The sequence below is a fragment of the Salvelinus namaycush genome, chromosome 16, assembly GCF_016432855.1.
Source record: "Salvelinus namaycush isolate Seneca chromosome 16, SaNama_1.0, whole genome shotgun sequence".
NCBI lineage: Eukaryota > Metazoa > Chordata > Actinopteri > Salmoniformes > Salmonidae > Salvelinus > Salvelinus namaycush.
The window spans coordinates 3,934,397-4,006,485 of NC_052322.1; the positions used below are offsets into that span (position 1 = coordinate 3,934,397).

General features: G+C 43.6%; 2 protein-coding genes across 3 annotated transcripts; one reads left to right on the top strand and one right to left on the bottom strand.

The window, feature by feature from the left end:
- The first annotated feature begins 285 nt into the window (after nt 1-285).
- Nucleotides 286-30,173, top strand: prodh2 (proline dehydrogenase 2). 2 transcript variants are annotated; one of them, XM_039010340.1, is made up of 11 exons: nt 286-387; nt 8,462-8,960; nt 9,508-9,698; nt 13,551-13,677; nt 14,405-14,476; nt 17,341-17,421; nt 20,372-20,515; nt 24,368-24,534; nt 29,027-29,137; nt 29,302-29,390; nt 29,834-30,015. In XM_039010340.1, exons 2-11 carry the CDS (start codon nt 8,697-8,699, stop codon nt 30,013-30,015), a joined length of 1,428 nt encoding a protein of 475 aa, XP_038866268.1. In that variant the 5' UTR covers nt 286-387; nt 8,462-8,696. The 2 variants fall into 2 exon arrangements, with proteins under 2 accessions (XP_038866268.1, XP_038866269.1); XM_039010341.1 differs by having other exon boundaries at nt 303-387; nt 8,459-8,960; nt 29,834-30,173.
- Nucleotides 30,174-48,846: 18,673 nt separating this feature from the next.
- Nucleotides 48,847-53,774, bottom strand: tbx6 (T-box transcription factor 6). The gene is made up of 8 exons (XM_039010243.1): nt 53,705-53,774; nt 52,835-53,048; nt 52,078-52,345; nt 51,740-51,883; nt 51,451-51,521; nt 51,310-51,359; nt 50,761-51,070; nt 48,847-50,185 (listed from the first exon to the last, which is right to left on the bottom strand). The coding sequence occupies exons 1-8, from the start codon at nt 53,772-53,774 to the stop codon at nt 48,847-48,849; spliced, it is 2,466 nt and encodes an 821-aa protein (XP_038866171.1).
- Between the last annotated feature and the right edge of the window lie 18,315 nt (nt 53,775-72,089).

Genomic DNA, 72,089 nt, shown 5'->3' on the forward strand with positions numbered 1-72,089 from the left:
AAGCTCTGAAATCTTTCACTCGTCTGTCAGATGGAACTACTACAACCATTGATCTGTAAGGTATTGCCGATGATACTTTGGATCCAACGCGGGCTTGACATTACTACAACCATTGATTTGTAAGGTTTTGCCAATGACTTTGGGATCCAACATGGGCTTGACACTGATTTGAAAGGGCTTGACAATTACATTTTGGATCCAACTTGGACTTGACACCAATTATTTGTGCTCTCCGAGGTGAACCTGATGTTTACTCAAGTTAGCCACTCATTAACTAGCTAGTTACCCAATAAATGGTACAACACGTCTGTGTCCACCCCCATAGAACCTCCCTCTAGATGACATTTGTCAATCGACTGGTGACAGACCGTGTACTCTGGACATACGGTAAGGTTTCCTTTGCTTTTTCTGTCTTGGTCTTTATTAGCGATGGGCACCTATATATATCTTTTATATTGATTTGCATTTTATATAACAAAAAAACAAATTTTATAGTATATAGACATTCACATATCAAATTTCACTTCTTTAAATCAACTGTGGCAGTGCAACTAAGATAATACCTCAGACAAATGTCATTCTTACATTTTGTTTGAGTACTACTGTTATACAAAATATGCATATTTCCACTGAGTGACATGCCTAAAAGATCAAATGTTTTTTGTCAATTTAGTGTATTTTCATCCAAATATAAGTTTCAAATCATAACATTGCTGAATGACCACTTTTGTTACGTTAAAGTGTTACAACTGTCCCATATAACTTTACTATTAACCCTGCTATTGCGGTTAGTTGTAACATCAGGACTTTTTCGGATTAAGACAGAATTGTAAAAATTCCACATTTAGCACAGGTGTCTAAACTATACTAATAGTTAGCAGGCAAATAAATGTAAGTTATCTTTGTGAAATGTAGAACTCTCTACATCAAACGGTTTTAGAATAAATACAATTTTAATAAACAACTCCAAAATGTGTTACAACTGTCCCCGGTCTCCCCTACAGAAACAGTGCAGGAATGTAGGTTACACTGTTAACAATTTTAAAAAACAGTTTCTCCTTCATCTGGACATGGTGTCGTGTTGTTTACTCCACAACGATAAAATTGTATTTTTGCAGTTCAACACTCACTACTATGTACAGTATATGGACATCAGGTTTTATCTTAGCTAGACATTACTCGCCTGATGTTCAAGTGCAATCTTACTGCTCTGAATCAGCAAAATAATGCAACAAAAACCACAAACATGTCATACATTGAGTAGTACTTCTTTGTAAGTCAGCATCACTTAAATAGAGTTCATGGGAATTTGCAGCAGAGGGCTGGAGGGGAGGACGGTATAAGCAGGGAGAGAATGGAGGCACACAGAGTAGGGGAAAGTGGGGTAAGTTGATCCAAAGGGTTAGTTGAGCCACCCCTTGTTTCTAGGAAACCATACACAAAATGAATCATGAAACCAAATATTTAGGAAGAGGTCATCATTTCATGGAGTCTGCGAAGGAAGAAACCACATGGAAAAAGTGGTAAGCAACCTAGGTCCAAAAAACAGATTTCACAAAGTCCAATTCATTTGTTATAGGTTTCATGATGTTTGTATCTAAACGAAAGTAGAAGATTATTTTATACATCATTTGGGGTCTCTATAAGCTACAATATGACGCCCTAAAACAGGGGTGTCAAACTCATTCCATGGAGGGCCTAGTGTCTGAGGGGAGTTCCTGCTCCTGGAGGAGCACTGCCAGAGCCCTGCAAAATGACCTCCAGCAGGCCACAAATGTGCATGTGTCAGCATATGGTCTCACAAGGGCTCTGAGGATCTCATCTCGGTACCTAATGGTAGTCAGGCTACCTCTGGCGAGCACATGGAGGGCTGTGCGGCCCCACAAAGAAATGCCACCCCACACCATGACTGACCCACCGCCAAACCGGTCATGCTGGAGGATGTTGCAGGCAGCAGAACGTTCTCCACGGCGTCTCCAGACTCCAGACTCATGTCACGTCTGTCACATGTGCTCAGTGTGAACCTGCTTTCATCTGTGAAGAGCACAGGGCGCCAATGGCGAATTTGCCAATCTTGGTGTTCTCTGGCAAATGCCAAACGTCCTGCACGGTGTTGGGCTGTAAGCACAACCCCCACCTGTGGACGTCGGGCCCTCATACCACCCTCATGGAGTCTGTTTCTGACCGTTTGAGCAGACACATGCACATTTGTGGCCTGCTGGAGGTCATTTTGCAGGGCTCTGGCAGTGCTCCTCCTGCTCAAAGGCGGAGGTAGCGGTCCTGCTGCTGGGTTGTTGCCCTCCTACGGCCTCCTCCACGTCTCCTGATGTACTGGCCTGTCTCCTGGTAGCGCCTCCATGCTCTGGACACTACGCTGACAGACACAGCAAACCTTCTTGCCACAGCTCGCATTGATGTGCCATCCTGGATGAGCTGCACTACCTGAGCCACTTGTGTGCGTTGTAGACTCCGTCTCATGCTACCACTAGAGTGAGAGCACCGCCAGCATTCAAAAGTGACCAAAACATCAGCCAGGAAGCATAGGAACTGAGAAGTGGTCTGTGGTCACCACCTGCAGAATCACTCCTTTATTGGGGGTGTCTTGCTAATTGCCTATAATTTCCACCTTTTGTCTATTCCATTTGCACAACAGCATGTGAAATTTATTGTCAATCAGTGTTGCTTCCTAAGTGGACAGTTTGATTTCACAGAAGTGTGATTGACTTGGAGTTACATTGTGTTATTTAAGTGTTCCCTTTATTTTTTTGAGCAGTGTACAATCATTGGATAATAAAATAGAAGAGCTACCAGCACGTATATCCTACCAACGGGACATTACAAACTGTAATATCTTATGTTTCACCGAGTCGTGGCTGAACGACGACATGAATAACATACAGATGGCGGGTTTTAAGCCCTTTCGGCAGGATAGAACAAGCGGCCTCTGGTAAGATAAGGGTCTGTGGTCTATGTATTTTGTAAACAACAGCTGGTGCACAATATCTAAGGAAGTCTCAAGGTTTTGCTCACCTAAGGTCATGAAAAGCTGTAGACCACAATATCTACCTAGAGAGTTTTCATCTGTATTTTTCGTAGCTGTCTGCATACCACCACATACCGATGCTGGCACTAAGACTGCACTCAATGAGCGGTATTCCGCCATAAGCAAACAGAAAAACGCTCATCCAGAGGCAGTCTCGGGGACTTTAATGCAGGGAAACGTTTTACCTCATTTCTACCAGCATGTTAAATGTGCAACCAGAGTGGAAAAAAACTCTAGACCACCTTTACTCCACACACAGAGACTTGTACAAAGCTCTCCCTCGCCCCCCATTTGGCAAATCTGACCATAATTCTATCCTCCTGATTCCTGCTGTGAGCGGACCAAGTATTTTTTGTCTGTTGCTGTAAAGCGGAAAGGTGGAATAAACGAGTCGGGAGCAGAACATAGAACAAAGTTCTCTATGGAGGTATCTTTTCTTCTCCCACAACCAAGGATGATCTCAAAAGGATAACACACATCTTCTTTAAAGGAATAAGGAAAACAAGGTAACTTTTAACTATAACATACATCAAGAGTGTGTCACCATCTTAACCATACGTTTGTGGAGTTCATTTCTGGTGGTGGAGAGAATCAGTGTTTGCCATTCCCAAGAGGTAGTCCGTTCCTTTCGTCTCTCGTCTATCAAGTAAGTCCTCAGTTTGGAGAATCAACACATCATTTCCCCACGAGCTCCCCCTACTACTGGTTCTCCCGTATCTTATGTAGGAGGAAGAGAATAGGTGATTAGTGCCGCCAGGTGTGATTAACTGCATCTGATCCCCTGTACTCACATGCTGTCCTGGGCTACAATCAGTGGGCACAGCCTGCTCCCTGGTGGTCCTTCCACACTGTTTACAAATAAAAACTGAAGCAGGATGCACCAGTGACTCGGTAAATAAGAAAGTGGTCAGACGAAGCAAATGCTAAGTTACAGGACTGTTTTGCTAGCACAGACTGGATTATGTTCGGGATTCTTCCTATGGCATTGAGGAGTACACCACATCAGTCACTGGCTTCATCAGTAAGTGCATCGATGACGTCATCCCCACAGTGACCGTACGTACATACCCCAGCCAGAAGCCATGGATTACAGACAACATCCGCACTGAGCTAAAGGGTAGAGCTGCCGCTTTCAAGGAGCGGGACTTTAACCCAGAAGCTTATAAGAAATCCTGCTAGGCCCACCGACAAGCCATCAAACAGACAAAGCATCAATACAGGACTAAGATTGAAGCGTACTACACCAGCTCCGATGCTCGTCGGATATGGCAGGACTTGCAAACTATTACAGACTACAAAGGGAAGCAACAGCTGCGAGCTGCCCAGTGACACAAGCCTACCAGACGAGCTAAATTACTTCTATGCTCGCTTCGAGGCAAGTAACACTGAAAAATGCATGAGCGCATCAGCTGTTCCGGACGACTGTGTGATCACGCTCTCCGTAGCCGATGTGAGTAAGACCTTTAAACAGGTCAACATTCACAAGGCCGCAAGGCCAGACGGATTTCCAGGACGTGTACTCCGAGCATGCGCTGACGAGCTGGCAAGTGTCTTCACTGACATTTTCAACTTGTCCCTGACGGAGTCTGTAATACCAACATGTTTCAAGCAGACCACCATAGTCCCTGTGCCCAAGAACACTAAGGAACCTGCCTAAATGATTACCAACCCTTGCCCTCACGTCTGTAGCCATGAAGTGCTTGGAAAGACAGGTCATGGCTCACATCAACCACATTATCCCAGAAACCCTAGGCCCACTCCAATTTGAAAACTGCTCTAACAGATCCACAGATGATGCAATCTCTATTGCACTCAACACTTCCCTTTCCCACCTGGACAAAAGGAGCACCTTTGTGAGAATGCTATTCATTGACTACAGCTCAGCGTTCAACACCGTAGTGCCCTCAATGCTCATCACTAAGCTAAGGACACTGGGACTAAACACCTCCTTCTGCAACTGGATCCTGGACTTCCAGACGGGACGCCCCCAGGTGGTAAGGGTAGGTAACAACACATCCGCCTCGCTGATCCTCAACACGGGGCCCCTCAGGGGTGCGTGCTCAGTCCCCTCCTGTACTCCCTGTTCAGTCCCCTCCTGTACTCCCTGCTCAGTTCCCTCCTGTACTCCCTGTTCAGTCCCCTCCTGTACTCCCTGTTCAGTCCCCTCCTGTACTCCCTGCTCAGTCCCCTCCTGTACTCCCTGTTCAGTCCCCTCCTGTACTCCCTGCTCAGTCCCCTCCTGTACTCCCTGTTCAGTCCCCTCCTGTACTCCCTGTTCAGTCCCCTCCTGTACTCCCTGTTCAGTCCCCTCCTGTACTCCCTGTTCACCCATGACTGCATGGCCAGGTACGACTCCAACACCATCATTAAGTTTGCTGATGACACAACAGTAGTAGGCCTGATCACCAACAACGATGTGACAGCCTACAGGGAGGAGGTCAGAGACCTGGCCGTGTGGTGCGAGGACAACAACCTCTCCCTCAACGTGATCAAGACAAAGGAGATGATTGTGGACTACAGGATAAGGAGAACCGAGCACGACCCCATTCTCATCGACAAGGCTGTAGTGGAGCAGGTTGAGAGCATCAAGTTCCTTGGTGACCACATCACCAACAAACTAACATGGTCCAAACACAATAAGACAGTCGTGAAGAGGGCACGACAAAGACTATTCCCCCAGGAGACTGAAAAGATCTTCAAAAGGTTCTACAGCTGCACCATCGAGAGCATCCTGACTGGTTGCATCTCTGCCTGGTATGGCAACTGCTCGGCCTCCGACAGCAAGGTGCTACAGAGGGTAGTGCGATGGCCCAGTACATCACTGGGGCCAAGCTTCCTGCCTTTCAGGACCTCTATACAAGGCGGTGTCAGAGGAAGGCCCTCAAAATTGTCAAAGACTCCAGCCAGGAGGGCCTCCCGGGTGGCGCAGTGGTCTAGGGCCACCAGAGTCTCTGGGTTCGCGCCCAGGCTCTGTCGCAGCCGGCCGCGACCGGGAGGTCCGTGGGGCGACGCACAATTGGCATAGCGTCGTCCGGGTTAGGGAGGGTTTGGCCGGTAGGGATATCCTTGTCTCATCGCGCTCCAGCGACTCCTGTGGCGGGCCGGGCGCAGTGCGCGCTAACCAAGGGGGCCAGGTACACGGTGTTTCCTCCGACACATTGGTGCGGCTGGCTTCCGGGTTGGAGGCGCGCTGTGTTAAGAAGCAGTGCGGCTTGGTTGGGTTGTGCTTCGGAGGACGCATGGCTTTCGACCTTCGTCTCTCCCGAGCCCGTACGGGAGTTGTAGCGATGAGACAAGATAGTAATTACTAGCGATTGGATACCACGAAAATTGGGGAGAAAATAGGATAAAAAAATTAAAAAATTACATAATGAAAAAAAAAAAAAAAAAAAAAAGACTCCAGCCAGCCTAGTCATAGACTGTTCTCTCTGCTTCCGCAAGGCAAGTGGTACTGGAGCGCCAAGTCTAGGTCCAAGAGGCTTCTGCTTTTACTCCCAAGCCATAAGACTCCTGAACAGCTATTCAAAAGGCTACCCAGAACCCTCTTTTACGCTGCTGCTACTCTCTGTTTATTATCTACGCATAGTCACTTTAACTCTACCTACATGTACATATTACCTCAATTACCTCGACTAATCGGTGCCCCCGCACATTGACTCTGTACCGGTACCCCCTGTATATAGCCTCGCTATTGTTATTTTACCGCTGCTGTTTAATTAATTGTTACTTTTATTTTCAATTTTTTTCTTAACATGTATTTTTTTCTTAACCAACAATGCTTTAAGAAGTTTTAAGGGCCTGTAAGTAAGCATTTCACAGTACGGTTGTATTCTGTGCATGTGACAAATACAATTTGATTTGATTTGACAGTGTTTTCCACCACAATCAACAAAACACCAAATGATGGAATTTCTCTCTGATAGTGTTCCAGACATTTGTAGAATCTATGCCAAGGCGCATTGAAGCTGCTCTGGTGGCTCGTGGTGGTCCAAAGACACTTTATGTTGGTGTTTCCATTATTTTGGTTACCTGTATATCTCAATGTAGACATACATTTAAGATATACAATATACCACACCCCATTCCATTAATTAAACTTTTACCTACTAGCACCAACACCCACTTACCCCAAGGCAGCTCAACTTACCCTGTCCTCATACTCAACTTACCCTATATCCGGGGTAAGTTGTGCCAAGAGATCACTTTTTTTAGACAAGCTATGTTTTCAAAACTTTTATGTTTACATTCATTCTGATTATTTCCAGGGAAACACAACATCCTGAAATATATGTAGATATATATTTTTTAGAAAGAATACAATATTTCCCTTGACCTAGTATTGCTGAATGTAAAAAATGCCTCAACTTCACATTTGGAGAGAAACAGAGAGACATCCTTTGATGATCTATCAGCAGGCAATTAAGTATAATAAGTTGAGAGCCTGTGAGAAGGTCTGTGAGAGGGTTTTGTGCATGAAGGTGTCATGATACTGATGATTTGTTGCCACAGATGGTTTGTTTACGTTTCTACCGTTGTGGCTAGATGGAGTAGGGCTACCGCTCTATCTAGTGGTCGCGTCGAGGACAACAGCTGTTGACAAATGTAGCATTGTAGCTAATCCTAAAGGCGTCCTCATGCTTCCTAGCCGAAACAGTTCAGTAGAGTTTGTGCATATATTATGACGACAATTTGTGACGTTTTTGTTAGTTTTGGACTTCAGTGAGGGTTTTTTCGACTGTTCAGGTACTCATCATTTTTTTTCTGGAGGCAAGCCGAAATTCGGAGCCAAAGTCTACGCCCCTTCGTCGGTGATTGGTCAACAGTAGCGATTCTTCAATAAAGGCTTTGTTGTCATTCAACGAGAGACGACTCATTTTCATGCACATTTTTCATTGAAAAATAATGCACCAAACCCGTTTCCTTACCTTAACCTCATTCTCCTAACCTGCCATGTTTATTCACCTAACCTGCCACGTTAATTATCCTAACCTGCTATGTAAACAAACCATCTGTGGTGACAAATATTTTCTGTATCACCAGACTGGACTTCATTACTGCTTTTTACATAAAACTATTCATTATGCCTTGCTCATATCCATATCAAACATTATCGATATTGGTGCCCACCACTAATCTCTATCAGAGCAATTCATATTTGTGGCTTAGTTTACTCTCATTTGGGGAAAGTAACAGTTCACTTAATAGGCATGGATTTATAATAATGTACAATTGTCAAAGTTTTAATTTAAGTGGAAAGTAAATGTAATGCGTGTATGGAGGGATATCATTATCAGCCTCTATTGGATAAAAATTGTGAATTGCTGAACTGTATTGATGGTCAATGTTTACTTGTACTGTATTTCTCTTTCTCTCTATGTGTTTACATTTTCTCTACCCCTCATTCCTCTCTTTCAGCAGGTTCTCAGCTGAGGGTATCTTCCCTTGTTTATGTATGTGTGACCCTGTCAGACTGCTGAACAAGCGGTCAAGGCAAAGTGAGTCTACACAACTAAGCAAGCAAGGAAAGTAAACACACCACAGACACGCGCACACACACACACACACATATTAACAGGCACATTATTCACATACACACATACAAATACACACATCTACACAGACGTCGGGTCCATCCAGACGCCCTCCATCAGCGATGATGACATCTCCACTGCTTCGCCCATCATTGCATCACTTCCTGTCGCTGAGGCTGTTGGGTACTGCGGGTACCGCGGCCCCAAGGACAGGGGAGCGGTTGGCAGTGGCACCGTCACAGGGGTTTGCAGCGGACGCCCTCCACGCTGCGTTGACCTTTGAGGACCCCAGCGCCTTCAGGGTAAAGAGCTTTGGAGAGCTTCTCCGAGCATTAGGGGTGTTCCAACTCTGCTCTGTCCCAGTGCTGGTCAACAACTGTGGGAAGGTGAGATACTGGGAGGGAGGGAGGGAGAAGGGAAGAGATATACACTACATGAGCAGTATGAACCAGGGAAGGGGTGAGAGAGCGAGGAATTGAGGGAAATGAGTGAGTGGTGAATGAGTGAGTGTCACTACTTTTGACATGCGCTCACAGGGCTGTCACTACTTTTGACACCGGCTCATAGGGCTCTGGTCAAATGTTGTGCATTATATATTGAATAGAGTGCCATTTGGAACTCAATCAGTGAGTGAGTGAGTGCAGACAGTCAAATGCTTACACTGTTGCACTCGCTGTCTGTCAATGTATAAAAGTCAAGTATGTTTGCCCGTCTCGGTTTCCCCTCCCTGTCAATCAGAGCCCACTCTTTCTCTGCCTCTCATACTCCTTATTTATTTTTATATCCCCCTCTCTTTACCTCTAGCCAAAACGATCTCTTTATTTGTACCTGACTCACTCACTCGCTCTCCCTTTTCCTATAATTTTGACTCACTCATTCTCCCCTTCTTTCTTTCTTTCTTTTTTTCTTTCTGTCTCTTCCTCCCACTCTCAGCTCATGTCTGTAGCGCGGACTCTGCTCGGGAAAAGGGGGTTTGCCCTGCTCATGCGGCCCTCTGTATATGCTCAGTTTGTGGCCGGGGAGAGTGAGGGCGAGATCACCCATTCCATGGAGAAGATGAGCACCCTGGGACTCCGCCCCATGCTGGCTGTGCCCATTGAAGAGGACCTGGGAGAGAGCACTGGGTTAGACAACATATTTCTATGTTAAACCCCTTTCCACACTAGCGTGCTAAACTGTACTGCACTTCTGGGCTTGGATAGTTTAACTATAGTGGATCAAATCAAATTGTATTAGTCACAAGCGCAGAATACAACAGGTGAAATGCTTACTTACAATCCCCTAACCAACAATGCAGTTAAAAAAATATGAATAAGAAATAAAGTTTACAAGTAGATAAAGAGCAGCAGTAAAATAACAATAGCGAGACTATATGCAGGGGGTATCGGTACAGAGTCAATGTGCGCGGTCACCGGTTAGTCGAGGTAATTGTAGGTAGAGTTAGTAAAGTGACTATGCATAGATAATAACATTTGATTAGATGTTCAGGAGTCTTATGGCTTGGGGGTAGAAGCTGTATAGAAGCCTGTATAGAAGCCTCTTGGACCTAGACTTGGCGCTCCGGTACCGCTTGCCGTGCGGAAGCAGAGAGAACAGTCTATGACTAGGGTGGCTGGAGTCTTTGATAATTTTTAGGGCCTTCCTCTGACACAGCCTGGTATAGAGGTCCTGGATGGCAGGAAGCTTGGCCCCAGTGATGTACTGGGCCGTAAGCACTACCCCCTGTAGTGCCTTGCGGTCAGAGGTTGAGCAGTTGCCGTACCAGGCAGTGATGCAACCAGTCAGGATGCTCTCGATGGTGCAGCTGTAGAATCGTTTGAGGATCTGAGGACCCATGCCAAATCTTTTCAGTCTCCTGAGGGGGAATAGATTTTGTCGTGCCCTCTTCACGATTATCTTGGTGTGCTAGGACCATGTTAGTTTGTTGGTGATGTGGACACCAAGGAACTTGAAGCTCTCAACCTGCTCCACTACAGCCTAGTCGATGAGAATGGAGGCGTGCTCGGTCCTTCATTTTCTGTAGTCCACAATCATCTCCTTTGTCTTGATCACGTTGAGGGAGAGGTTGTTGTCCTGGCACCACACGGCCAAGTCTCTGACCTCCTCCCTGTAGGCTGTCTCATCATTGTCGGTGATCAGGCCTACCACAGTTGTGTCATCAAACTTAATGATGGTGTTGGAGTCGTGCCTGGCCATGCAGTCATGAGTGAACAGGGAGTACAGCAGGGGACTGAGCACGCACCCCTTAGGGGTGTTGAGGATCAGTGTGTTTTGGATGTGTTGTTACCTACCCTTACCACCTTGGGGCGGCCCGTCAGGAAGTCCAAGATCCAGTTACAGAGGGAGGGGTTTAGTCCCAGGGTCCTTAGCTTATTGATGAGCTTTGAGGGCACTATGGTGTTGAACGCTGAGCTGTAGTCAATGAATAGCATTCTCACATAGGTGTTCCTTTTGTCCAGGTGAGAAAGGGCAGTGTTAAGTGTAATAGAGATGGCATCATCTGTGGATCTGTTTGGGCGGTATGCAAATTGGAGTGGGTCTATGGTTTCTAGGATAATGGTGTTGATGTGAGCCATGACCTGCCTTTCAAAGCACTTCATGGTTACAGACGTGAGTGCTATGGGTCGGTAGTCATTTAGGCAGGTTACCTTAGTGTTCTTGGGCACAGGGACTATGGTGGTCTGCTTAAAACATGTTGGTATTACAGACTCGGACAGGGAGAGGTTGAAAATGTGAGTGAAGACAGTTGCCAGTTCGTCAGCGCATGCTCACAGTATACGTCCTGGTAATCCGTCTGGCCCTGCGGCCTTGTGAATGTTGACCTGTCTAAAGGTCTTACTCACTTCAGCTGCGGAAGAGCGTGATCACACAGTCGTCCGGAACAGCTGGTGCTTTCATACATGTTTCAGTGTTATTTGCCTCGAAGTGAGCATAGAAGTTATTTAGCTCATCTGGTAGACTCGTGTCACTGGGCAGCTCGCGGCTGTGCTTCCCTTTGTAGTCTGTAATAGTTTGCAAGCCCTGCCACATCTGACGAGTGTCGGAGCCGGTGTAGTACGAATCCATCTTAGTCATGTATTGATGCTTTGCCTGTTTGATGGTACGGCGGAGGGCATAGCGGGATTACTTATAAACTTCCGGGGTAGGGTCCCGCTCCTTGAAAGCGGCAGCTCTTGCCTTTAGCTCAGTGCAGATGTTGTCTGTAATCCATGGCTTCTGGGTGGGGTATGTAAGTACAGTCACTGTGGGGACGACGTCATCGATGCACTTATTGATGAAGCCAATGACTGATGTGGTGTACTCCTCAATGCCATAGGAAGAATCCCGGAACATATTCCAGTCTGTGCTAGCAAAACAGTCCTGTAGCTTAGCATCTTCTTCATCTGACCACTTTTTTATTGACTGAGTCACTGATGCTTCCTGCTTGAATTTTTTCTTATAAGCAGGAATCAGGAGGATAGAATTATGATCAGATTTGCCAAATGGAGGGTGGAGGAGAGCTTTGAACACGTCTCTGTGTGTGGAGTAAAGTTGGCGGAATAACAGCTCATTGAGTGCGGTCTTAGTGCCAGCATCGGTCTGTGGTGGTATGTAGACAGCTACGAAAAATACAGATGAAAACTCTATAGGTATACAGTGTGGTCTACAGCTTATCATGAGATTTATTTAAAAAATATATATTTAACCTTTATTTAACTAGGCAAGTCAGTTAAGAACACATTTTTATTTACAATGACGGCCTAGGAACAGATGCTCTACCTCAGGTGAGCAAAACCTCGAGATTTCCTTAGATATTGTGCATCAGCTGTTGTTTACATTGTCTTACCAGAGGCCGTTGTTCTATCTTGCCGATACAGCGTATAACCAGCCAGCTGTATGTTGATAATGTCGTCGTTCAGCCACGACTCCGTGAAGCATAAGATATTAAAGTTGTTAATGTCCCGTTGGTAGTTTAATCTTCCTTGTCGGTCGTCGATTTTATTTTCCAATGATTGCACGTTAGCTAGAAGAATGGAAGGTTTATTCGATCGCCTACGAATTCTCAGAAGGCAGCCTGACCTTCGTCCTCTTTTTCTCCGTTGTCTCTTCACGCAAATGACGGGGATTTGGGCCTGTTCCCGGGAAAGTAGTATGTCGTTCACGTTGGGCTCGTCGGAAAAAAGCTTCTGCCAGTTCGTGGTAAGTTATCTCTGGTCTGGACATCAGAAGTTATTTTTGGTCATAAGAGATGGTAGCAGCAACATTATGTACAAAATAAGTTAAAGATATGTAACCAGGCTCAGTTCAGTTTTGCTCAGTGGTGTGAAAAAGGTTTTACGCTGACAATGCTCGGCTACCATACGTAGTGCAATTACATGGGTTTCATGCAGCACTTTACATAAATTGATGATAAAGATCTATTTCACTTTTTTCAATGTTTGTTTTCATTCAGAAATATTGAAGGGCCTCCCGAGTAGCGCAGCGGTCTAAGGCACTGCATCGCAGTGTTTGAGGCATCACTACAGACCTGGGTTTGATCCCGGGCTGTGTCGCAGCCGGCCACGACCGGGAGACCCATGAGGTGGCGCACAATTGGCATCGTCCGTATTAGGGGAGGGTTTGGCTGGCCAGGATGTCCTTGTCCCATCGCGCTCTAGCGACTCCTTGTGGCAGGCTGGACGCATGCACGCTGACACGGTCGCCAGTTGTACAGTGTTTCCACCGACACATTCGTGCGGTTGGCTTCCGGATTAAGCGAGCAGTGTGTCAAGAAGCAGTGCGGCTTGGGAGGGTCGTGTTTCGGAGGACGCATGGCTCTCGACCTTCACCTCTCCCGAGTCCGTACGGGAGTTGCAGCGTTGAGACAAGACTGTAACTACCAATTGGATATAACGAAATTGGGGAGAAAAGGGGCAAAACAAAATTATATTAATAATAAAACCATATGGAATAACTTTCAGTCTGAATGGATGTGGTCAAATATCAATTGTCAACAGGGAGCGACGGTACAACGACAACCTGGCGTCCATGTTGGAATGTGTCGACATGTCCCATAGCAATGCATGGAGCAAAGATCCCATGATGCAGCTGAAGATCACTGCCTTGCTCAGTCCAGAGCTGTGTGTAAGTGTATGACCTACTTGACTAAAACCCTTTTACTCTGCGAGGAGCATAGTTCATGTAAGTGATTGCCTTTCTATTGAAACAAACTTTCTCCATTGTGTGTAATCATGGTATTAATTAGACCTTTGAAGACTAAATTATTTTAATTGTACTGTCCTGCAGGGTTGCGGCCAATTCCATTTCAATAGAGTGAATTCAGGAGGTAACGTAAAATTCCAATTCCACATTTTAATCATCGAAAATCCTTGAGGAGAATTGGAATTTCAGTTTGCATCCTGAATTTACTGAATTTTTAATGGAATATACCCCATATACCCCAACCCTGCTGTCTTCCTGTCCTTATGAAATATATATTATAAGCAATAAACACTACATTCCTGTGTATCCTGAGTGCCAGTCTGTTTGTGCTGTCATACCAACTTCTTGTGACTCATTGTCATGACACACAATGTTTACCTTGACAAGGACTGAAATTGTAAGCGCACAAACAGGTCTGTGACCACTCTAGCTCTTGTGTATAACTATCTCTCTATTATTTATTAACAATATCTTCCAATAAAGGGCCGGTTACGTGGACACTGATCTAGGATCAGGTCCTCCCTGTCCATAATAATGTAATTCAATATGATCTAAGAGGCAAAACCGATCCTGAATCAGCAATCCGACTCTGAGGCACTTGATAAATGCGGGCCCAGATCTCTGTTGACACACTTCCCTTTGTACTTAGGTGAAGCTAACAACCCTGCTCTCAGAACAACAGTATGACCTAGACCTCCTAGTCAGAGCCATGGACGGAGAGGTGGGTGAGCCATTTTGTGAGATGTTCAGATGCCTCTCTATTTATAAGTCTAGAGCAGTGGTTCCCAAACTTTTCATAGTCCTGTACCCCTTCAAACACCAGGGTCAGCGCACTCTCAAATGTTGTTTTTTGCCATCATTGTAAGCCTGCCACACACACACTATGCAATACATTTATTAAACATAAGAATAAGTGTGAGTTTTTGTCACAACCCGGCTCGCGGGAAGTGACAAAGAGCTCTTTTAGGACCAGGGCACAAATAATAATATAATAATAATCAACAATTTTGCTCTTTATTTAACCATCTTACATACAAAACCTAATTTGGTGAATAACTCACCACAGGTTAATGAGAAGGGTGTGTTTGAAAGGATGCACATAACTATGCAATGTTGGGTTGTATTGGAGAGAGTCTCAGTCTTCAATCATTTTCCTCACACAGTCTTGTGCCTGTATTTAGTTTTCATGCTAGTGAGGGCCGAGAATCCACTCTCACATAAGTACAGTGGCTTGCGAAAGTATTCACCCCCCTTGGCATTTTTCCTATTTTGTTGCCTTACAACCTGGAATTAAAATGTATTTTGGGGGGGGTTGTATCATTTGATTTACACAACATGCCAACCACTTTGAAGAAGCAAAATATTTTTTCTTGTGAAACAAACAAGAAATAAGACAAAAAAACAGAAAACTTTAGCTTTTATAACTATTCACCCCCTTAAGGTCAATACTTTGTAGAGCCACTTTTGCAGCAATTACAGCTGGAAGTCTCTTGGGGTATGTCTCTATCAGCTTGGCACTCCTAGCCACTGGGATTTTTGCCCATTCTTCAAGGCAAAACTGCTCCAGCTCCTTCAAGTTGGATGGGTTCCGCTGGTGTACAGCAATCTTTAAGTAATACCACAGATTCTCAAGGTAGGATACTCTGAGTGCAGCCCGATCCAGAAATCTGGTAGTGGCTTCTGATTAGATTTTCACAGAACCGCTTGTTGCAATTTCGATAAGGCTCTCTTGTTCAGTGGACTGGAGGCAGGGCATGAAAGGGATAACGAATCCAGTTGTTTGTGTCATCCATTTCGGGAAAGTACCTGCGTAATTGCGCACCCAACTCACTCAGGTGCTTCGCTATATCACATTTGACATTGTCCGTAAGCTTGAGTTCATTTGCACACAAAAAATCATACAAAGATGGAAAGACCTGTGTGTTGTCCTTGTTAATGCAGACAGAGAAGAGCTCCAACTTCTTAATCATAGCCTCAATTTTGTCCCGCACATTGAATATAGTTGCGGAGAGTCCCTGTAATCCTAGAATCAGATCATTCAGGCGAGAAAAAACATCACCCAGATAGGCTAGTCGTGTTAGAAGCTCGTCATCATGCAAGCGGTCAGACAAGTGAAAATTTTGGTCAGTAAAGAAAACTTTAAGCTTGTCTCTCAATTTAAAAAATGTGTCAATGCTTTGCCCCTTGATAACCAGCGCACTTCTGTATGTTGTAAAAGCGTTACATGGTCACTGCCCATATAATTGCATAGTGCAGAAAATGCATGAGAGTTAAGGGGCCTTGTTTTAAAAAAGTTAACCATTTTCACTGTAGTGTCCAAAACGTCTTTCAAGCTGTCAGGCATTCCCTTGGCAGTAAGAGCCTCTCTGTGGATGCTGCAGTGTACCCAAGTGGCATCGGGAGCAACTGCTTGCACGCGTTACCACTCCACTATGTCTCCCTGTCATGGCTTTTGCGCCATCAGTACAGATACCAACACATCTTGATCACCAAAGTCCATTTGATGTCACAAAACTGTCCAGTACTTTAAAAATATCCTCTCCTGTTGTCCTGGTTTCCAGTGGTTTGCAGAAGAGGATGTCTTCCTTAATTGACCCCCCATAAACGTAACGGATATATATACCAGGAGCTGTGCCAGGCCTGCCACGTCTGTTGACTCATCCAGCTGTAACGCATATAATTCACTGGCTTGTATGCGAAGCAGTAATTGTTTCAATACATCTCCAGCCATGTCACTGATGCGTCGTGAAACTGTGTTGTTTGATGAAGGCATTGTCTGTATAGTTTTTTGGGCCTTTTCCCCAGCATCAAAAGTCGTCTTAATTATCACTCCAAACACTCCTGTGGCTTATTGACCTAGCCACTCAGGTAGCTCACCAAATAAGACACTTCTAGCCCCTTCTTATTAATGGTATCTGTTGCTTTTATACATGTGCTACTACTCAAAAGTCATCTTAATTCTCACTCCTAACACTCCTGTGGCTTATTTTTCAAATTGGCATGTTTTGTTTCTAAATGTCTGCGCAAGAGTGAAGGTTTCATTGAGTTGTGAGATAGTACTTTTGCAAATTTAACACACTGTGGCTGAGGAAAGGTACTACTCCCAGTACAAGTGAACCCCAAATGAATGTAGTTCTCATCATATTTGTGCCTCTTCGATGGTCCAACGTCCCTGTCTGTTATTCGGTGCTTTCCCGGGTACAGGGGCAGTAGCTCTTCGGCTACAACAGATTCATAACTGTCAGTGTTCATGCTAGTTGGGCTAACAACAAATGTAGAATTACTGATGCTAGCATTGGATGTGCTTATGGAAGCAGAACAACTTGTGTCGTCGACAGGTGCAGGTGTAGTACTGCTGGTAGTAGCAGTACTACCAGTGGAGCTGGTATGTGTCTCTATGGACGTGGGCCTTACTAAATGGACTGTTTGAAAATATGAAAAAAAGTAGATTTATAAATGTATTTTTATGATGTGTATCACATTTTTATTTGGCGTACCCCCGACTGCATTGTGTGTATCCCCCTAGTTTGGGAATACCTAGTCTAGAGTGATGACTGATCCACTGTCTGGTCCTGTTTCTCACAGCCAATCAGCTTCCCCGGTTTACAGGAGAGCGAGAACACACATTTCCTGTGCGGCCTTCAGAGGCTCAACAAAGTGGGCGAGGTATGGAGAGAAAACATTTTATTTTCATAAATTCTGAAATATTGGCACCTGTTATTTGCTTATGCAAATATAGCAGCCTCCACTGGTATTGTCCACATACATTTATTTATACAATTTATACTTAGATGGCCCATGTGTCCTGTCGTGTATCTTCTTTTCCACATTAAATTATATTTCTTGCTTCAATGCTCCATGTGCCCCGTAATATATCTTGTTTTCCACATGCAATGATATTCCTGTCATGAAGTTAGATGTAAAAGAGTCGGTAAAACTTTACCTGAAATAGCCCTTGTACCTACAGATACAGTTGAAGTCGGAAGCTTAACATACACTTAGGTTGGAGTCATTAAAACTCGTTTTTCAACCACTCCACAAATTACTTGTTGACAAACTATAGTTTTGGAAAGTCATTTAGGACATCTACTTTGTGCATGACAAAAGTCATTTTTCCAACAATCGTTTGCAGACAGATTATTTCACTTAGAATTCACTGTATCACAATTCCAGTGGGTCAGAAGTGTACATACACTAAGTTGACTGTGCCTTTAAACAGCTTGGGAAATTCCATAAAATGATGTCATGGCTTTATAAGCTTCTGATAGGCTTATTGACATAATTTGAGTCAATTGGAAGTGTACCTGTGTATGTATGTAACGGCTTTCTTCCTGGGATGAAGGAGAGGACCAAAATGCAGCGCAGTTAGTGTTCAACATGTTTAATTTAACGAACTGTGAACACTTACAACAATACAAAACAACAAACGTGAAAACCGAGACAGTCCTATCTGGTGCAGAACACAAACACAGAGACAGGAAACAACCACCCACAATCCCCAACACAAAACAAGCCACCTATATATGATTCTCAATCAGGGACAACGATTGACAGCTGCCTCTGATTGAGAACCATATTAGGCTGGACACAGAAACAGACAAACTAGACACACAACATAGAATTCCCACCCAGCTCACGTCCTGACCAACACTAAACAAGCAAAACACATAAGAACACTGGTCAGGACGTTACAATGTATTTCAACGCCTACCTTCAAACTCAGTGCCTCTTTGCTTGACATCATGGAAAAATCAAAAGAAATCAGCCAAGACCTCAGAAAAAAAATTGTAGACCTCCACAAGTCTGGTTCATCCTTGGGAGCAATTTCCAAACGCCTGAAGGTACCACGTTCATCTGTACAAACAATAGTACGCAAGTATAAACACCATTGGACCACAAAGCCGTCATACTGCTCAGGAAGGAGACGCGTTCTGTCTCCTAGAGATGAATGTACTTTGATGTGAAAAGTGCAAATCAATCCCAGAACAACAGCAAAGGACCTTGTGAAGATGCTGGAGGAAACAGGTACAAAAGTCTCTATATCCACAGTAAAACGAGTCCTATATCGACATAACCTGAAAGACTGCTCAGCAAGGAAGAAGCCACTGCTCCAAAACCGCCATAAAAAAAGTCAGTCTACGGTTTGCAACTGCACACAGGGACAAAGATCGTACTTTTTGGAGAAATGTCTTCTGGTCTGATGAAACAGAAATATAACTGTTTGGCCATAGTGACCATTGCCATGTTTGCAGGAAAAAAGGGGATGCTTGCAAGCCGAAGAACACCATCCCAAAGTGAAGCAAAGGGGTGGCAGCATTGTGTTGTGGGGGTGCTTTGCTGCAGGAGGGACTGGTGCACTTCACATCATGAGAAGGAAAATTATTTGGATATATTGAAGCAACATTTCAAGACATCAGTCAGGAAGTTAAAGCTTGGTCGCAAATGGGTCTTCCAAATGGACAATGACCCCAAGCATACTTCCAAAGTTGTGGCAAAATGGCCTAAGGACAACAAAGTCAAGGTATTGGAGTGGCCATCACAAAGCCCTGACCTCAATTCCATAGAAAATGTGTGGGCAGAACTGAAAAAGCGTGTGCGAGCAAGGAGGCCTACAAACACCCAACTTGTTGTGGGAAGCTTATGGAAGGCTACCCAAAACGTTTGACCCAAGGTAAACAATTTAAAGGCAATGCTACCAAATACTAATTGAGTGTATGTAAACTTCTGACCCACTGGGAATGTGATGAAAGAAATCAAAGCTGAAATAAATCCTTCTCTCCACTATTATTCTGACATTTCACATTCTTAAAATAGAGTGGTGATCCTAACTGACCTAAGACAGGGAATTTTTACTAGGATTAAATGACAGGAATTGTGAAAAACTGAGATTAAATGTATTTGGCTAAGGTCTATGTAAACTTCCGACTTCAACTGTAACTGCCAAAAAAAAAAACACTTGAGTAGATGGGGCCACTGAATGTTTGATAAGCATGAAAATAATGTAAACCATATGCCATGGCCCTCTCAGTTATCAGATCTCAACCCAATTTGAACACTTATTCTGGAGCGGAGCCTTAGACAGTGTTTTCCACCACCATCAACAAAACACCAAATTATAGAATTTCTCATGGAAGAATGGTGTCGCATCCAATAGAGTTCCAGACACTTGTAGAATCTAATACACGTTGCATTGAAGCTTCTCTGGCTCATGGTGGCACAACACCCTATTAAGACACTTTATGTTGGTGTTTCCTTTATTTGGGCAGTTACATGTATGTAACTACTCATTAATAGCTGTAGTTACAACATTGTATTCACATGTACTAACATACTATCTGCTTTGTAATTACATGGTCATGGTCTCCAACCCTGTTCCTGGAGAGCTACCGTCCTGTAGGTTTTCACTCCAACCCTAATCTAGCATACCTGATTATAATAATTAGCTGGTTGAACAACTGAATCAGGTTAATTACAACTGAGGTTGGATTGAAAACCTACAGGACGGTAGCTCTCCAGGAACAGGGTTGGAAAGCCCTGGCCTACACACTATAGACATAAGAATGACTTTAGGTAAAGTGTAACCAAAGTGCCATTACTGTATGTGTTTCATTCTCAGACCAGTGCCAACAAAGTACGAGTTCTGGTCGACGCAGAGTATACATACATGAACCCCGCCCTCTCGCTCGTCACCATGGCCATGATGAAGAAGTTCAACCAAGATGGCGCCTGGATCTGGAACACCTACCAGTGTTACCTTAAGGTAGTCTAGTTTTCAGCTCCATTTTGATTCCTATTCGTCTGTCTGTCTGTCTGTCTGTCTGTCTGTCTGTCTGTCTGTCTGTCTGTCTGTCTGTCTGTCTGTCTGTCTGTCTGTCTGTCTGTCTGTCTGTCTGTCTGTCTGTCTGTCTGTCTGTCTGTCTGTCTGTCTGTCTGTCTGTCTGTCTCTCCCCCCCCCCTCCCCCACAATGAATGGTTGTGTAAAAAAAATAGCGCAGACAAATTCATCAGAAATATCTATTCATTGTCTCAACCGTTGTCAAATGTGTTTTACATCAGTTCTAGAACTTACAGTGCATTCGGAAAGTATTCAGACCCCTTCACTTTTTCCACATTTTGTTCGAATACAGCCTTATTCTAAAATGAAGGAAGTAGAATTTGAATCTACACACAATACCCCGTAATGACAAAGCAAACAGGTTTTTTGACATTTTTGCAAAAGTATTAAAAATAAAATACATAAATACCTTATTTACATACGTTTTCAGACCCTTTGCTATGAGACTCAAAATTGAGCACAGCTGCATCCTGTTTCCATTGATCATCCTTGAGATGTTTCTACAACTTAATTGGAGTCCACCTGTGGTAAATTCAATTGATTGGACATGATTTGGAAAGGCACACACCTGTCTATATAAGGTCCAACAGTTGGCAGTGCATGTCAGAGCAAAAACCAAGCCATGAGATCAAAGGAATTGTCCGTAGAGCTCCAAGACAGGATTGTGTCGAGGCACCGGTCTAGGGAAGGGTACCAAAACATTTCTGCAGCATTGAAGGTCCCCAAGAACACAGTGGCCTCCATCATTCTTAAATGGAAGAAGCTTTGTAACCACCAAGACTCTTCCTAGAGCTGGCCGTACGGCCAAACTGAGCAATCGGGGAGAAAGGCCTTGGTCGGGGAGGTGACCAAGAACCCGATGGTCACTCTGACAAAGCTCCAGAGTTCCTCTGTTGAAGAACCTTACAGAAGGACAACCATCTTTGCAGCACTCCACCAATCAGGCTTTTATGGTAGAGTGGATAGAAGGAAGCCACTCCTCAGTAAAAGGCACATGACAGCCCACTTGGAGTTTGCCAAAATGCATCTAAAGGATTCTCAGACCATGAGAAACAAGATTCTCTGGTCTGATGAAACCAAGATTTAACTCTTTGACCTGAATGTCAAGCATCAACTCTGGAGGAAACCAGGCACCGCTCATCACCTGGCCAATACCATCCCTACGGTGAAGCATGGTGGTGGCAGCATCACGCTGTGGGGATTTTTTTCAGCGGCAGGGACTGGGAGACTAGTCAGGATGGAGGGAAAGATGAATGGAGCAAAGTACAGAGAGATCCTTGATGAAAACCTGCTCCAGAGTGCCCAGGAGGTCGGACTGGGCTGAAGGTTCACATTCCAACAGGACAATGACCCTATGGACACAGCCAAGACAACGCAGGAGTGGCTTTGGGACAAGTCTCTGAATGTCCTTGAGGGGCCCAGCCAGAGCCCGGACTTGAACCCAATTGAACATCTCTGGAGAGACCTGAAAATAGCTGTGCAGCGACACTCCCCTCCAACCTGACAGAGCTTGAGAGGATCTGCAGAGAAGAATGGGAGAAACTCCCCAAATATAGTTGTGCCAAGCTTGTAGTGTCATACCCAAAAAGACTCGATGCTGTAATCACTGCCAAAGGTTCTTCAACAAAGTACTGAGTAAAGTGTCTGAATACTTATCCACATGTTCTTTTTTTGGGGTGGGGGGGTTCTTAAAACCTGCTTTTGTTTTTTCATTATGGTGTATTGTGTGTAGATTGATGAGGATTTAAAAAAAAAAATTGGGAATAAAACTAACGTAACAAAACGTGGAAAAGTGTCTGAATACTTTCCGAATGCTCTGTTGACAGTTGAAGTCGGAAGTTTACATACACCTTAGCCAAATACATTTAAACTCCGTTTTTCACAATTCCTGACATTTAATCCCTGTAAAAATTCCCTTTCTTAGGTGAGTTTGGATCACCACTTTATTTTAAGAATGTGAAATGTCAGAATAATAGTACAGAGAATGAATTATATCAGCTTTTATTTCTTTCATCACATTCCCAGTGGGTAAGAAGTTTACATACACTCAATTAGTATTTGGTAGCATTGCCTTTAAATTGTTTAACTTGGGTCAAACATTTCCACAAGCTTCCCACAATAAGTTGGGTGAATTCTGGCCCATTCCTCCTGACAGAGCTGGTGTAACTGACTCAGGTTTGTAGGCCTCCTTGCTCGCACACGCTTTTTCAGTTCTGCCCACAAATGTTCTATGGGACTCCAATACCTTGACTTTGTTGTCTTTAAGCCATTTTGCCACAACTTTAGAAGTATGCTTGGGGGTCATTGTCCATTTGGAAGACCCATTTGCGACCAAGCGTTAACTTCCTGACTGATGGCTTGAGATGTTGCTTCAAAATATCCACATAATTTTCCATCCACATAATTTTCCATCCTCATGATGCCATCTATTTTGTGAAGTGCACCAGTCCCTCCTGCAGCAAAGCACCCCACAACATGATGCTGCCACCCCCGTGCTTCACGGTTGGGATGGTGTTCTTCGGCTTGCAAGCATCCCCCTTTTCCTCCAAAGATGACGATGGTCATTATGGCCAAACAGTTCTATTTTTGTTTCATCAGACCAGAGGACATTTCTCCCAAAAGTACGGTCTTTGTCCCCATGTGCAGTTGCAAACCGTAGTCTGGCTTTTTTATGGCGGTTTTGGAGCAGTGGCTTCTTCCTTGCTGAGCGGTCTTTCAGGTTATGTCGATATAGGACTCATTTTACAGTGGATATAGATATGTTTGTACCTGTTTCCTCCAGCATCTTCACAAGGTCATGTGCTGTTGTTCTGGGATTGATTTGCACTTTTCACACCAAAGTACGTTCATCTCTAGGAGACAGAACGCGTCTCCTTCCTGAGCGGTATGACGGCTGCGTGGTCCCATGGTGTTTATACTTGCGTACTGTTGTTTGTACAGATGAACGCGGTACCTTCAGGCGTTTGGAAATTGCTCCCAAGGATGAACCAGGCTTGTTGAGGTCTACAATTGTTGGATTTGGATTTCTTTTGATTTTCCCATGAGGCACTGAGTTTGACAGTAGGCCTTGAAATACATCCACAGGTACACCTCCAATTGACTCAAATGGTGTCAATTAGCCTATTAGAAGCTTCTGAAGCCATGACATAATTTTCTGGAATTTTCCAAGCTGTTTAAAGGCACAGTCAACTTAGTGTATGTAAACTTCTGACCCACTGGAATTGTGATACAGTGAATTATAAGTGAAATTTTCTGTCTGTAAACAATTGTTGTACAAAAGACTTGTGTCATGGACACAGTAGATGTCCTAACCGACTTGCCAAAACTATAGTTTGTTAACAAGAAATTTGTGGAGTGGTTGAAAAACGATTTTTAATGACTCCAACCTAAGTGTATGTAAACTTCCGACCTCAACTGTATGTACAGGGCCCTATTTCCTGGTGACTCCCAAGTGTGAAATGTAGTTTTTATGACCCTTGATGAGGACAAGCCCTCTTACAGTGTCCTTATATTTCTATAGATTGTAAATGAATGAAGCAGCAAATTAATTGCAAAATCAGGAGTAACGTAGGAGCTTAATGAGAAACCTAGTCATAGCCCACTACTCAGCAATTTCACAACAGTTTTACTCACGTTTTACCATATGTTTTTCCTATAAAATGTAATTGTGCTTAATACAATACCTGCTAATTTGTCCTCTCTCTTCCTCTCACCCCCCCCCCCTCTCTCTCTCTGTTTCGCCCTTCATTACTTTCTCTCTGTTTCTCCCCCCTCCAGGAATCGCGGTCTCTCCTGCTCGAGGACGTCCGCCTGTCCATCAGCGAGTCCTTCTGTCTGGGTGTGAAGCTTGTGAGAGGGGCGTACATGGACAAAGAAAGGAAACTGGCCAATAGTGAGGGGTGGTCAGAACCTGTTCACGAATCCTGGGAGCACACCAATGACAGGTAACGCTCTTGTGCATGTCGGTTTTTGGGGTGACGAAATATGTTATATTACGGAGTGGTGCACCAAGCACCACTCTCCCGACGTTCAAATAACCAATATCCAAATAATCAATTATTTCTCCTCAAATCTGCACCTGTGTACACTCCTCCCCATGCATTAAACCATTGGATTGGTGCGGTGCTTAATTTGTAAATCGGGAGGTCCCGGAACACGTAGTGAGCGCGAGAGTGGTGGGGGGGGGGGGTATCTGGAGGGCTCTGAGGTTCCGGGACCACATTGAGAAAAAAAGTGTCAAACACAATGTCGCAGCGTAGCAGACAGAGAAAACATCCAAGTAGCTGTCTATTGTGGTGAAACGGACAGGTGCTGATTAATTCAAAGCATTTTAGATGTCACTGCAGTATGCCCACGTACTTGCGCATAGCTGCGGGGCTTAGACATGTCCAAATTTCTTATATCCTAATTTAAGATATCAACATCGAGCAACATTTTTAGACGACACTGCAGAACACACGCCACACACATACTAAGCTGTGGGGCTTACAAGACCCCAATTTCATATAATTTTCAAGACATCAATGTAGCAGTAGAACAAATATCACAATATCAGGTTATAACTTCAAATAAAATATATCAATGTAGGCTGCAGCAGAACACACATATGCGAATATATAGGCTTCCTGTATATGTGATAATATGAAGCACATGTTCAGATTACCTTCACAGTACCAAACAAGTTTGTAAAGGGAAAATAAAATCCTACCTTGGTTTTCAAAACCTCCCAACAATGACTCTCCCCATGTCAAGTCCATTTAACTCCTGTCAGTCAATTTATTCATCTAAGCCATGAGCGGTCCTGTGGCTATAACTTTTAGCCTCTTTCTAAGGTTGTTCTGAAGACTCGGGCTGTAGTGTCTATCTTTTCAGAGTGGGTGTCCTCTTTACCCTTATCTACAAGGCTTGCTACCACCAAAAGCGCCTTGGTTCGGGCATATTCAAAAACTTTTTTCTGAGGGCTCTTTGTTTTTTTGTTTTTTTTACGTCTGAGGTATAGGATGTTAATTTATTGTATATCCCACCCACTCTTTTGCTAGTTTAATCCCTCCAGTCGTTTCAAGCTCCCTACCTTTTTGTATGTTGTGCAGCCCAACTATTAACTATATATGACAAGTCAGGGGATATACAGTACCAGTCAAACGTTTGGACACACCTACTCATTCAAGGGTTTTTCTTTATTTTTACAATTTTCTAAATTGTAGAATAATAGTGAAGACATCAAAATTAGGAAATAAAACATATGGAATCATGTAGTAACCAAAAATATGTAAAACAAATCAAAGTAGCTGCCCTTTGCCTTGATGACAGCTTTGCACACTCTTGGCATTCTCTCAACCAGCTTCACCTGGAATGCTTTTCCAACAGTCTTGAAGTTCCCACACATGCTGAGCACTTGTTGGCTGCTTTTCCTTCAATCTACGGTCCAACTCATCCCAAACCATCTCAATTTGGTTGAGGTTGGGTGATTGTGGAGGCCAGGTCATCTGATGCACCACTCCATCACTGTCATTCTTGGTCAAATAGCCCTTACACAGCCTGGAGGTGTGTTGGGTTATTGTCCCACTAAGTGCAAACCAGATGAGATGTCGTATCGCTGCAGAATGCTGTGGTAGCCATGCTGGTTAAGTGTGCCTTGAATTCTAAATATATCACTGACAGTGTCACCAGCAAAGCACCCCCACACCATAACACCTCTTCCTCCATGCTTCACGGTGGGAACCACACATGCAGAGATCATCCATTCACCTATGTCTCACAAAGACATGGCGGTTGGTACCAAAAATCTCAAATTTGGACAGATTTCCACCCGTCTAATGTCCATTGCTCGTGTTTCTTGGCCCAAGCAAGTCTCTCCTTATTATTGGTGTCCTTTAGTAGTGGTTTCTTTGCAGAAATTCGACCATGAAGGCCTGATTCACGTAGTCTCCTTTGAACAGTTGATGTTGAGATGTGTCTGTTACTTGAACTCTGTGAAGCATTTATTTGGGCTGCAATCTGAGGTGTAGTTAACTATAATGAACTTATCCTCTGCAGTAGAGGTAACTCTGGGTCTTCCTTTCCTGTGGCGGTCCTCATGAGAGACAGTTTCATCATAGTGCTTGATGGTTTTTGCGACTGCACTTGAAGAAACTTTCAAAGTTCTTGACATTTTCCAGATTGACTAACCTTCATTTCTTAAAGTAATGATGGACTGTCATTTCTCTTTGCTTATTTGAGATGTTCTTGCCATAATATGGACTTGGTCTTTTACCAAATAGGGCTATCTTCTGTATATCACCCCTACCTTGTCACAACAAAACTGAATGTCTCAAAGGAAAGAAATGCCACAAATGAACTTTTAACAAGGCACACCTGTTAATTGAAATGCTTTCCAGGTGACTACCTCATGAAGCTGGTTGAGAGAATGCCAAGAGTGTGCAAAGCTGTCATCAAGGCAAAGGGTAGCTACTATGAAGAATCTCAAATATAAAATATATTTTGATTTGTTTAACACTTTTTTGGTTACTACATGATTCCATATGTGTTATTTCATAGTTTTGTTGTCATCACTATTTTTCTACAATGTAGGAAATAGTACAAATACAGAAAAACCCTTGAATCATTAGGTGTGTCCAAACTTTTGACTGGTACTGGACGTTTGCTTGTTCTTGAACTGCAAATTGCATCTACTCCGAGCACTTTGTCAGTGGATGCACTGCCCCCATCCCCCCCAAGTCCCCACCTCCCTCTCCCACTGAGTCTGACTTGCTAGTAGGCCTACTAGCTAGTGGAGGTGCCGGTGGTGATGCTGAACTGGAGGGATTAGCATCTTTGCTAGCTAAGGCATCGCCATCAGGAGCAGTTTGCCCCTCACTCCTCTCCTCTGGCACTGACTGATCTCTGGCTCGTTCTGGGTTCGATTCAACATATTTCTCTGAATTTATGGACTTGAAAAATGTCATCAAACTCGATTGCCTTGTCTTATCCATTTTTGATCTGGCTTTCCTACAATTCAAATTCAGTAGGGAGACAACTAGCCTAGGCTACGTAATGTGATTACATAGGGACCTCTTCACTAGCTGACCACCACTACCAAGACCTGTGTCAAGATAAGTTACTTAGCCCACCGGCCCTCCCCATAACCTCTATATACAAATAAGAGAGCAGGTCTGGAATCAGTGTGGCAGGATAGGATGATTACACAGAATTGTCACCGTGCTTTTACATTATGGTCTTCCTCGGGGGCGGGAGAAATAACGAGGAGGTAACTTGATTCGAATTTTATTAGAATGTCTACAGTGCGAACAGTGAAACAATTTGTAAATCATGCCTTGAGAGCTACCGGATCAAGGCAAATGGGTGCCGGAACAAACAAAGTCAAATCAGAGAGGTGCCGGATCCTGTTCCTGGCAGGATCTGGCTCAAATTAAGCACTGGATTGGTGTTAGCCTGGACAATTTGTTTTTGCAAATGACATAATTTCCATAACTATTCAGACCCTTTACTCAATACTTTGTTGAAGCACTTTTGGCAGCGATTACAGCCTTGTGTCTTCTTGGGTATGACGCTACAAGCTTGGCACACCTGTATTTGGGGAGTTTCTCCCATTCTTCTCTGCAGATCCTCTCAAGCTCTGTAAGGTTGGATGGGGAGCGTAAATGCTCTGGCTGGGCCACTCAAGGACATTCAGAGACTTGTCCCAAAGCCACTCCTGCGTCGGGCTGTCAAACCCTAGCTGGCTCGATAGGTTCTTGCCCCGGTTGGCTCGGAAAGCGCCCATCCCACGTTGGACCTCAGCCAGATCGTCAGGTTTTACGCCCAGACGGTTCGTCAGGCTGCTATGCTTCAGCCGGATCATCGGGCTCCCACGCCCCAGCGGGATCGACAGGCGTTTCTCGCCTCGGCCGGATTGTCAGGCTCCTATGCCTCAGCTGGCTCACCAGGCTCCCATGCCTTTGTCGGTTCGTCGGGAGTTTACGCCCAGCCGGCTTGCTCAGCACCCGTGCCTCGGCCGGCCCGTCAGGCTCGCCCAGGTGGGACGCCGGGTGGCGCTTCTAGAGGGTGGGGTACTGTCAACGCTCTCCCTCCTTGGCGCAGGCTCCCCAGCATTACGCACTCCTGCCACCATCAGTATGCACACCTGCCTTTCCCCGTCACGCGCATCTGCACTCATTGGACTCACCTGGACTCAATCATCAAATTAAGCACTGGATTGGTGTTAGCCCGGACTAGAGGGAGTTTCCACCATATCTCTTATAACAGTTGTTTCATTTGAAATCCATGAAACAGGAGTGAACAAGTGCACATTTCGCGAGAAAAAGATTGATTATCGGGAATGTTTTTAACCATTAATGGTTTTGTTACGATATGTTCATTTAGAAATATCATTGATATGGTAATGCTATGTCACAACATGCCATTGTGTATCTCCATAATGTTGTCGTGCTCCTGTAGTTATAACGGATCGTTGGACGTCCTGCTGGAACTCATCTCCCGGGACCCTCAGCGCTACCGGATCATAGTCGCCACGCACAACGAGGTGTCCGTCAGGCGTGCAGTTCAACGGTAAGATTCACACATGTTTCACCTCAAATGTAGAAATATTCCTGTCCATTTAGGGGAACCTCTTTTGGCTCAAGAGCACCCCCAGAGGTAAAAGTTATGTAAAGCCTCGAATGCAGCACATCCATTACATGACATTGAATTGGTATTGTGACATCTGTCCTAAGGATGGGAGAGCTGGGAATAGACAAAGATGGTGGATCTGTGTGTTTTGGTCAACTGTTGGGGATGTGTGACCATGTGTCTCTCACTCTCGGTAAGGTTCCTTTCTCTCTTCAAATCCAACTTCTATTCAAGTGTATCGTCAAGGAAACTCAAGTCCCTATCCTGCCTTTCCTTGCTTAGCTACATAGATTAAGATAGTGTTGTGCATAATATTTACTTTTTTCTTCCCATATCCATCTTTCCTTGTTTCTCTGCCTCTCTCTATCCTTCCCTCTTCCTCTCCTCTCTCTGTCTCCTCTCCCCCACCCATCCTCTCTAACCTCTCCCTCTTTACTTCCTTGTCCTTTCTCTGTCCCTCTCTCCTGCCTTTGTCTCTCTCTCTCTCTCTCTCTCTCTCTCCTGTCCTCCCTCTGTCCCCTCAACGCCCTCTCTTTATCTCCTTGTCCTTTCCCTCTGTCTTTCTCTGTCCTTTGCTTCTGTGTCTCTTTTTCTCCACCTCTCCCCCTTTTTTTTTACCCTATATCCTCCCCCTAGCCCAGCAGGGTTACTTAGTGTACAAGTCGGTGCCATATGGCTCGGTGGACAGCACCCTGCCCTACCTGGTGCGCCGTGCCCAGGAGAACCGTACCGTGCTGCAGGGAATCCGCAAGGAGAGAGACCTCCTGAGACTGGAGCTCCACAGGAGGCTGCGGCAGGGGCTCAGACAGGGAAGCTAGGGGTAGGGAGGATGGGGAAGCGGGGATGGTGTGGGCTAAATTTGCATTAAAGACAGTCAATTCAGGAAGTAAACTGAAACTCTTATTCAATCATTTTAAAAAGGCCATCTACTTTTACTTATTTCTCAATAAAGGATAAGCAAATTATGTCAAAAGTTTTTCAATTTTTCAATTTTTTTATTTAAAACACCTGAATTTATTGACTTTACCTCATTTCTCAAGATTTCCAGCCGTTGCCTAATCTATACACACATGATTGAAATCAACACAGGTAGGCTGTTGCATTGTTTTCAAATAGGTTGCTTATTTGTCAGATAAACCAGAACCTACAGGCTGCAGCCCAATATATTTTTTAACTATACAAATTTGCCTAGTAAAGTAAATCAGATGATAGCAATTTCTCCAATTCCCTTTCTACAAACAACCCACTCAATCTCTAGACCAGATTTGATTCATTCAAACCGTTAATAACCATGCACTTTGTTTGAACTGGCAGTTGGCCGTAATCAACAATAATGATACTGTCAACAAATTACATTGACAACGTGATACATAATTTCCCGAAACCCAATCCAGTTGATAAATGTAGAATGTTGCTGCGTTCATGCATTTCTACACCGTTTTTTCATAACCACTACCTGTCACGATTGACCATGGGAGAGAGAGAGGACCAAGGCGCAGCGTGTAAAGAATACATCTTCTCTTTATTAAGGAGATGACCAAACGAAGCAAAACAACAAACTAGACGACCGTGAAGCTACAACCGAACAAAATGCAAACATGCAACCTAGACACAGACCTAGACAATGACCCAACAAAAACATGATGCCCATGGCTGCCTAAAATATGGCTCCCAATCAGAGACAAATGAAAGACATCTGTCTCTGATTGAGAACCACTCAGGCAACCATAGACATACCTAGAACATTCACTCAACCATAGACATACCTAGAAACATTCACTCAACACAAACCCATAAACTAAACCCAACACCCCCTTTTCCATATAACCAACCAAAACGAGACAAAACACAAACATTCACCATGTCACACCCTGACCTAACTAAAATAATAATGAAAACAAAGATAACTAAGGCCAGGGTGTGACACTACCAGCCTATACATAATCTTTCGTGGACAGACGTACGTAACATAAATGGTACCATAGCATCTGACTGTGGGATGCGACGACTAATGAGGAACTTGTGGAACAGTATCCGGTGTGGTGATACTGATGGTTTGTTGAACCTGATGGTTTGTTTACATAGCAGGTTAGGAGAACTAACGCAGCAGGTTAGGAGAACTAACGTAGCAGGTTAGGAGAACTAACGCAGCAGGTTAGGAGAACTAACGTAGCAGGTTAGGAGAACTAATGTAACAGGTTAGGAGAATGAAGTTAGTGTTAGGAAAAGGGTTAGGGTTAGGCTTAGCTAAAATGGTACAGTTCAACAACTGTAGTCCCTGACGCGACAACTAGATAGAGATGTAGGCCTACGCCATCTAGCCACAAGTCTTGACAAACCATAAGTGTCGACAAACTATCATTATCATCACACTTGTGTGCAGATTTTCCATTTCTGATCATTTTGACAAATCCCGATTTTGCAGGTGCTCCATCTTTCAAATATCTGAAGAGGAGGGGGACATTTGGCCCATAGACTTGCCTGAAACTTGCAAAGAGATGGGCAGCTTCCACGCTTCCACGCTGCTTCCGCTCCTCGCTCTAGTGTCTTTTCTAACACTTTTCTAAAGGGGTGGTGGGGGGGTCCTATACAGTGCATTCGAAAAGTACAGCCATATTCTAAAATGGAATATATCATTTTTTCCCCTCATCAATCTACACACAATACCCCACAATGACAAAGCAAAAACAGGTTTTTATACATTTTTGCAAATTTATGAAAGATAAAAACTTAAATATCAGATTTACGTACAGTTGAAGTCGGAAGGTTAACATACACTTAGGTTGGAGTCATTAACTAGTTTTTCAACCACTCCACAAATTTCTTGTTAACGAACTATAGTTTTGGCAAGTCGGTTAGGACATCTACTTTGTGAATGACACAAGTCATTTTTCCAACAATTGTTTAGACAGATTATTTAAATTATAATTCACTGTATCACAATTCCAGTGGGTCAGAAGTTTACATACACTAAGTTGATTGTGCCTTTAAACAGCTTGGGAAATTCCGGGAAATTATGTCATGGCTTTAGAAGCTTCTGATAGGCTAATTGACATAATTTCAGTCAATAGGAAGTGTACCTGTGGATGTATTTCAAGGCCTACCTTCAAAATCAGTGCATCTTTGCTTGACATCATGGGAAAATCAAAAGAAATCAGCCAAGACCTCAGAAAAGGAATTGTAGACCTCCACAAGTCTGGTTCATCCTTGGGAGCAATTTCCAAACGCCTGAAGGTACCAAGTTCATCTATACAAACAATAGTACACAAGTATAAACACCATGGGACCACGCAGCTGTCATACCACTCAGGAAGGAGATTCTGTCTCCTAGAGATGTCCTCCGGAAGGCCATAGTGCCGGAAGACCAACTGGAACAGTGCCTCAGCGACCTGGAGAGCGGTAGGGAGACCAGAGAGAGAGATAAAAAGGTAGGATTTAGAGAATCTGTCCACAACAATCATAATAGTAGTGAAACTCTCAGAAGAGGGGAGATCAGTGACGAAATCAATGGACAGATGAGACCAAGGCTGCTGAGGCACGGGAAGGAGAAGGAGTTTCCCTGCTGGAGCGTGCTGGAGAGATTTAGTTTGGGCACATACGGCGCAGGAGTTGACATTAGCGAGTGAGTTCCTGCACCAAGGTGGGCCACCAGTACTTTCCGGAGATAGATTGAATAGTGATACCTGGATGTCCAGCGATGAGAGATGTGAGCGCCTAGGTCAACAGCTGATCCCTTATTCCCGTGGGAACGTAGGTCCCAAAGCACGGGGGCAACAACTCGGGAGAGCGGAATGATGGGTGCACTCAGGACAGGAACCTCTCCCGAATCATAAAAGACGGGACAGGGCATCGGCTTTGATGTTCTTTGAACCTGGGCGATATGATAAGGTGAAGTCGAATCTAGTGAAGAAAAGGGCCCACTTTGCTTGGCGCGCAGCCACCTCGCGGTTCATATGTACTCCAGGTTCCAATGGTTGGTGAGGATGAGAAATAGATCCTCTAATGCCAACTTCACCTCTAAGAGCTCCGGTCGCTGACGTCATAGTACCTCTCTGCAGGAGACAGTTTTTTTGAGTAGTATGCACATGGATATAATTTCTGTGGGTTACCTTGATGTTGGGACAGGACGGCCCCCACGCCCACTTCTGAAGTGTCCACCTCAACCATGAAGGGCAGCGTAGGATGGGTGTTTGAGCCACGGGCGGAGGTGAAACGCCCTATCAGTATAGGGAAGGACTCTTTGGCTGCAGTACTCCACACCAACTTACGGGGACCACCCCTGAGGAGAAAGGTGAGAGGAGAGGCGATGGAGCTGAAGTTCCTAATGAAGCGGCGGTAGAAGTTGGCAAATCCCCAAAAACCGTTGTAGCCCCTTTATGGTTGTTGGGACTGGCCATGACCTGACTGCATCGACCTTCCTCTCCTCCATCATCACTGCCTGTGGACTGATCTGGTATCCTAAGAAGGAGACCGCAGCCTGATGGAACTGGCACTTCTCCGCTTTCACATACAAGTGATTCTCCAGGAGGCGTTCTAGGACTACTCTGACGTGGGTAATGTGATCCTCCAAGGTGGCTGAGTAGACCAGGATGTCGTCGACATACACGACGACTTGGCGCCTGGGCATGTCCCGGAACACCTTGTTACCAAATGCCTGGAACACCGACGGAGCATTGGCTAATCCATAAGGAATTACCAAGTACTCTTAGTGGCCAGACATTGTGCTGAATGCCGTTTTCCATTCATCCTCCTCCCGGATGCGGTGTAGATTGTAGGCACTCCAAAGGTCCCATTTGGTCAAAAAAAAGTGCCGCGCGGAGCTGTTAGATCGCGGCCCGGCACCAACTGGAGAGGGTAGCGGGACTTGGTGGTGATGGGATTGCAGCCTCTGTAATCAATGCACGAGCGTAGAGCTCCGTCCCTCTTAGCCACGAAGAAGAAGCCTGCTGATGCAGTGGAGGTGGACTTGTGGATGAAACCCTGTTGGAGAGCCTCCTGGATGTACTCCTCTATAGCCTTGGTTTTAGCTACCGACAGAGGGTAGATGCGGCTGCACGCAGAGCCTGCAAGCAGGTTGATGGCACACTACCAGGGGCGATGAGGAGGGAGACAAGTGGTGCGGGTCTCACTCTCGAAGAAGGTTATCCAGATGGATAGCTATCGGTCCAAGGAAAGGTTGCCGTCCCTACAATCCAACTCCATCTGGACCTCTTTTTCCTCCCCACAGCGATGATGACACGTCTTTGTCTGGTGCAGCCTAAAAACTTCAACATGTTGTTTTGCTCCCCACAGCGATGATAACACGTCTTTGTCTGGTGTAGCCTAAAAACTTTGACATGTTGTACAAACAACATAATCGACATGTTGTACAACAAACTTCCTAGTCTATTGTAACAGTCGCTATTACAGGACACAGACAAGCAGTTGAAGGCCTCAACATACTTCAGTTCGAGGCTAGCCGAAGTCGGCTAGGCGAACCGAACTAGGGTGCTGGCATACTCCCTTAAAAGACATTCGCTTCAGAAAAGCGGAAATAGTACTGTTGTCCATTTCGAGAAGCTGTAGCCAGTATATGCTTCCTCAAAATAGTCCGAATTAATCTAAGATAACTCAAGAAATATGTCATTGATTTTGACGTTTTTACAGAGATCTTAGTCATGCAATTTTACATCTAACTAAGATGGTTGGTGCAGTATTTCTAAATGAAAAAATGTGCATGAAAACGAGTCGTCTCTCCTTGAATGACAAAACTTTACTGAAGAATCCCTACTGTTGACCAATTTCCAACTAAGGGAAGTAGACTTTGGCTACCGACTTCAGCTTGCCTCAAGAAAAAATGTTGTGTGCCCGAACAACCGAAAAACCCTTACCGAATTCCTAAACGAAAGAAAACCGTCACAAAATGTCCTCATAATATACAGTACCAGTCAACGTTTAGACACACCTACTCATTCCATGGTTTTTCTTTATATTTACTATTTTCTACATGGTAGAATAATAGTGAAGACATCAACACTATGAAATAACACATATGGAATCATGTAGGAACCAAAACAAGTGTTAAATATAATATATTTTATATTTGAGATTCTTCAAAGTAGCCACCCTTTGCCTTGATGACAGCTTTGCACACTCTTGGTATTCTCTCAACCAGCTTCATGAGATAGTCACCTGGAATGCATTTCAATTAACAGGTGTGCCTTGTTAAAAGTTAATTTGTGGAATGTATTTACTTTTTAATGCATTTGAGCCAATAAGTTGTGTTGTGACAAGGTAGGGGTGGTATACAGATGATTGCCCTATTTGGTAAAAGTCCATATTATGGCAAGAACAGCTCCAAAAATCAAAGAGAAAACGACAGTCCATCATTACTTTAAGACATGAAGGTCAGTCAATCAGGAAAATGTCAAGAACAAGTGCAGTCGCAAAAACCATCAAGTGCTATGATGAAACAACCTCTATGTTGAAACTGGCTCTCATGAGGACCGCCACAGGAAAGGAAGACGCAGAGTTATGAGAGAAAATATAGTACTTACAGGAAGGAAGTTCCGAGAAGGAGAAGTTCCCAAAAACGTATTGAAGGAATTCTTTCCAAAATAACACATCTTCAAATATAAGTAATTGGAACACAAAATAACACATTTAACATGGTGGAGATAGAAACACAGTAAACAGAAGACATAGAAGGCACAGTATGTGGGTATGTGTGGATGTATTGTGATGGAAGGTGTGGCGTGTGTTTTTGGTGTTTGGTGAAGGGTGGCGTTAAGTGAGTGAGAAAGGAAATGGTTGCATATCCCAGAACCAATGTGTGTCTGTGAGCAGGGCTTGTGAGAGAGACCTTTCAATTTTGTGCAGATGAGGGATATACATTTTATATGAATTAAACATCTCATTTGTTTCTGTATTGTTCTATCGTGATGGACCTACATTTAAAAATAAATTATACATCTAATTCATTTATTTTATTGTCCTATCATAATGGAATGGTCCACAACCCTATACCCTAGACCCCCACCTGAATGACCCATACACTAAAGAGAAGTCCATATCTGTTTTATGGGCCTGCTGTAAGCTGCCTATATGCAGCCAAAACAGAAAGATAAAAGTGGTCAGAGACCTTCTAGAGCAGCACCGCCCCCTCAAGATTCTGAGCCCGCCTGGCAGGGTTGGTCCTACAAAGCCAGAGCCACCTGATGGGAGAGCATAATATACAAGGAAATTCTCAAAGCTGCTAATGAGAACCTTGATGGCCTTGTACCGAGCCGGTGGGGATTCTGGTGGGGTACCCCCACCCAGGTAGTGGCAGTGCTGGCAACACTAGCTGCAGTAACCCATGGGGAGGGGGTCACACTCGGACAATCAGAGAGTGGGCGTACTATTGTGGCCCTGGTGGCACAAAATAATTAAAGGTCTGACTGCACAGAGATGCTTGGGAAAATGGTCACAACAGGGGACAGGCGTGCGTGTGTTTCAGGGGAACGGGTGGATCTGATCTCCATCACCTAGGTCTTGACAATTTTTGCTCAATCTTGCATGCTTTCTCAAACAGCTGTAACTGTATATCTATTCATACAGCAGGTCCTTTCTTGAGTTGGGCTCTGGAATGTAACAACCGTTGAGCATCTGAGCTTATGGTTGAGGGTGGGGAAAGGGGTTGACAGTGTAAGAGTGTGTGTGTGTGTGTGTGTGTGCGTGCGTGTGTGTATGTATGTATCCCACATCTGTTGCATGGGGGTGAGGATGTTAGGGATAATATAGGAGGAATCAGAATAATTGTTTGCTAAAATAATATTTGCTTGAAAAAAATGTAAACCTGGTTATAGGAAACAATCGTTTGCACAAACTGCTGACATTATTACGCATATGAATTGTAAATGATGGAAATTAAGATACGCAAGATATTTGAATATATATGTATTTTTAATAGCTATATATAAAGAAAATTGAGGTGAGAGCATTGGAAATACTTTTAGCAGTTGATCTGCTTCTGTTCTGTGGGTGGCACTGTGGTGGGTCTTTTCGAAGGATGGGTCCTGGCCTTTCGGGGGGCCTAGGGATCCGGGGGAACGTGGGTGGTCTGTCGGTCACTGGGATGACAATCCAACTTGGGAGGGGCTTTGGCAGGTGGAGTAGTGGAGAACAATTGGCGTCACTACTCACTGGACCCTTATGATCACTCGGCTACGCATGCCTCTCCTTAATATGCCTTGTCCATTGCTGTTCTGGTTAGTGATTATTGTCTTATTTCACTGTAGAGCCTCTAGTCCTGCTCAATATACCTTATCCAACCTTTCAGTTCCACCACCCACACATGCGATGACATCACCTGGTTTCAATGATGTTTCTAGAGACAATATCAATATCTCATCATCACTCAATGCCTAGGTTTACCTCCACTGTATTCACATCCTACCATACCTTTGTCTGTACATTATACCTTGAAGCTATTTTATCGCCCCCAGAAACCTGCTCCTTTTACTCTCTGTTCCGGACGTACTAGACAACCAGTTCTTATAGCCTTTAGCCGTACCCTTATCCTACTCCTCCTCTGTTCCTCTGGTGATGTCGAGGTTAACCCAGGCCCTGCAGCACCTAGCTCCACTCCTATTCCCCAGGTGCTCTCATTTGTTGACTTCTGTAACCATAAAAGCCTTGGTTTCATGCTTGTTAACTTCTTGAGCCTATGGGGGGTGCTGTTTCGACTTAGCATAAATTCGTCTCCAAATTAAACTGCCTAGTACTCAATTCTTGCTCGTACAATATGCATATTATTGTTATTATTGGATAGAAAACACTCTCTAGTTTCTATAGCCGTTTGAATTATGTCTCTGAGTGGAACAGAACTCATTCTACAGCACTTTTCCTGACAGGGAGTGAGATTTCAGAAATCTTGGCCTCTGGTCCCAGGTCAGTTTTAATGTCCCTGTAAATGCTATGAGGATACAAACACTGCCCACGCCTTCCTCTAGATGTCAGTAAGAGGTGACAATTTGAATGGAGTCGATTGCGCAATCAGGGCCTGTATAAAAGAGCACAAGGCGGAAGTAGCTTTCTTTTCTTCCTGCGCCTGACGCACGATGGACGTCGGGACTGGCCTCCTTCCAAGCTTTGGTTTAGCCACTTATATATCGCCGGTCATGTTTTTACTCGTTATAGGTGTTAAAAACATCATAAGGTAGTTAATTTAAACCGTTTTATAGCAATTTATATCCGTTTAGTGCGATTTTGAGGCATTTCTTTGTGATGCACTTTGAAGCGCTGGGCACGTTTCCAGTACCGGTCGAACGTTAGTGGCCATTTCGACGGGACAAGAGGACATCTTTCGACCAAAAGACGATTAGACCAGAGAAAGGATACATTGCCCAAGATTCTGATGGAAGATCAGCTCATAGTAAGAACTATTTATGATGATAAATCGTTGTTCTGTTGAAAAATGTTAAACGCATATATCGCCATTTTTTTTTGTGTAGCTTCGCTTTGGCGAACCCTGTATTGCACAGTAAGGATAATTTTAGAAATGTAATTCAGCGATTGCATTAAGAACTAATTTGTCTTTCAATTGATATCCAACTTTTATTTTTTTTAGTCAAGTTTATGAATAGCTTTTGATAAAAATAGGTGTCTTTCCAACATGGCGCCGGGCAGATTGCTTGAGTAGTTGGACACTATTTCCATTGTGTAAGCACGATTTGTGCCGCTAAATATGCACATTTTCGAACAAACTCTATATGTATGTTGTAATATGATGTTACAGGAGTGTCATCGGAAGAATTCTGAGAAGGTTAGTGAAAAAATTAATATATTTTGGCGATGATAACGTTATCGCTCTCTTTGGCTTGAATCAATGCTCGGGTAACGTTTGCACATGTGGTATGCTAATATAACGATTTATTGTGTTTTCGCTGTAAAACACTTAGAGAATCTGAAATATTGTCTGAATTCACAAGATCTGTGTCTTTCCATTGCTATGCGCTGTGTATTTTTAAGAAATGTTTTATGATGAGTAAATTGGTAATACACGTTGCTCTCTGTAGTAATTCTAGTCGCTTTGGTGAGATTTGTGATGGTGGCTGCAATGGCAAACTATGATTTATACCTGAAATATGCACATTTTTCTAACAAAACCTATGCTATACAATAAATATGTTATCAGACTGGCATCTGATGAAGTTTTTTCTTGGTTAGTGGCTATTTATATCTTTATTTGGTCGAATTTGTGATAGCACCTGATGGAGTAAGAAACTGATGGAGTTAGAAAAGTGGTGTCTTTTGCTAACGTGGTTAGCTAATAGATTTACATATTTTGTCTTCCCTGTAAAACATTTTAAAAATCAGAAATGATGGCTTTATTCACAAGATCTGTATCTTTCATTTGGTGTCTTGGACTTGTGATTTAATGATATTTAGATGCTACTATTTAATTGTGACGCTATGCTAGCGATGCTAATCAGTGGGGGGTGGGTGGGGGGTGCTCCCCAAGTGGGACGCTAGCGTCCCGCGACCCCAGAGAGGTTAACATTAGAAGCCTCCTCCCTTAGTTGGTTTTATTCACTGCTTTAGCACACTCTGCCAACCCAGATGTCCTAGCCGTGTCGGAATCCTGGCTTAGGAAGACTACCAAAAACCCTGAAATTTCCATCCCTAACTATAACATTTTCCGACAAGATAGAACTGCCAAAGGGGGCGGTGTTGCAATCTACTGCAGGGATAGCCTGCAGAGTTCTATATTACTATCCAGGTCTGTACACAAACAGTTCGAGCTTCTACTTGAAAAAATCCACCTTTCCAGAAACAAGTCTCTCACTGTTGCCGCTTGCTATAGACCACCCTCTGCCCCCAGCTGTGCTCTGGACTCCATATGTGAACTGATTGCCCCCCATCTATCTTCAGAGCTCGTGCTGTTAGGTGACCTAAACTGGGACATGCTTAACACCCCGGCCATCCTACAATCTAAGCTTGATGACCTCAATCTCACACAAATTATCAATAAACCTACCAGGTAGAACCCCAAAGCTGTAAACACGGGCACCCTCATAGTTATCATCCTAACCAACTTGCCCTCCAAATACACCTCTGCTGTTTTCAACCAAGATCTCAGCGATCACTGCCTCATTGCCTGCATACGTAATGGGTCTGCGGACAAACGACCACCCCTCATCACTGTCAAACGCTCCCTAAAACACTTCAGCATGCAGAAGGATATTGACCTCATCCCGTCAGTAGAGGATGCATGGTTATTCTTTAAAAGTGCCTTCCTCACCATGTTAAATAAGCATGCCCCATTCAAAAAATGTAGAACCAGGAACAGATATAGCCCTTGGTTCTCTCCAGACCTGACTGCCGTTGACCAGCACAAAAACATCCTGTGGCGTTCTGCATTAGCATCAAATAGCCCCCGTGACATGCAATTTTTTCAGGGAAGTTAGGAACCAATATACACAGGGAGTTAGGAAAGCTAAGGCTTTTTCAAGCACAAATTTGCATCCTGCAGCACAAACTCAAAAAAGTTATTGGGCACTGTAAAGTCCATGGAGAAAAGAGCACCTCCTCCCAGCTGTCCACTGCACTGAGGCTAGGAAACACTGTCACCACTGATAAATTCACTATAATTGAGAATTTCAACAAGCATTTTTCTACGGCTGGCCATGCTTTCCACCTGGCTACCACTACCCCGGTCAACAGCCCTGCACCCCCCACAGCAAATCGCCCAAGCCTCCCCCATTTCTCCTTCACCCAAATCCAGATAGCTGATGTTCTGAAAGAGCTGCAAAATCTGGACCCCTACAAATCAACCGGGCTACACAATCTGGACCCTATCTTTCTAAAATTATCTGCCGAAAATGTTGCAACCCCTATTACTAGCCTGTTCAACCTCTTTCGTATCGTCTGAGATTCCCAAAGATTGGAAAGCAGCAGCAGCCATCCCCCTCTTCAAAGGGGGAGACACTCTAGACCCAAACTGCTACAGACCTATATCTATCCTACCCTGCTTTTCTGAGGTATTCTAAAGCCCAGCTAACAAACAGATTACCGAACATTTCGAATCCCACCGTACCTTCTCCGCTATGCAATCTGGTTTCAGAGCTGGTCATGGGTGCACCTCAGCCACGCTCAAGGTCCTAAACGATATCATAACCGCCATCGATAAGAGACAATACTGTGCAGCCGTATTCATCGACCTGGCCAAGGCTTTTGACTCTGTCAATCACCACATTCTTATCGGCAGACTCAACAGCCTTGGTTTCTCAAATGATTGCCTCGCCTGGTTCACCAACTACTTATCTGATAGAGTTCAGTGTATCAAATAGGAGGGCCTGTTGTCCGGACCTCTGGCAGTCTCTATGGAGGTGCTACAGGGTTCAATTCTCGGGCCGACTCTCTTCTCTCTATACATCAATGATGTCGCTCTTGCTGCTGGTGATTCTCTGATCCACCTCTACGCAGACGACATCATTCTGTATACTTCTGGCCCCTCTTTATACACTGTGTTAACTAACCTCCAGACGAGCTTCAATGCCACACAACTCTCCTTCCGTGGCCTCCAACTGCTCTTAAATGCAAGTAAAACTAAATGCATGCTCTTCAACCGATCGCTGCCCGCACCTGCCCGCCTATCCAGCATCACTAATCTGGATGGTTCTGACTTAGAATATGTAGACAACTACAAATACCTAGGTGTCTGGTTAGACTGTAAACTCTCCTTTCAGACTCACAATAACTTCTTATGGCTGGGGGCAGTATTGAGTAGCTTGGATGAATAAGGTGCCCAGAGTAAACTGCCTGCTACTCAGGCCCAGTTGCTAATATATGCATATTAGTAGATTTGGATAGAAAACACTCTGAAGTTTCTAAAACTGTTTGAATGATGTCTGTGAGTATAACAGAACTCATATGGCAGGCAAAAACCTGAGAAAAAATCCAACCAGGAAGTGGGAAATCTGAGGTTTGTAGTTTTTCAACTCATCGCCTATGTGGGATATTGGTCATATTGCACTTCCCAAGGCTTCCACTAGATGTCAACAGTCTTTAGAACCTTGTTTGATGCTTCTACTGTGAAGTAGGGGTTAATGAGGGCTCTTTGAGTCAGGGCTCTGGCAGAGTGCCATGAGCTGACCACGCGCGTTCACGTGATAGTTAGACCTGCGTTCCATCGCATTTCTACAGACAAAGTAATTCTCCGGTTGAAACATTATTGAAGATTTATGTTAAAAACATCCTAAAGATTGATTCTATACTTTGTTTGACATGTTTCTACGAACTGTAATATGACTTTTCGTCTGAACTTTCGCATGGACTTGCCCGCAAAAAAAGGAGGTATTTGGACATAAATGATGGACTTTATGGAACAAATCAAACATTTATTGTGGAACTGGGATTCCTGGGAGAGCATTCTGATGAAGATCATCAAAGGTAAGGGAATATTTATAATGCTATTCTGAGATCTGTTGACTCCACAACATGGCGGATATCTTTATGGCTTGTTTGGGCTCTGAGCGCTGTACTCAGATTATAGCATGGTGTGCTTTTTCCGTAAATGTTTTTTTGAAATCTGAAACAGCGGTTGCATTAAGGAGAGGTTTATCTAAAGTTCCATGTGTAATACTTTTATATTTTATCAATGTTTATTATGAGTATTTCTGTAAATTGATGTGGCTCTCTGCAAAATCACCAGATGTTTTGGAGGCAAAACATTACTGAACATAACGCGCCAATGTAAACTGAGATTTTTGGATATAAATATGAACTTTATCAAACAAAACATACATGTATTGTGTAACATGAAGTCCTATGAGTGTCATCTGATGAAGATCATCAAAGGTTAGTGATTAATTTGATCTCTATTTCTGTTTTTTTCTGACTCCTCTCTTTGGCTGGAAAAATGGCTGTGTTTTTCTGTGAATAGGTGCTAACCTAACATGTTGTGCTTTCGTCGTAAAGCCTTTTTGAAATCGGACACTGTGGTGGGATTAACAACAAGTTTATCTTTAAAATGGTGTAAAATACTTGTATGTCTGAGGAATTTTAATTGTGAGATTTCTGTTGTTTTGAATTTGGCGCCCTGCACTTTCACTGGCTGTTGTCATATCGATCCCTTTAACGGGATCCCAGCCATAAGAAGTTAAACATCTCCAATCCAAAATTAAATCTAGAATCAGCTTCCTATTTCGCAACAAAGCATCCTTCACTCATGCTGCCAAACATACCCTCGTAAAACTGACTATCCTACCGATCCTCGACTTCGGCGATGTCATTTACAAAATAGCCTCCAACACTCTACTCAACAAATTGGATGCAGTCTATCGCAGTGCCATCCGTTTTGTCAACAAAGCCCAATATACTACCCACCACTGCGACCTGTACCCTCTCGTTGGCTGGACCTCGCTTCATACTCGTCGCCAAACCCACTGGCTCCAGGTCATCTACAAGTCTTTGCTAGGTAAAGCCCCGCCTTATCTCAGCTCACTGGTCACCATAGCAGCAACCAACCGTAGCACGCGCTCCAGCAGGTATATCTCACTGGTCACCCCTGAAGCCAATTCTTCATTTGGCCGCCTTTCCTTCCAGAGCTCTGCTGCCAATGACTGGAACGAACTGCAAAAATCACTGAAGCTGGAGACACATATCCCCCTCACTAGCTTTAAGCACTAGCTGTCAGAGCAGCTCACAGATCACTGCACCTGTACATAGCCCATCTGTAAATAGCCCACCCAACTACCTCATCCCCATACTGTATTTATTTATCTTGCTCCTTTGCACCCCAGTATCTCTACTTGCACATTCATCTTCTGCACATCTACCATTCCAGTGTTTAATTGCTATATTGTAATTACTTCGCCACCATGGCCTATTTATTGCCTTACCTCCCTTATCTTACCTCACTTGCACACAATGTATATAGACTTTTTTTTCTACTGTAGTATTGACTGTATGTTTGTTTATTCCATGTGTAACTCTGTGTTGTTTTATGTGTCAAACTGATTTGCTTTATCTTGGCCAGGTCGCAGTTGTAAATGAGAACTTGTTCTCACCTAGCCTACCTGGTTTAAAAAAAAAATGCAAATATGGTACAGCTATATGGACACTCACCATGATGAATAGATTTGAAACTTGTATCTCATTATGGTGAAATAAGTATAGCCATTTATAATTGTAATGGCTTAGCAGATAATAAGAAAAATATTTACCTGGCTCAAAGAGAAGGAATATAATATACAGGAAACTCATTCAACAATTTTAGATGAGGGTGAGTGGAAAATGGACTGGGGGGTGAAATATACTTCTCCCATGGGCAAAGAAACTCAAAAGGGGTGATGATATTAATTAACAGTAATTTTGTTCCGAATGTGCAAATTGTCCAAACAGATCCACAAGGTAGTGGATGATTATAAATATTTTATTGGACCGTAAACAGATATGGATCATTAAACTTTACGGACCAAATAATGATGATCCATGCTTCTTTGAAAATATATATAATAAATGATCAACCCTGCAAGCAATACAAGACTCTGTTATTATTGTGGGAGATTATAATACTGTTTTAAATACCTCAATGTACTCCCTGTTCAGTAATGGCTGCTCAACTCCAACACCATCATTAAGTTTACCGGTGAAACAACAGTAGTAGGCCTGATCACCGACAATGACGAGACAGCCTATAGGGAGGAGGTCAGAGACCTGTGGTGCAAGGACAACAACTTCTCCCTCAACGTGATCAAGACAAAGGAGATGATTGTGGACTACAGGAAAAGGAGGACCGAGCACACCCCCATTCTCATCGACGGGGCTGTAGTGGGGCAGGTTGATAGCTTCAAGTTCCTTGGCGTCCACATCACCAACAAACTAACATGGTCCAAGCACACCAAGACAGTTGTGAAGAGGGCACGACAAAACCTATTCCCCCTCAGGAGACTGAAAATATTTGCCATGTGTTCTCAGATCCTCAAAAGGTTCTACAGCTGCACCATCGAAAGCATCCTAAAGGGTTGCATCACTGCCTGGTATGGCAACTGCTCGGCCTCCGACTGCAAGGCACTACCGAGGGTAGTGTGTACGGCTCAATACATCACTGGGGCCAAGCTTCCTGCCATCCAGGACCTCTACACCAGGCGGTGCCAGAGGAAGGTCCTAAAAATTGTCAGACTCCAGTCACCAAAGTCATAGACTGTCTTCTCTGCTACCGCACAGCAAGTGTCACTGGGGTGCCAAGTCTAGGACCAAAAGGCTCCTTAACAGCTTCTCCCCCAAGCCATAAGACTGCCTCCCGTCCCCCCCTTCCATTTGTTTTGTACACTGCTGCTACTCGCTGTTTATATATGCATAGTCACTTCACCCCTACCTACATGTACAAATTACCTTGACTAACCTGTACCCCCGCACCAGGGCAGTTTGCAAACAATGTAAAAAAAATAATGAGTTAATGAAGCCAGGTCGCCACTGGTGCAACCTGGCACCAATTTTCATCCTAGCTCAGTGCTTTCTGTGGTGCTGGCAATGCCAGCAGAAAATACGACGAGTAGGGGTTGGTAATGTTCTCTATTTGCGCTGTGATTTGCTCAGTGTTCTGTCACTCATGGGGATACTACGTCACCGCAAAATCTACGGGCAGAGCTCGAAAACTCAAGCCCCATGGGTGCTACCATAGAATTACATAAGTGCCCATCCAAGAATGCTCATGGTCATTGGCCACAGATAAAATGATGTACAATCACGTTATATCTAGCTTTGATTGTACTGATCATGCCAACATCATACTTTCAAAATCTTAGCTAGGAAGCTAGACAAGCAGTCATCATCATGAATCATGTTGACAATCTACTGGAAAATCCTTTTCAATCCTTCATATGAAGGATACATTTTGATAGAAAGTTAGCAAAAACAGATAAGATCTTGCTACCATGGAAAGGAAAATACCTGTCTATTTGTGAAAAAAAAATCACCTTGATTAAATCTTTAGTCATATCCCAGTTTACCTATTTGCTTATGGTCTTGCCTACACCTAGCGAACTGTTTTTTAAATGATATGAGAAAAAAAGATTCCATTTTATTTGGAATGACAAGCCAGACAAAATTAAACGGGCATATTTATATAATGAATATGAATTTGGAGGGCAGAAATGATTAAATATTAAAGCATTAGACTTCTCACTAAAGGCTTCAGTTTTACAAAAGTTATACTTAAATCCAAACTGGTTCTCAAGCAAATGATTAAGAATGTCTCACCCTATGTTCAAGAAAGGCCTTTTTCCCTTTATTCAGATTTCAAATAACTGAAAGCGAGAGGTAAAGGAAATCATCTCCCACATATCGCTATAGCACAAAACATGGTACAAACATTATTGACACAGACAACAGCGCAAAGGGCAAGAAGGTAGAGACAACAATACATCACGCAAAGCAGCCACAACTGTCATGCAAGTGTCCATGATTGAGTCTTTAAATGAAGAGATTGAGATAAAACTGTCCAGTTTGAGTGTTTGTTGCAGCTCGTTCCAGTCGCTAGCTGCAGCGAACTGAAAAGACGAGAGACCCATGGATGTGTGTTTTTTAGGGACCTTTAACAGAATGTGACTGGCAGAACAGGTGTTGTATGTGGCGGATGAGGGCTGCAGTAGATATCTCAGGTAGGGGGCGTGAGGCCTAAGAGGGTTTTATAAATAAGCATCAACCAGTGGGTCTTGCGACGGATATACAGAGATGACCAGTTTACAGAGGAGTGTAGAGTGCAGTGATGTGTCCTATAAGGAGCATTGGTGGCAAATCTGATGGCCGAATGGTAAAGAACATCTAGCTGTTCGAGAGCACCCTTACCTGCCGATCTATAAATTATGTCTCTAATCTAGCATGGGTAGGATGGTCATCTGAATCAGGGTTAGTTTGGCAGCTGGGGTGAAAGAGGAGCGATTACCATAGAGGAAAGCAAGTCTAGATTTAACTTTAGCCTGCAGCTTTGATATGTGCTGAAAGAATGACAGTGCACTGTCTAGCCATACTCCCAAGTACTTGTATGGGGTGACTACCTCAAGCTCTAAACCCTCAAAAGGTGGTAATCACACCTGTGGGGAGAGGGGCATTCTTCTTATTAAACCACATGACCTTTGTTTGGGGGGTGTTCAGAACAAGGTTAAGGGTAGAGAAAGCTTGTTGGACACTAAGAAAGCTTTGTTGTAGATCATTTAACACAAAATCTAGTTTGAGAAACAGACACCTCAAAAGTCCTCAACTGGCAGCTTCATTAAATAGTACCCACAATACACCACGTCAACATTGAAGAGGTTACTCCGGGATGCTGGCCTTCTAGGCAGAGTTGCAAAGAAAAAGCCATATCTCAGACTGGCCAATAAAAAGGAAAGATTAAGATGTGCAAAAGAACACAGACACTGGACAGAGGAACTCTGCCTAGAAGGCCAGCATCCCGGAGTCGCCTCTTCACTGTTGAAGCATTCCAGGTGAAGCTGGTTGAGAGAATGGGTGGCTACTTTGAAGAATCTAAATTCAAAATATATTTTGATTTGTTCAACACATTTTTGGTTACTACATGATTCCATGTGTGTTATTCCATAGTTTTGATGTCTTCACTATTCACTATTATTCTACAATGTAGAAAATAGTCAACATAAAGAAAAAAACCTTGAATGAGTAGGTGTGTCCAAACTTTGACTGGTACTGTATAGTTTTGGTATTATGTGTATATGTATGGTGTATATACAGAGTGCATTTGTAAAAGAGACCTAGGTTTCAATATGTCTTTCCTGTGAAAATAAAGGTTAAATAAATACAAAATGACTAATCATTTCACTGTAATCGATTCACAAAAGCATGGTCAAGAACGCACTTCATTGTTTTAATACTGGAATGGATTTGAAAAAGAACAGATTAAAAAACTATTTACAAGATGAAGTCCAATTCAACAGTTTTTTTTAGTTAGAAAAAACAAAACATGGAACTTGAAAACATAGTTTGATGCAGTCGGTCAACAAACTTTCACACGAACAAAGTAAAAAACAAAAACAAATTATTTTCCAACAACTTCAACTAATACTACACATTGGATCCTTAAAAGCGTTATAAAATCTATACATTTGTATTTATTTGTAATGAACACACTTGCTATCGCAAAACAGTTTAGCAAAAGGCCGCATTTCAAATGAACTATTTTGACCACTGTAGCTCTTCTCTGTTGATCCACTCTCTTTCTCTCCATACACAGTACACCATTTTCTGATGCATGTCATCTTCATAAATGAAAACATTGGGGGCGTTCGACGTTGCAGCTGACTTTAAAGGCGAGCCGAGACTGACTGATCTACAAAGCACCTTGCGTCATACATAACTACTCAATAGTATTTGTGATCAGCCAGTCAGTCAAAATACAACGCGGTTTTGATGCTCTCAAACACGGCCATTACATTTCCAATGACACCGGTTGAGTTCCTGCCCGAACAACATTGCAGACGCATTCCAGATCTTACTGTACAATGCCTGGATAGGTATTTAACATATCAGCTAACCACATCATATGATATAGCAATCTGATGGCCAACTACACAGTCGATGACTTGGCACACAACCATTGGTTGATGCAATGGAACGCCTGCACATCAAGTTTGGCTGGAACTCGACCATTACCTTCTATCTCCTCTACCTCAGAATACAGCCCTCCCACTCGTATCCAGGTAGGACCCCTGAGGGTGGGTGTGGCCATGCTGGTGCTGCCTGTACATGTGCCTGAGAGGTATGGGGAAGGACGAGCGGGGGTCCTGACACAGGCGCAGAGGATAGGAAGAGAAGGGGGGATAGAGGGCGGGGGGTGTGGAGGAGGAGGAGACACAGGATGAAAGAGAGGGATCCAGTGGAGGCAGGAGTGAGGGGTGGTGAAGTACCATTTCTGGAAGATAGGGTGCGCCAGAGTTGAACTGGGAGAAGGTGCCAATCTCGGTGGGCGCTATCGGGGGGTAGGAGGAGGGCGTGGTGGTCTGGTTCTGGGGACATGTCGTTGGAGGGAAGGAGTGGTTGGTCAGGGAGAAGGGCGGGATGTGAGAAGAGGCAGAAGGCTGGAAAGAGGCGACGGACACAGAGGGAATGGCGGAACAGGAAGAGGGTTGGTAAACTGGATTAGGAAGGGAGGATGGGGGGTGAGTGAAGGAGGAAGGAAGAAAGGACGACCCGACAGATGAAGCTTGGATCTGAGTCGGGATGGGAATAGACACAGTGGAGTGGATGGAGCCGGAGGAAACATTCGGAAGAGTCCAATTTTGAACTGAAGAAGAGCAAGAAGAGAGGGATGAAGGGAGAGAGGGAAAGGGATAAGATAGAGGTGCGGGATGGGAAGAAAGAGAGTAAGGGAGAGAGGGAACGGGGTGGGATTGAGAAGTTGAGTGACTTGAGAGGTTGAAGAGAGACGGAGGGGTGGTTTGGATGACGTTGGAGAGAGGTAGGTTTGGGTAGGGGTATGCTGTGGGGTTAAAGACCAACAGAGGGGGGGTCTGGTTGGAGATGGGGACAGCTTGTAGAGCCTGGTTCGGGGGAGGGAGCATGGAATGGGTGGCCACCCCATTCTGCTGGATGGGTTGACAGGAGGGAGGAGGGAGTGATGGAAAAGAGGTATTTGTGGGTGTATGAGGACTGAGCAGGCCTTGCTGTGGGTTGGATGGAAGGATAGAGTGAATAGAGGTGGAGGACAGGAGAGGCTTGGGGGAGGATGAAGTGGAAATAGACAAGGTGGGGTAGGTGAAACTAGTTTGCTGAAGCGAGGGAGATGTGGTGGAGGAAGGGAGGGTAGGAGAAGAGGAGAGAATAGAGGGATAGTCAGTGGTGGCCATGGGTGGATAATTAAAAGTAGAGGTGGGGGAGGGTTGGGGGATGGAGGGATCTGAGCAGTAGGAGGACAAAGACTGAGGATGAGGAGCAGGGGCAAAAGAGGAAGAACCAAGAGGAGTGGCTGGATATGTCCCATTGTAAGTGGAAAGACTCATAGTGACGGACCTGCAAGGTAAAAAAAAATCTCATTATTGTAACCTGCTGTGAATGTAACTGACACATAACAGCTGACCAAAGGTGTTGTACCAATGACTTGTAAGTTATTTAAAGATATGGATGGGGTACATCTCAATACTCTAAAGTGTCTTTGTCTCCTTGTATCCATCTGCACTCCCTGACATTAAAGGAGGTGGCAGGTGAAATCCAGCAAAGTCCAGGTAGGCATCCTCGATCTCCACATTGCTTTTATATAGCCAGGATTTTCATATCAGTGCAGATGAAGCATATATATTTTTAAATGTAACCTTTATTTAACTAGGCAAGTCAGTTAAGAATAAATGATGATTTACAATGATGGCCTACCGGGGAACAGTGGGTTAACTGCCTTTTTCAGGAGCAGAATGACAGATTTTTACCTTGTCAGCTCTGGGATTTGATCCAGCAACCTTTGTTACTGGCCCAACGCTCTAACCACTAGGCTATCTGCCGCCCCAAAGAGCTAACCTTGGCCGCAGATCCTTACTTTAGACAATCAACATGCACCCATTGTGAACTTAAATGTTTATAAACCCGAAACTCACCTGTCCATCATTCCATCGGTGACTTTGTTGCCTGATGCATCTTGTGGCCCCTTGGTCATATCGGCCGTGATGTTAGCTGTGATGTCAGCCATCTGGGAGGCAATGAAGGTTTGGCCCACCAGGTCTAGAACCTGCTGCTGCTCTGGAACAGGGCTCTCCTGGAAAGGGGTTTCGTTGGAGCCATACCCACACACAGACTCAGGGAGAGGGGGAAGGGAGGGGAGAGATGCCAGGGCCAGGCTCTGGAGGTCGGAGGGGGAAGAGGAGTACTGAGACAGGAGCTCAGTGGAGTCGCACGGGTCACAGCTCACTGAGAGAGAGGATAGAGGAAGTAGATAGAAAATAGAGGGATGAATAGAGGGACAGAAAAACGAGTAAAATAGGATTTTAGTTGACCATTTTAAAAACAATAACCAAAGCATATGCATAAATCAAATCATTGAGGAGGACACAGAACATGGTCAGAAAAGCATCTCCATTGCAATGAATGATTGTAGGATGGAAGAGGAATCAACAAGTTGAGAGAAATTTGAGTAATATGAAACTCACCAATATCTAGAGGTTCATTTAGCTTCCGCTTTTGCCTCACGTCCCTCTGTCTGGAAGAAAAAATATATATATAGATGGGTGAGTGTATCTGGAAAAATTGGTGTGTGTGCGTGCATGTGCGTGCGTGTGTGTGTGCTATACCTTTTGCTATTCATGCCATCCTTTCTAAAGCCCTTCGCGAAGGGATTGGATTGGATCTTCAGTTCAGTGATCTGCCAATCAGTCACACAGTCAGTAACCATTATAAGAAGAATAGAAAGTATTGTATATTAGAAGTGTATAAAAACATTCTCTGAGAAACTATATTATATTTTACCCATTTTATCTTTTATGCATATATACTGTCACTAGTTCACACACACACAACCACACACAACCACACACAACCACACACAACCACACACAACCCTTCCTTCCCTATCCTCCTTACCTTATTGTTCTGGTAGGCGGTGACAGTGAGAAACTGGGTCTCTGGGAAGATGAAGGAGTGTTGCCCTCCCCCCCACCTCAGCACGTCCCTGGCCTCGATCACGTGTACCCGTGGCTGGTAACGGTGGAGGGAGTGGAGGATGATCTACGAGAAAGAAGAGAGAGCGAGGAAGGAAGAAAGTCATTATTATTGTCATTATAGAAAGTTGGGTATGACATGACCATTTTTGTTTTTAAGAAATAGATAGGCCTAGATTCACACCTATAAACACACATACATCCATCAACCCCCCCACACACACACACCCCGTCATACTTTCTTTCTCCCACTATACTCACATATCCCTGTGTGTCCAGCGTGTTGTTGGTGAGCTTGGCGTGGTGGAAGGAGATGCTCCTGCTCTGCCAGTGGGCACCCGTGGCTGGCGAGTCTGGGTGGATAAACACCCTGTCGGGTAAGCGGGCCTCAGCGCCACCCACCACCTGCCAGGTGTCGCCCTGAAAGCGGTAGCGAGAGGTGTCCATGGCCACCACATCCAGCAGCAGTATGTAGCGCAGCGCCGGGTTCAGGCCTGACAGCTTTACCCTCAGCTGGGGGAACATCCGCCTTGGAGGAGGGAGGAAAGAGTGGATGAAGGGAGACAGATAAATAAGGAGGGGGAGAAAGAGAGGGAAAGATAATGGTTTTATTACACAATTTTAGAAGCATTACAAAGTATCAATGGCAGCTAGGCTGAATTATTTGATACAATTTACACATTACATAGGAAGAGAGGAAAAGATGGAGAGAGAAAGAAGAAAAGGGAAGAAAGGGAGAGAGAGGTTGCGCGGGAGAAGGAGACAAAGGGGGGAAGAAAGAAATAGAGAGGAATATAAGGAAAGGGAGGGATATAGAGAAAAAGAAACAGAAGGGTCAGAGAGAAAGAGAAAGAAGAAGTGGGAGAGAGATTGATAAATATAATACTTTTCAACCATTAACACCTATGAGAAGGCATTTCCCAGTAAATTAATTTCCTTTATTAACCTTTGACCTTTTAGATACATTTAAATAAAACTAATAATAAAAAATGTCAACATGGGTCACAGATGGACTCACCTGCCCTTCTTGGTGATGATCATCTCTGTGCCCACGGAGCAGAAATGTTTCCACAGTGAAGCGTTCTCCAGCTCCATCTTGACGCTGTCCTGCTGGCCTTTACAGGTTGGCTCGCTGGGGGTGGGGGGTGGGGCCAGAGGGTGAGAGGGCATGGCCCCGGCAGCCATGTCATAGGAGGAGGGGTAGAGGGGCATGTGGGCAGGAGGTTCCCTCTCTGGTAGGGGGGCGTATAATTATAATTAATTAGCTTCAGTTAGGGTTCAAGTAAGCATGGGAGTGCTGTGCAACCTAACATCTAAATTAAAGCAAATTTCCACCCAAAAACAGAAATACCACCGGTATGATGCAAAATGCATCATATTGGCTCTATTTCTGTATTTTGAAAGTTTTATGTCTTGAAAACTTGATTGCTGACATGCAAAATATTTTGGGACTATATCAACATTGGGCTAATGAAACAAATACCAAAAGAAAAATTTTGGGTGAAATTTTCCTTTAATAAGCCAGGGTATCCCCATTTCAATTTGTAGCATCTTCATGAGAAATGACACCCCGATAAGTAAATAAGTAATTCCAATCCTGAATTTGGTGTTGATCAATGCCCATTTTGGCATTGAGATAAGCATTACCACATACTATTAATACTCTGATATTCATACTAATTCATTTGAGCAGATCTTATCAATAAACAATGTTAATGATTGACACGGTCAACTTTAACCATGATCTGAATTGGACTGGGTAATTATGACAGTATTTCAAAGGATTAACCATAAATTGTAAAGCACCACATGACATGCATACACACTGATGCTTTCTCTCAAATACACATTGACACAGACAGACAGACGCACACAAGCACACACTCGCCTCTATAGCAGCAGTCTCCCACTCTTTGGTGCCCAAGGGCCAAACTGGGGTACATCTCCACACTCAGCATCTCTTCGTTCTCGCTATACCTCTCCTTTTCCTCTCCCTTGCTCAGTAACTCACTCTATTTATCTCTTTCTCTCTGTCCATTTACTGCCAATCAGTTTGTTTGTTCTCCAGTGCGATTTGTCCTTGATGTTTTGATCTTGTCCTTGTAGTATTCTCTGAGTTTTTGGCTATGGTATTTCTTCTTAATTTCCCCTCTGTCTTGTCCCTCTCTCTTTCTCTTCTTTAAATGTCCCTCTGGCTCAGGGCCGATGTGTTATATAGGTGAGTGAGGCTTCACACATCGGGCCAAATGGGCAGTTTTCACACTCCCTTCTTTTTAACTCTCCCTAGGACCAACCTGCAGGCTGCAGGCCCCCTCTCTGTTCTCATTCTCTAAACAGACAGCTGACTAATACAAAAACAGCACAGAGCAGCGTCCAATGGGTTACATCAAGAAATAAGGCCAGTTATATATATATATATACACACAGTACCAGTCAAAAGTTTAGACACACCTACTCATTCAAGGGTTTTTCTTTATTTTTACTATTTTCGAAATTGTAGAATGATAGTGAAGACATCAAAACTATGAAACAAGTAGTAAGCAAAAGTGTTCAACAAATCAAAATATAATTTATATTCTTCAAAGTAGCCACCCTTTGCCTTGATGACAGCTTTGCACACTCCTGGCGCATTCTCTCAACCACCTGGAATGCATTTCAATTAACAGGTGTGCCTTGTTAATTTGTGGAATTTACTTCCTTCTTAATGCGTTTGAGCCAATCAGTTGTGTTGTGACAAGGTAGGGGTGGTATACAGTAGATAGCCCTATTTGGTAAAAGACCAAGTCCATATTATGGCAAGAACATCTCAAATAAGTAAAGAGAAACATGAATGTCAGTCAATCCGGAAAATGTCAAGAACTTTGAAAGTTTCTTCATGTGCAGTCACAAAAACCATCAAGCGCTATGATGAAACTGGCTGTCATGAGGACCGCCACAGGAAAGGAAGACCCAGAGTTACCTCTGCTGCAGAGGATAAGTTCATTAGAGTTAACTGCACCTCAGATTGCAGCCCAAATAAATGCTTCAGAGTTCAAGGAACAGACATCTCAACATCAACTGTTCAGAGGAGACTGCGTGAATCAGGCCTTCATGGTCGAATTGCTGCAAAGAAACCACTACTAAAGGACACCAATAAGAATAGACTTGCTAGGGCCAAGAAACACGAGCAATGGACATTAGACAGGTGGAAATCTGTCCTTTGGTCTGATGAGTCCAAATTTGCGATTTTTGGTTCCAAACGCTGTGTCTTTGTGAGACGGATGATCCCTGCACGTGTGGTTCCCATCGTGAAACATGGAGGAGGTATGAGGGTGTGGAGGTGCTTTGCTAGTGACACTGTCAGTGATTTATTTAGAATTCAAGTCACAATTTTTAGCAAATTTAGTAAAACAGTAATACCTTATTTACATAAGTATTCAGACCCTTTGCTTTGAGACTCGAAATTGAGCTTAGGTGCATCCTGTTTCCATTGATCATCCTTGAGATGTTTTTTCAACTAGATTGGAGTCCACCTGTGGTAAATTCAATTGATTGGACATGATTTCGAAAAGGTACAGATCTGTCTATATAAGGTCCCACAGTTGACTGCGTGTCAGAGCAAAAACCAAGCCATGAGGTTGAAGGAATTGTTCGTAGAGCTCCGAGACAGGATTGTGTCAAGGCACAGATCTGGGGAAGGGTACCAAAACATTTCTGCAGCATTGAAGGTCCCCAAGAACAGCATGACCTCCATCATTCTTAAATGGAAAAAGTTTGGAACCACCAAGACTCTTCCTAGAGCTGGAAGCCCCGGCCAAACTGAGCAATCGGGGGAGAAGTGCCTTGGTCAGGGAGGTGACCAAGAACTCGATGGTCACTCTGGCAGAGCTCTACAGTTCCTCTGTGGAGATGGGAGAACCTTCCAGATGGAGAACCATCTCTGCTGCACTCCACCAATCAGGCCTTTATGGTAGAGTGCCCAGACGGAAGCCACTCCTCAATAAAAGGCACATGACAGCCTGCTTGGAGTTTGTCAAAAGGAACCTAAAGACTCTCAGACCATGAGAAACAAGATTATCTGGTCTGATGAAACCAAGATTGAACTCTTTGGCCTGAATGCCAAGCGTCACATCTGGAGGAAACCTGGCACCATCCCTACGGTGAAGCATGGTGGTGGCAGCATCATGGTGTGGATGTGTTTTTCAGCAGCAGGGACTGGGAGACTAGTCAGTATCAAGGCAAAGATAAATGGAGCAAAGTACAGAGAGATCCTTGATGAAAACCTGCTCAACAGCCCTCAGGACCTCAGACTGGGGCGAAGGTTCACCTTCCAATAGGACAACTACCCTAAGCACACAGCCTAGAAAACACAGGAGTAGCTTTGGTACACGTCTCTGAATGGGAGAAACTCCCCAAATACAGGTGTGCCAAGCTTGTAGCATCATACCCAAGAAGACTCAATGCTGTAATTGCTGCCAAAGGTGCTTCAACAAAGTACTGAGTAAAGGGTCTGAATACTTGTGTAAATTTCATTTTTGTTTTGTGTTTTTTTAATTCTAAAAAACAGTTTTTGCTTTGTCACTATGGGGTATTGTGTATAGTTTGATGAGGGAAAAAAAGGCCTAACAAAATGTGGAAAAAGTCAAGGGGTCTGAATACTTTCAGAAGGCACTGTATATATACACTACATGACCAAAAGAATGTGGACACCTGCTTGTCAAATGTGTCATTCCAAAATCATGGGCATTAATATGGAGTTGGTCCCCCCTTTGCTGCTATAACAGACTACTCTTCTGGGAAGGTTTTCCACTAGTTGTTTAGAACATTGCTTTGTAGATTTGCTTCCATTCAGCCACAAGAGCATTAGTAAGATCGGGCACTGATGTTGGGCGATTCAATTATCTCCACAAACCATTACTGTAGGGACCTTGCTTTCTGCAAGGGGGCATTGTCATGCTGAAACGCGTTCCCCAACCTGGAAAGGTCGTTCCCCAACCTGTTGCCACAAAGTTGGAAACACAGAATTGTCTAGAATGTCATTGTATGCTGTAGTGTTAAGATTTCCCCTCACTGAAACAAAGGGGCCTAGCCCGAACCATGAAAAACATCACCAGACCATTTTTCCTCCACCAATCTTACCAGTTGGCACTATGCATTGGGGCAGGTAGCATTCTCCTGGCATCCACCAAACCCAGTTTCGTCCGTCGGACTGCCAGATGGTGAAGCGTGATTCCTCACTCCAGAGAATGCGTTTCCACTGCTCCAGGGTCCAATGGCGGCGAGCATAACAATACTACAGCCGATGAACAGTTATTGGGCTGACATTGCTTTCCAGAGGTAGTTTGGAACTTGGTAGTGAGCGTACAACCGAGGACAAATTATTTTTACACGCATACGCGCTTTAGCACTCGGTGGTCCCGTTATGTAAGCTTGTGTGGCTTACCACTTCGCGGCTGAGCCGTTGTTGCTCCTAGACGTTTCCACTTCACAATAACAGCACTTACAGTTGACCGTGGCAGCTCTAGCAGAACAGAAACTTGACAAACTGACTTGTTGGAAAGGTGGCATTCTATGACGGTGCCACATTGAAAGTCACTGAGCTCTTCAGTAAGGCCATTCTACTGTCAATGTTTTTCTATGGAGATTGCTGTGTGCTCGATTTTATACACCTGTCAGCAACGGGTGTGGCTGAAATAGCCGAATCCACTAATTTGAAGGGGTGTCCACATACAGTTGAAGTCGTAAGTTAACATACACCATGGCCAAATACATTTAAACTCATGTTTTCACAATTCCTGACATTTAATCCTAGTACAAAATCCCTGTCTTAGGTCAGCTAGGATCACCACTTTATTTTAAGAATGTGGAATGTCAGAATATTATACATTTCAGCTTTTAATTCTTTCATCACATTCCTAGTGGGTCAGAAGTTTACATACACTCAATTCGTATTTGGTAGCATTGCCTTTAAATTGTTTAACTTGGGTCAAACGTTTGGTGTAGCCTTCCACAAGCTTCCCACAATAAGTTGGGTGAATTTTGGCCCATTCCTCCCGACAGAGCTGGTGTAACTGAGTCGGGTTTGTAGGCCTCCTTGCTCGCACACACATTTTCAGTTCTGCCCACAAGTTTTCTATAGGATTGAGGTCAGGGCTTTGTGATGGCCACTCCAATACCTTGACTTTGTTTTCCTTAAGCCATTTTGCCACAACTTTGGAAGTATGCTTGGGGTCATTGTCCATTTGGAAGACCCATTTGCGACCAAGCTTTAACTTCCTGACTGATGTCTTGAAATGTTGCTTCAATATATCCACATAATTTTCCATCTTCATGATGCCATCTATTTTGTGAAGTGCACCAGTCCCTCCTACAGCAAAGCACCCCCACAACATGATGCTGCCACCCCTGTGCTTCACGGTTGGGACGTTGATCTTCGGCTTGCAAGCCTCCCCCTTTTTTCTCCAAACATAACAATGGTCATTATGGCCAAACAGTTCTATTTTTGTTTCATCAGACCAGAGGACATTTCTCCCAAAAGTATGATCTTTGTCCCCATGTGCAGTTGCAAACCGTAGTCTGGCTTTTTTTAATGGTGGTTTTGGAGCAGTGGCTTCTTCCTTGCTGAGAGGCCTTTCAGGTTATGTCGATAAAGGACTCGTTTTACTGTGGATATAGATACTTTTGAACCTGTGTCCACCATCATCTTCACAAGGTACTTTGCTGTTGTTCTGGAATTGATTTGCACTTTTAACACCAAAGTACGTTCATCTCTAGGAGACATAACGTGTCTCCTTCCTGAGCGGTAGGACAGCTACGTGGTCCCATGGTGTTTATACTTGCATTCTATTGTTTGTACAGATGAACATGGTACCTTCAGGTGTTTGGAAATGGCTCCCAAAGATGAACTAGGCTTGTGGAGGTCTAAAATCTTTTTCTGAGGTATTGGCTGATTTCTTTTGATTTTCCCATGATGTCAAGCAACGATGCACTGAGTTTGAAGGTAAGCCTTGAAATACATCCACATGTACACCTCCAATTGACTCAAATGATGTCAATTAACCTATCAGAAGCTTCTAAAGCCATGACATCATTTTCTGGAATTTCCCAAGCGGTTTAAAGGTACAGTCAACTTAGTGTATGTAAACTTCTAACCCACTGGAATTGTGATACAGTGAATTATAAGTGAAATAATCTGTCTGTAAACAATTGTTGGAAAAATTACTTGTGTCATGCACAACCAACCTAAGTGAATGTAACTTCCTACTTCAACTGTATTTTGGTGTATATAGTGTATATACAGTGGGGCAAAAAAGTATTTAGTCAGCCACCAATTGTGCAAGTTCTCCCACTTAAAAAGATGAGGCCTGTAATGTTGTTCATCATAGGTACTTCAACTATGACAGACAAAATGAGAAGAAAAAAAATCCAGAAGATCACATTGTAGGATTTTTAATGAATTTATTTGCAAATTATGGTGGAAAATAAGTATTTGGTCACCTACAAACAAGCAAGATTTCTGGCTCTCACAGACCTGTAACTTCTTCCTTAAGAGGCTCCTCGGTCCTCCACTCGTTACCTGTATTAATGGCACCTGCTTGAACTTGTTATCAGTATAAAAGACACCTGTCCACAACCTCAAACAGTCACACTCCAAACTCCACTATGGCCAAGACCAAAGAGCTGTCAAAGGACACCAGAAACAAAATTGTAGACCTGCACCAGGCTGGGAAGACTGAATCTGCAATAGATAAGCAGCTTGGTTTGAAGAAATCAACTGTGGGAGCAATTATTAGGAAATGGAAGACATACAAGACCACTGATAATCTCCCTCGATCTGGGGCTCCACGCAAGACCTCACCCCGTGGGGTCAAAATGATCACAAGAACGGTGAGCAAAAATCCCAGAACCACACGGAGGGACCTAGTGAATGACCTGCAGAGAGCTGGGACCAAAGTAACAAAGCTTACCATCAGTAACACACTACGCCGCCAGGGACTCAAATCCTGCAGTGCCAGACGTGTCCCCCTGCTTTAGCCAGTACATGTCCAGGCCCGTCTGAAGTTTGCTAGAGAGCATTTGGATGATCCAGAAGAAGATTGGGAGAATGTCATATGGTCAGATGAAACCAAAATATAACTTTTTGGTAAAAACTCAACTCGTCGTGTTTGGAGGACAAAGAATGCTGAGTTGCATCCAAAGAACACCATACCTACTGTGAAGCATGGGGGTGGAAACATCATGCTTTGGGGCTGTTTTTCTGCAAAGGGACCAGGACGACTGATCCGTGTAAAGGAAAGAATGAATGGGGCCCTGTATCGTGAGATTTTGAGTGAAAACCTCCTTCCATCAGCAAGGGCATTGAAGATGAAACGTGGCTGGGTCTTTCAGCATGACAATGATCCCAAACACACCGTCCCGGGCAACGAAGGAGTGGCTTCGTAAGAAGCATTTCAAGGTCCTGGAGTGGCCTAGCCAGTCTCCAGATCTCAACCCCATAGAAAATCTTTGGAGGGAGTTGAAAGTCCGTGTTGCCCAGCAACAGCCCCAAAACATCCCTGCTCTAGAGGAGATCTGCATGGAGGAATGGGCCAAAATACCAGCAACAATGTGTGAAAACCTTGTGAAGACTTACAGAAAACGTTTGACCTCTGTCATTGCCAACAAAGGGTATATAACAAAGTATTGAGAAACTTTTGTTATTGACCAAATACTTATTTTCCACCATAATTTGCAAATAAATTCATTAAAAATCCTACAATGTGATTTTCTGGATTCTTTTTTCTCATTTTGTCTATCATAGTTGAAGTGTACCTATGATGAAAATTACAGGCCTCTCATCTTTTTAAGTGGGAGAACTTGCACAATTGGTGGCTGACTAAATACTTTTTTCCCCCACTGTATGTATATCTTTTTTTACCGTCATACTGCGTCATTACTGTAATATTAACCTGGTTGTCATCTTAGATGTATTTGTAACATGAAATGTACAAGCTCATACAGCACCTGAAATGTCTCTCACTTCGGTATCTTAATCCATCTGTCAAAAGGGTATGCCACAGTAAAAGAACTTTTGGTACTCACTGGTACTCACTGACATAAGTACCAGTGCACAATACTTTTTGGACCCCATTTAACTTTTTCCTAGTGATGAACCAGCAGTTAACACTGTTTTCAGATTCAGAGTGTTTAATAGTCACATGTACAGAGGTGCAGGTGTAATTGCAGGGTACAGCGAATAGCTTAGGCTCCAAGCTCCAACATGCAGGACTAAGCAAAATAAAATAATGAAAAAAATCAAATAAAAATAAATGTATAAATAGCATTATATACATCATAACTGTAGCGGTGTTTAATAAATAAATGTCCATTGGGGTGGAGGCAGAGTAAAGACTGTTGATGGGGAGGGAATGGCCATAGGAGGAGTAGCATGACCATTGAGGGGGTGTGGGGACCAAGTTAAATAAAAACAATGACAACTATAATAAAAATGATCTATAATATACTGCCCATCACTGTCAACACACCCCCTCCCATCACACACGCCTATATTGGGGGGGGGGGGGGGGGGGGGGGGGGGGGGGGGGGGCTACTGGTGGGTTCCCTGTGGTCATTTGATTGCTTTAGTCTTCCTCTCTGGGACTCCCTGTCACCCTCTCCCAGTAGGAGGCCAGGGGTCGTATGCAGGTGGAAGACTTGAACAGACGCAGTTTGGTCCTGGGCTGCCAGTTTGGTCTTTACATAAACAAGGATGTCTAGAACGATCTAGAATTCTAAAAAGAAGCATGGTGTAAGAATTGAAATTTGTGAAATAATCAATACCCGCACACTAATGAATGTTTCAGCTGATTCACAACGGTTTGACCCGATTGTCTTCATCAGAACTAAATTGAAAGCATTTATTTGCTAGTTCAATTAATGGTTAATTAATGCTAGGTTATTAATGGCTGTAATAACAATGGAGGTAATATCAGTTATGCTCAGAATTACAGTCCATACATTTCCATAGATGCAGTTTGACATGCTGATTTTTCAGAATCACAGCACATTCCTCAGAGTTAAGTTCAGTGAGTTCTGGTTAGACAGGAGGTGTTGAACTGTCATCCTAACAGTTTTGCATTCCATGGCAATTTTGGACCGAAATCTATTTTCAATATGATCCTCAATTTTACAACAATGTGACTTCTTGTCAACATTCATCCATGCTGATTTATCCATGATTCGTTGAATATATACTGACAAAAATATAAACGCAACATGCAACAATTAACGATTTTAATGAGTTACAGTTCATATAAGGATATCAGTCAATTGAAATAAATGAATTAGGCCCTAATCTATGGATTTCACATAACTGGGCAGGGACGCAGCCATTGGTGGGCCTGGGAGGGTATAGGCCCACCCATTGGGGAGCCAGGCTCAGCCAATCAGAATGATTTTTTCCCTACAAAAGGGCTTTATTACAGAAAGAAATACTCCTCAGTTTCATCAGCTGTCTGGGTGGCTGGTCTCATACAATCCAGCAGGTGAAGAAGCCGGATGTGAAGGTCCTGGGCTAGCGTGGTTACACATGGTCTGCGGTTGGACATACTGCCAAATTCTCTAAAAGGATGTCGGAGGCAACTTATGGTAGAGAAATGAACATTCAATTCTCTGGCAACAGCTTTGCAGTCAGCATGTGATTTGCATGCTCCCTCAACTTGAGACATCTGTGGCATTGTGTTGGTGTCAAAACTGCACATTTTAGAGTGGCCTTTTATTGCCCCCAGCACAAGGTACACCTGTGTAATGATAATGCTGTTTCATCAGCTTCTTGATAACCTGACAGGTGTGGCATATCTTGGCAAAGGAGAAACGCTCACTAACAGGAATGTAAACACATTTGTGCACAACATGTGAGAGAAATAAGCTTTTTGTGCCTATGGACAATTTCTGTGATCTTTTATTTCAACTCATTAAACATAGGACCAACACGTTACAGGTTGGGTTGATATATGTTTTTTCCCAGTATAAATTTCCTCATCTAACGTGCTCAAATCAGTGCTTAATTGGTCAATCGGGAGGTGCCGGAACAAAAAGTGAGAGTGGGGGGGGATCTGGGGAGTTGAGGTACCGGACCGCATGGGGGAAGAAAAAATAAATAAATCTCCTTTATAATAAAGCATTGCATGCATGTCATCACATTTGCGTAGTGGCATACAGCAGTAGAGTAGAGGCACTCACAGATGTTGCACACATGGTGAACAGTTTTTATAGCCTAGGGTCCGGGAATTGTTTTGTAAATGCATTTCATGCAACTCTGCTTCATTTTACATGACTGAAGAATTTGGCTGAATATTTTTTAATACCGCACAAATGATCGAAATGGCAGGCTACTTTGACACTGAGAATCTGAGATCAATAAAAATGACCTGGTCTTGAATCCATCAATAGCCTAGGTGTGTGAAGATACATATTGTAGGCTTCAATAGTTCTAAAAAGGCTTTCCAGTTTCTGACTCACCCAATGACGAGCAGCTCACTGGCTGGTGATCTTTTGTAAAAATCTTTTGCAAAAAAATATTTGGAAGTTGATCAAATATTTTGTTGGCCTATATCTTAGAGTCTTCTCTTTTCAGCGGGAGACATTTGCTTTCCATCCTGTGTTTTCCCTCGATTGTATTTGAAATTTTGCTAAAAGGCCTGTTTAGTCTGCGTGCTGTTTTTTCACTGATGATTTGCGTGTGTTCACGACTGTAGGCTTTTCCTTCTTATTGGGCTACAATCCACAGCTAGGCTATTTTTTAAAAGAAGCTATTGATCATATGTGGCGAAATTATAGGCTTTCTCATGGTGTACAGTAGTGGGTTATTCTGAATGATTGAATTTATTTCTGAACAGACAGCAGTAATTCTATAACTTTGGAAAATGTATTTTCATTTATCAGTGATGCTCGCAGTTCCTTCAGAACCCTATGACTCTATTAGGGGAAAAAATGATGAAGTGCAACGCTGGAGAGATGAGTTGCAGATGTCTATCAGGGCAGAGAGGGAGAGAGAGATCATAAAAAGGGAATCTCATTCTAATTATGAGAGAGATACTGGCATGCATCTCACAAGGTCACTGCCATGCGTTGGTCTCAAACATTGAGAAACATTGTAAACTAACCATAAACCCTGGCCGCCCAACCCTAATCAACTCTTAGAATACTAGGCCCGGGCTGAAAATCGTCTTTTTCACATTACGTTTTTTTGTGGGGACAGGAGAATTAACGGAGGCAACTCAAATGAACTTTGATCCCTTTTATTGTAATTTTTACATTGCAAAAAGTTAAGGGAAAAAAAATCATGCAATGATAGATACCGGATCTGGCCAAATAGCTTGCGGAAAAATTGTCCGAAACAAAAAGGTGCCGGATCCTGTTCTGGCAGGATCTGGCTCAAATTAAGCACAGCCTCAAATATAGGTAAAAGCCAAACTAATGTGGTTCAGTTGGTACGTTGTGTGTTTTATTCCTACATGACAAAGTATATTCACTCAAGTCGGTCACTGGATAAAAGCATCTGCTAAGTGCATATATCCCCGTTATGACTAAAATGAATTCAGTTTTACTTCTTTATTGGCTTTTAATCAAATCAGATTTTTGCCATCTGTGTTCACCCTGAATGTGCTAACTCTGAATGTAACAGTAAACGCAGATGCCGATGACAAAAGTCAAATAAAAAGCAAATAGATAAATAAATAGTAATTAAATCTAGTCACAGGCCAAAGTAACAGATGGAGAGGGGAGAGGGAAAATGGAGGGAGAGGCTGAATGTTGTTGATGTTTTTCTTGTCCATTTGTGGGGGGTTGGAGAGAGGGATGAAAGGCAGCCAGTGGGATGGAAGGGAAGTGGAGGTGAGAAGTGAGGACACCCCGCCTGTCTGCCACAAAGGGGGTGAGGAGCGAGGTCATTACCCATGTTGGGGGGGGTTAATGTGTTTATGGGCCGACAGGTGTGATGGGGCACTTTAGCACCAGGCTTCCATTATCAGTAATGATGGGGATCATTTCCCTCTGTGGGTTCTGATCATGACTACTAGAGTGAGTTGTTGGTATTGTGTACTCTAGCCTGTTTGTTTAGTGTTGTTCTATAGCCATTACCACAACCCCCCTCTGTCATGTATGTGCAAAATGCTTTTGGCATCCGAGGCTGTGGTGTGTCTTTGTGTGTTTGTGTGTTACTCTTTGCACCAGCCTCTGCTCTTACCACCAACATGTGCTTTGTAAGCCTTATTTGAGTATTTCATAGTTTATTTCTTTGTGAGTTTTTCCAATACAATCTGTATTGAAAGTATTGAAAATTCAGGGTGGATCAAGCGTCTCAGAGTAGGAGTAATTCTAAATCAGGTCAGGGCTCCGTGCAGGCCAGTCAAGTTCTTCCACACCGATCTCGACAAACCTTTTCTGTATGGATCTCACTTTGTGCACGGGGCCATTGTCATGCTGAAACAGGAAAGGGTGTTCCCCAAACTGTTGCCACAAAGTTGGAAACACAGAATAGTCTAGAATGTCATTGTATGCTGTAGCATTAAGATTTCCCTTCACTGGAACTAAGGGGCCTAGCCTGAACCATGAAAAACAGCCCCAGATCATTATTCCTCCTCCACCAAACATTTCCCCTGCTCCAGAGTCCAATGGCGATGAGCTTTACACCAGTCCAGCCGACGCTTGGCATTGCGATCTTAGACTTGTGTGCAGCTGCTTGGCAATGGAAACCCATTTCATGACGCTCCCTGACGAACAGTTATTGTGCTGACATTGCTTTCAGAGGCAGCTTGGAACTCGGTAGTGAATGTTGCAGCCGAGGACAGACGATTTTTTACGTGCGACGCGCTTCAGCGGTCCCATCCTGTGAGCTTGTGTGGCCTACCACTTTGCGGCTGAGCCGTTGTTGCTCCTAGACTGGGGCAGCTCTAGCAGGGCCGACATTTTATCAACTGACTTGTTGAAAAGGTGGTATCCCATGAACGTGCCACGTTCTTCAGTAAGGCCAGTCTACTGCCAACATTTGTCTATGGAGATTACATTGCTGTGTGCTCAAGTGTATACACCTGTCAGCAATGGGTGTGGCTGAAATAGCCGAACCCATCAATTTGAAGGGGTGTCCACATTTGTATATATACAGTGGGGAGAACAAGTATTTGACTGCCGATTTTGCAGGTTTTCCTACTTAAAGCATGTAGAGGTCTGTAATTCTTATCATAGGTACACTTCAACTGTGAGAGACGGAATCTAAAACAAAAATCCAGAAAATCACATTGTATGATTTTTAAGTCATTAATTTGCATTTTATTGCATAACATAAGTATTTGATCACCTACCAACCAGTAAGAATTCCATCTCTCACAGACCTGTTAGTTTTTCTTTAAGGACTGGGGAGTTTCAGGATAAAAAATAAACCTGGTTCAGTCCTGGTTCAGTCTGCTTTCCACCAGAGACTAGGAGATTAACTCACCTTTCAGCAGGACAATAGCCTGAAACACAAGGTAAAATCTAGACTGGAGTTGCTTACAAAGAAGACAGTAAATGTTCCAGAGTGGTCGAGATACAGTTTTGACTTAAATATACTTGAAAATCTATGGCAAGACCTGAAAATGGTTGTCTAGTAATGACCAGCAACCATTTTGCAGACTTTGAAGAGTTTTGAAAATAATAAATGGACAAATGTTGCACAATCCAGGTGTGGAAAGCTCTTAGATACTTACTCAGAAAGACTCACAGCTGCAATCACTGCCAAAGGTGTGTGGTAAACCATTGGGTGTTGGGTTGAGCACGCAGATATTAACACAGAGACAGGGAGGTTCTAGTTAGAAAACACAACTTTACTAGGCAACAAAATAACATAGGTTTGGCCGTGTCTGTCTCTCTGTTCCTCCTCGCGGTGTGCCACGGTGATCCCTTTATGTGGCCTGCACGGCTGGTTGGCACTCTCCCCTAATTACCTCTACTTGGAGCAGTCAGCGTCGGGGTGCCCAGCCCAAGTACTCCCAGCTCCCACCAGGTGTAGCTGTGGTCATGATTAACTCCATGGTCAGCTTATGTCACCGTTATTTACATTTACATTTAAGTCATTTAGCAGACGCTCTTATCCAGAGCGACTTACAAATTGGTGCATTCACCTTATGATATCCAGTGGAACAACCACTTTACAATAGTGCATCTAAATCTTTTAAGGGGGGGGGGGGGGGGTTAGAAGGATTACTTTCTCCTATCCTAGGTATTCCTTAAAGAGGTGGGGTTTCAGGTGTCTCCGGAAGGTGGTGATTGACTCCGCTGACCTGGCGTCGTGAGGGAGTTTGTTCCACCATTGGGGTGCCAGAGCAGCAAACAGTTTTGACTGGGCTGAGTGGGAACTGTACTTCCTCAGAGGTAGGGAGGCGAGCAGGCCAGAGGTGGATGAACGCAGTGCCCTTGTTTGGGTGTAGGGCCTGATCAGAGCCTGAAGGTACGGAGGTGCCGTTCCCCTCACAGCTCCGTAGGCAAGCACCATGGTCTTGTAGCGGATGCGAGCTTCAACTGGAAGCCAGTGGAGAGAGCGGAGGAGCGGGGTGACGTGAGAGAGTAGGGGCAGAGTGGGAAGTGTTGGATGAGAGCGAGAGGGAAAAGGATACAAGGTAGTGGTCGGAGACTTGGAGGGGAGTTGCAATGAGATTAGTGGAAGAACAGCATCTAGTAAAGATGAGGTCAAGCGTATTGCCTGCCTTGTGAGTAGGGGGGGAAGGTGAGAGGGTGAGGTCAAAAGAGGAGAGGAGTGGAAAGAAGGAGGCAGAGAGGAATGAGTCAAAGGTAGACGTGGGGAGGTTAAAGTCACCCAGAACTGTGAGAGGTGAGCCATCCTCAGGAAAGGAACTTATCAAGGCGTCAAGCTCATTGATGAACTCTCCAAGGGAACCTGGAGGGCGATAAATGATAAGGATGTTAAGCTTGAAAGGGCTGGTAACTGTGACAGCATGGAATTCAAAGGAGGCGTTAGACAGATGGGTCAGGGGAGAAAGAGAGAATGTCCACTTGGGAGAGATGAGGATCCCAGTGCCACCACCCCGCTGACCAGAAGCTCTCGGGGTGTGCGAGAACACGTGGGCCGACGAGGAGAGAGCAGTAGGAGTAGCAGTGTTATCTGTGGTAATCCATGTTTCCGTCAGTGCCAAGAAGTCGAGGGACTGGAGGGAAGCATAGGCTGAGATCAACTCTGCCTTGTTGGCCGCAGATCGGCAGTTCCAGAGGCTGCCGGAGACCTGGAACTCCACGTGGGTCGTGCGCGCTGGGACCACCAGGTTAGAGTGGCAGCGGCCACGCGGTGTGAAGCGTTTGTATGGTCTGTGCAGAGAGGAGAGAACAGGGATAGACAGACACATAGTTGACAGGCTACAGAAGAGGCTACGCTAATGCAAAGGAGATTGGAATGACAAGTGGACTACACGTCTCGAATGTTCAGAAAGTTAAGCTTACGTTGCAAAAATCTTATTGACTAAAATGATTAAAATGATACAGTACTGCTGGCTGGTGAAGTAGGCTAGCCAGCAGTGGCTGCGTTGTTGACTTTGTTTGAAAGTGTAGCTGGCTAGGTAACCTCGATAACTGGCTAGGTAACCTCGATAACCTCGATAATTACTCTAAACTACACAATTATCTTAGATACAAAGACAGCAAAGACAACTATGTAGCTAGCTAACACTACACTAATCAAATCGTTCCGTTGTAATGTATTTATTAGTTTCTACAGTGCTGCTAGTCGGTAGAAGTTGACTAGCTAGCTAGCAGTTGTTGACTTAGTAGGAGAACGGTGGCGCGGCGCGGCGGACGAAAATAGCTGGCTAGCTAACCTCGATAATTACTCTAAACTACACAATTATCTTAGATACAAAGGCAGCAAAGACAACTATGTAGCTAGCTAACACTACACTAATCAAATCGTTCCGTTGTAATGTATTAGTTTCTACAGTGCTGCTAGTCGGTAGAAGTTGACTAGCTAGCTAGCAGTTGTTGACTAGGTAGGAGAACGGTGGCGCGGCGCGGCGGACGAAAATAGCTGGCTAGCTAACCTCGATAATTACTCTAAACTACACAATTATCTTAGATACAAAGACAGCAAAGACAACTATTGTGCATTAATAAATGTGTAGTGTTGTGTAGTGTCTTCAATGGCATGCATCTAAAAAAAAAAAGACTTTGCCCTACCAAGATGTACATGTTAAAATCGCCACTGAATATTTGTGCACTTTGACATACAACATTGTGATGGTGCGCTAATGAGCTATATCCCTCCCTCAGGGCTAATTTAGGGCCCTTCAAAATCTGTTAACTCCATTTAGTTTTTTCAGGTTTCTGGTTTTTCCCACTTTATTAAAGTTTCACCCTCAAAATCACACATTTTTATAAAAAACAACTAAATGGGATGTTCTTAGTCCAAATCAAAGCCTAAAACACACAAGGAGACCACTTTTGAGGTCTGGGAAAAATATAAATCTTTTCATGATTTTGGAGGGTGTAGTTCCCCTTTAATTCAAGTGCGCACCAATTAAGAGACCGTTGTGTTTAGCTAGCTGTGTTTCTGTACTGCACATGTGATGGCAGAGTTGTCTAAACAAATGCCCAATCGATTGATACAAATCATCATGATATAATTCTGCCAGGTAGGCCTACTTTGCAGTCAACATTTAATTGGGAAGATTTTTTGAGAAAGAAATGACTATTTCGGCATGCTAACTGGCTAACTGGCTAACTGGCATTTCCATATCATTACTTTGCAAGAAATATTTCTCCTTGATGCATTATTATGAATTATGAGAAACTTAACTTCAATACATTTAATACATGTTCAATACAAGTTTATATTGTTTAATTCTATTTTAATGTCTGGATTCTGTGATTCCGTCCCCGTTTTCTGCATTATACATTTTATAGGGCCCTACTAAGGGTGGCAGGTAGCCTAGCCGTTAGAGTGTTGGGCCAGTAACTGAAAAGTTACTGGTTTGAAAACCTGAGCCGACAACGTGAAAAGTCTGTTGATGTGCCCGTGAGCAAGGCACTTAACCCTAATTTACTACAGTGGCACTGTACTACTATGGATAAGCCTGTAAAACAACACATTTCACTGCACCTATCTGGTGTATGTGACAATAAAAAAAATGATGAGTTGGAATAGTGGGTTTCAACGTAAAGGCATCACCTATGCTTATAAAATATATACCCTGTTTCTGATTCTGGAGTGGGTGGGTGGTTGTGCAATGGGGTGCTGGTTAAAAATGGCCCTAATATATTTTTGTTGTTGTTGCTTTGATCCTTTTGGTTGAAGGGTAATGATGTCAGGAGCTGTGTGGGAATTTTCTTCAGCCGCTCCTAAATATAGCAAATAAGAAAATTACAGTTCCGCACCATTATGAAATGTACACAATGGGGCGCTAGTGAAAACACACATGAAAGGAGTGATTTTCTTTGCATTGGTCCTTTTGGGTGAAGGCTTGGGAAATGATGTCAGGAGGTGTATGAAAATTGTCTACAATTCTTTTCACTCATCTTCAACGTTGACAACAGGCCCTACCAGACATTCCTATAATAATCAGTCCACAAAGCTTATGATATGAAAATAATATTCTAACAGCATTTCAGAAATTGGATTTTATTTTCATTTGACTACAGGGGAAGGTACGAAATGTGATAACGTAATAATTATTAGCTATCAATTGAAAACAAAATTGTTTTCAGTATGTTGATTCAATTTCAAAAGTGTTCCTTGCTGATATTACTCCATTTGCAGGTGTGAGTCAGGTTCTCCCAGTGTGGGTCAGTTGCAGAGATCTGTTGTGCAGCATTCTTTCACCACACTCTTTTGCGACTTGACATTACATTCTTTTTCAGTAGCACATTTTCTCACCTCACCATCTGAAATTGAAGGCACACACGTTAATGGGGGCCCTAGTGGAGAAATATACAAATGCCCAATCGTTCTGTACAATGTCATAGCAAATACATACACAATCAAAAATACTAAATAATAGGGGGAAATTGTTGATAGGAAAGACAGTAGTTAGTTAAAGCAGAAATCAGCAGTTGAAACAATAACAAAGCATTCTCTACTCCCCTGTTTCAGTAAAAAGCTGAGAGATTGGGCCGGAGAAATCTAACCACTCTCAAATTCATAGACAGAGTTATGGATGCAAGGACTGACCATCCATGATGTTCAAATTATTAACCATGTTTTGAGGCTTTATAGTGTTTGTTTACATTTGCTTTGTTTACAATCATTGGAGTAAAAATAAGCTTATATTTTTAGTTTTGATGGGGTACAACAGTTAAACTAAGCTCATGAGGCATTTATAAATGATATTCTTCGAGAATAAATGGGTACATATCATTAATTTACAAGTCCAAAAATGGATGTAGCAACTGCAGATTGCCCCTTTAAGTAATTGATAAACAATTGAGAAAAAAAACTTCAAATAACATAATTATTATTCCCCACAGTTAGCAGAGCTATGTACATAAATGTACAGTTAGTTAGCTACCGCCTCTTACTTCCTGACTCCAAACTGGCTCCAGTTGTGTTTCGATTTTTACATTTGTGGCATCATGTAATATTTTGACTACCGATAGATGCAGTGTAATGTGCTAGAATTACTAAAGCAAGGTGAAATATAGCTACGAACGGGGTGCTGGCTTATGAGCCGGCTGAAATAAACAGTTGCATGGACGCATCATACATCCTCCTCCCTTGTGTACTTGTAACAATTCAAAACACTACATGTCAGTTTCAAGTTGATAAAGTGAAGTGAAGCTATTGCAGTTTGATTGAGGATGCAATATATATTTTTTACAGGGTTACCATTTTCTCTTCCACATTTTGACTTAGTAGAGGCTGACATGATGGACATACTTTCTGAGTTTCAAGTCAATCAGATGTACTGTTCATGAGAATACCATTTTTTTGGAGATTTGATGAAAAAAAATCTAATATGAAGGAAAATCCAATACGATGGAAATCATAGGTATATGATGCAAATGTGTTCCTTAAGCTAAAACACTCATATATTAAGTTTTGTTGTTGTATGTGTAACGGGGCGGCGGGGCTGACCCTTAGATAGCTTTTTAGCATTCAAATAAATGCTAACAGTTTTGAGGTTCACAACTGAATTGCTTGCTGTTTCCATGTTTTTTTTTTAAAGATATCAAGACTTGCTTCAGACGGCATACACCTTCCTACACAGCAAACGTGTGTTAAAATCTCGTTGTTAATGTAAAAAGTGTTCTGAGTGTTATGCAGTGCATTCAGAAATCAC

Excerpts from the sequence above, each read along its gene's own strand:
- prodh2 (XM_039010340.1), top strand. The coding sequence starts at position 8,697 with ATGATGACATCTCCACTGCTTCGCCCATCATTGCATCACTTCCTGTCG. Across the intron at positions 14,477-17,340 it reads TCAGAGCCATGGACGGAGAG|CCAATCAGCTTCCCCGGTTT; the intron begins GTGGGTGAGCCA and ends TGTTTCTCACAG. Across the intron at positions 17,422-20,371 it reads GGCTCAACAAAGTGGGCGAG|ACCAGTGCCAACAAAGTACG; the intron begins GTATGGAGAGAA and ends TTTCATTCTCAG.
- tbx6 (XM_039010243.1), bottom strand. The coding sequence starts at position 53,774 with ATGCTGAGTGTGGAGATGTACCCCAGTTTGGCCCTTGGGCACCAAAGA. Across the intron at positions 51,884-52,077 it reads CGCTGGACACACAGGGATAT|ATCATCCTCCACTCCCTCCA; the intron begins GTGAGTATAGTG and ends TCTTTCTCGTAG. Across the intron at positions 50,186-50,760 it reads ACCGATGGAATGATGGACAG|GTCCGTCACTATGAGTCTTT; the intron begins GTGAGTTTCGGG and ends TTTACCTTGCAG.